The sequence below is a fragment of the Benincasa hispida genome, chromosome 2 (genome assembly GCF_009727055.1).
Source record: "Benincasa hispida cultivar B227 chromosome 2, ASM972705v1, whole genome shotgun sequence".
NCBI classification, from domain to species: domain Eukaryota; kingdom Viridiplantae; phylum Streptophyta; class Magnoliopsida; order Cucurbitales; family Cucurbitaceae; genus Benincasa; species Benincasa hispida.
In genome coordinates, this window is record NC_052350.1 from 14,796,595 (window position 1) to 14,868,683 (window position 72,089).

Genomic DNA, 72,089 nt, shown 5'->3' on the forward strand with positions numbered 1-72,089 from the left:
TGAGCTCAACTTACATAAATAAACTTAACATTAAACTTAGAGCATCTCTTATTATCATTAACGTATCAGCCCACCATCGCATCCCATACTTAACCAAAAATACCTTATCATTAGTTGGTGGGTGGTAAGCAGCCTTAAGCGCCCAACTATGCGCTAGGACACGTTCAACGTGCCAACGCTCGCACGTACACTTATGTGTCCCTTGGCGTCTTCAACAACCGCACGACTATATGCTTACCTTTCACATGATTGCAAGCCACATTTAGCACATAACCTCACATACACCTGTGTGCTCGCTAGTGCCCACGCTTAGCTCGTCAATTGCTTGCTTGTTCAACGAAAGCAACTGCCTACTTATTCGACCAACAAAATTCCAAATTTCACTTCTCACATGAATAGCTTAAATTCCAGACATCATTTTGAAAAACTTCCTTTTACAAACTTGTTCATGAATGTCTTAACTTTCTTACCTTAAATTTGAGCTTCACATTCTTCCTATGAAGCTTGAAATCCTTCAATCTTCACACCTTGCCCGAGAATCTCCACAAGCTTGAAACACTTACAAATTTCTTCAACATCCAATGTGAATTCTTGAGAAATTCCTCTCGGTAGCCCAAAATCATCAACAACACAGATTTAACTTCAAATCAACATCAAGTTTTCTTCCTTGGCACGGATTAAAAAGCTAAACTGAACTCCTCCTCCATCACTCCCTTAAATAGATGGAAATGCATGGTAAATTCAATGCTTAAAGCGACAACTAGTCCACTGATCATTAATTAAAGCATTAAAATATGACAACTGGTCCACTGAGCTCGATGTTTAAGCTGAGATCTTCCTTTACTTACAAATGCATATATAGGGATACCATCGCATTGGCTAATTCGCAATGCATAGCCTCTCATACATTGCATAGCTCATTTGTCTCAACAACGCGCTTTCAGCCTCTACATGCTGCCCTCATGGCTTATACCCTCGCATTAACACACACTACTCATCAATATTACTAAGCTTCCTCTATACACCTCAACATCCCTTCATGTCTATGCATGCGTCCTCATCTGCCGCACACACATAAACATCTCAGCCATCGCCTCACAAGCTCACGCCTAAGCTTGGCCCTTCGTCTATGCCCCATCTTGTGTCGAACAGTCGCCCTTGCCTCTACCTTGGTTGGTGCCTCTCCTAACTTCTTAGACAAGCTAGGCTGCCATATCTTGACTAACAACACTTAGTTCCCATACTTAGCAATTTTTCTCTTTTTATTTGACGTCTACACCCATTTTTCTACCCGAGAGCTTAAGCTTCAACACTTAGAATATTTTCTCATAACTCCTAAGCCCTTTCCCTACAACCATATTACTACAAAAAGTTAACCGTGCGTAATACATTAACTTAGACATGCTTAAGTAGGAAAATCAAGGCATAGGGTTTACACATTAAGCATTTCACAAATTAATGTAATAATTTATATTAAAGCATGAAATCCTAACACATGCATATTATATATTATAAATTTTTATAACACACTTTCAATACATATTACATGCTTCCTATGGTGAGATTAAATCTACATGGCATACTAGATGCACATATAAGATCTATTTAATTATAACATACATTCATATGCATAAATAATTAAACACACACTGATATGGACCAGTTTTGGCATCCTAAGCAAGCAAACAGTCTAAAATATTACATTAATAATTAAAAAACTTCTTCAAATAGCCTCTAGACCACACGAACTGACCTGAACCAGACCTAAACCACCCGAGTCGGACCTTCAGAGCTCAAAATGGGCAAAACCAGTCAAAACAAAGTTAAACCAGACCTCATTGACCCGAACTGGATGAATCGATCTGGTTGAACCATCGGTTCGCTTGCGCACGCGCATTCTAAGTTGACTGAAGCACAACATTGCAACGCTTCAAGCTGTCTCTTAATCTTTTGCGCTGCGTATAGAACAATGTTGCAATGCTCTAGGGGTAACATAGCAACGTTGCGTGGCAAAGGCTTCTTCTGCTGCAACTAGCTGCTAAGCTTGCTTCAAATCTTTTTCAAATACAACCTAATTGCAACTCTATTGACTCTAACAAATTTACAGACTCTTAATCATATATTAAGGCCCATAAACAAATAGCCAATTACAATAATAGCAACAAAATTGAGGACAAATCTAATGCCAAAACTGAAATTACCCATATCAACACCACTTTCATACAACTTATGAAAAACACCCACCAAACTAAAATTTAATGAAAATAATTGCTTAAATCATGCTTTGATACTAGTTATAGATGTTGACAATTAGCAAGTGGAAGCAATTTGGATTTTAAACACTCTAATTCTATCAATTTTAGCAATTTAGCAAGCATGGTCATGATAAACAACTAGGGTTTCAGAATGCTTACCTTTGAAGAACTTTTCAATTTAGTAACACCTTGCTCGTTTTCCACTCCAATTGTTTGTAGACCACCACTTGATCTTCCTTGCTATTCTCTTGGACCTTAGATTGAGAGGGAACTCAAAATGGGATTGAAATTTAGGGTAATTGGAGAAGAATTTCAGATTTTTGGTGCAAGTGTTTGAGAAAACTAATTTTCTCAAACTTTTCAAATTCCATCCGTCTCAATTTCATCTAAAGAAAAATATTTAAAAACCAATTGACATGTAATATGATTGCACTAAATATTGACACCAAAACACTAAGATTTAATGGAATTTAAGTATCAAAAGTGGAAAAAACCCACTTATTCAATTTTTCCCTTTTTAATCGAATTAAAATTCAATTTTTTATTTTTATATCTAATTTCAAAAAAATAAAATTGGAAAATCTATAATATTAATTCAATAATAAAACCATTAATTTTAAATAAAAATAAGTCTTATTTAATTAAATAAATAAATTTAATATCAAATATTAAATTAACTAAACATCAATTTTTCCATCATGAATCCCTATTTATATAATTAATATTTAAATATTTTTTCAATTCTTCAATTTCGTTTAATTTGATAATTAAATGTTTAATCATATCGCATGATTAATAATTCTTTTAAATTGAATTTGAACGTTTCAAATTTACTCTTCACGTTATTCTAAGGTTTAATCGACTTGTGAACTAGTAGGGGATCTAATGAACCTACAGATCATGAGCACCAAAGATATGAGATTAATTGGCTAAACTCTTTAAACCAAATTAATCAACATCCGTTAACTACCAGGTCACTCCACTAAATCCCAATAATTGCCCTCTCCTCACCGTAGATATATTTCTATCCATTTAATTTAACCATGATCAGTAAGTCGATCCTTCACAAGTTGTTCGTATTATTAGTTGGGTCAAAGTTACCACTTCACCCTTATAATACATCTTACTCATTAAGTCTCTATTGATCCACTAATGAACAATTGGTTTATGGTCTTACCAATAAACCGAGTCCCTCTTAGCGACAGAGAGGGCAGGGCCCCTTATTCAAGACTAGGAGTTAGTACTTATGGAAACAACCTATCTACTAACCCTAAAGCGGGTAGAAGTGAATATCATCCTGCAGAATTATGTCATCAACTATCTATGTGGTCTTATGATGCATTGTGAATATGATGAAATAATGGTGTATATTGCAATGGTGGTATATGCATTGCACATGCAAGTTTTCCTTGTAAAATCCAAGTATAAATCCTACAAGGTTGCCTAGTAAGCCCAGGGTCGAACACAGGGACTACAGAGACAATATGTGATGGTAAGTTTTGATTCCTTTGCGGTGAAAAACAAAACAATAAGTTGGTTGGTATGTTTGTTTAAAGTATAAATCCTATGCAGTGGAATGAGAAAAGAGTTAATAACAACGAAAGTTATAATGAGTATGGGGGAAACGAGTTGAGAAGGATTTTAGCTAAAACTTCCTAAGATTGCGTTCAAGTTATGCGATCATGCTACAAACATATAACAACATGTCATCTCTCAATGCAATGCTATAGTTCCTAATTTTAGGACGCATGAGATGTATACGATAATGTCTATAGGACTTCTATCCAAGCCTATATTCTTGTCTATGCGATGATGAATGACACACACATACACAAGGTAACCACATATTATCATATCCTATTTCTAGGGTGCATGCGATGCATGATGGCAAACAAAACTTATCTCTAAGTCTTATCTCTTGCTTATGCGATTCTAATCTGACTTTCTCAAGCCTAGATTCTAACCTAATTCTCTCAAATCTAGGTTCTTTCCTTAGACTACTCTCTCAAGTATCTCTAAAGGGTGATGGACGCATATATAAGACAAGATGATCGCATAAAATGAAGATCTTAGGTTATTCCAGCTAAGTGCTTCTCAACCCATTTGGGAGTTTAGTTACTCATGCGCATTGTTAAGAGATTGAACAGATGTAGAGATGCAAATTCCATTTTATAGATAAAATCAGAATAAAAATGACAATAGAAATTAGGGATAGGGAGCCTGGTGGCAATGTCTTGCTTCCCGAGGCTTTTACACTGTGTTTTATTCTACTCTGCCCAAAGAATGTTCTTGCTTTCACAAGAGTCGACCCTCTCTCTGTTCTCAGCGCTGCCTGGCAGTCTCTCGAGCTAACCAAGAACGATCTTTCGGTGTCTTCTCTCTTCACTCGCCTCCGCCTTCTAAGTATAAGTATATAAGTTACAGATTACGGGTATCTATGATCTATCTTCTATATATATGGCGAATGGGAACTCCAAAAATTCCAGACTCTGAACTCCCTTAACGAAGGTAGCCTTTGGTATTTATGAGCTTCAGGATGAAGAACTTTTCTCTCAAATGATTGCAATGATGGGAAGTCATTAAATCTCTGTCTGATGCGAGGATTAATGGTCACCGAAAAGTTGAATGTACTTGCTACAGTGTGTCGTTAACGACTTGTCAACTAAATTCGGATTCGACCATCTTCAACTTTCTGTCCCATCATGATTTATTAAGCTTTCACCTTGATACGCTGTCTTTATATGGCCACCTTTTTTAGCAGATCTTCGTGAGCGCATACGATCACATAGCTTTGTGGTCGTAATCTTCTAATGCACTTGGGTGTCGAATTTCTTGGATCGCAAATTGCTTTGCGCCAACGCATTTTCCTGCACAAAATAAGTAAATTAGTTGCTTTAATGCGATGGGCGCATGCGATCGCAATATTCTTACTTAATGCTTTTGGACACAATTTTGCATGTTTTTATTGTCGTAATCCTACATTGTTTTATATCTTTGCGTTGTAATAACGTGCATTTCTATCTGTTATCATCTTATACCTAAAATGAAAGGCTTATTGAGCGGAGTTGTTGAGCCACCCTCACCCATGTAGATTAAAGGATAATTCTGAATAAACAGGAGTTCATAATTAGTTCAAGATTGAGATCGAGTTACCTTAGGTCATCAGATTGAAATGGTCAGTTTTAACAGTAAATGACGTTATAAAAAATAGTAACTATTTCGTGGTCCAATCTTATACAAACATATTTTGCATAGGATGCCTCCACTTGCATGTCTCTATATGAACGATTTAGGGATCATATCATTTATGTCAAATATAAAGCGGGCCGCATCCATAGTGTCTCCAAGATAAGGTACCAAATCTTATCCTTATACTTATAGACAGTTTTGGCTATATATCCAAACCTAATCCTTATTTATGTTTCCACTAAGGTCTAAGTATTCATACTGTAGCCAAGGGTTCGTTTAGTTTATTGGATTTAGGCTTTACAAGTGCAATTTACATATTCAATAACAGTTTTATTGAATATACCATAATAACAACTTTATTACTAATAGAATATGTTTAGTTTTACAAACTGTGTGTTTAAGGACATACAACCAACAATCACGGCTATATCTGTCTATATGAGATAGACAGTGATAGAGGATTGAGATAGACAGTGATAAAGGGTTGAGATAGACAACTCAAGAACAAAATAAATTGAAAAATATCATTCATAAACTCTAGTGTCAATCCACATGTCTATACATATATTACAATGAAAAATAATGATTAAGTCATTTGCTTAACCGATTCAAGTGTGCAAGTCCTATTATTTTGACCTTTACGATTACAATGAGTACATTTGGATTAACTTTTAAATTCACCTACAGATGGAATTCTTTGTTTTTTAGGTCTTCCAACTTGACGTTTAACAATAGGAGGTAATATTTTCATGACATCATATTCAACTCTCCAATCCAAAGAAACTTCAATAGGTTGAACACAACCACTGTATGTTGTTGATAATGTTCTTCTATAATAAAAGTTAGCTACAAATGAATAGGTATCTAAATTAAGCATTTGGAGAACGACAAGTGCATGTGCACATGGAATTTCCTCAAAATCTCATACTCGATAACTGCAAGATCCCAAGTCTAGCTTCACAATGAACTATTTATGTCCATCCATTATCTCGTATTCAATGTTGCTAATGGGATCAACCTAATAGATAAATACGAGAAAGTAATCAGTATCAACAAATAGAATATTATCATTGTCTATTTGAGATAAACAAAGATAGATAGAAAATAAGAAAAAGATAGAATTCTTACCAAGAAACTTCTTGACTTTTCGTATTCTCATCGTAATATGTTCTCAGCCCAAAAAGTCAAAAGAGTTTTCATTGCAAAAACAGTTTTACTTGATCATAAAACCACTTTTGCAATATATCTCTAATTGAACTAAGCATGCTAGCCACGAATAATTCTCTAGCACTTTTAAAATCTAAGGTTATACTTTATGCAACATTCGATGTCATCATTCCATACCTTCTTCTTCGTGAATATGCCCGAGACCAGTTCTCAAATCCAACACTACTAAGATAACTTCTAATATTTAGACAGATTGACTCCATGAATCTCATGTGGTACTCAAAGTCAATAGTAGTGTAGGCATTAGCACGACTAAAGAAATAATTATCAAGCAATAGAACCTTAAAATGAAGGTTCAAGTTTCTTAAGAGATGTTCTATGCAAACACAACACTCAACATTAACAAACACTCTTAAAACTTCTTTTAGGAATGCTAAGATGCCTATCAGAATCAATGACTAGATTCTCTCATTTCCCAAAACTACTTTGTAAAACTGCTTCGTAAGTTTTCAAAAAACCATGTCCATTATGTGTCATTTTCATAATTTATGATAGCAAATGCAAGGGGAAAGATTTAATTGACTATCTACTGATGAAGTTGTTAACAACATGCCATCAAACTTACACTTAAAAAATGCACCATCAACAGATATGATAGGTCTATAATACTTCCACCCCTTGATCGATGCACCAAAAGTCATGAAGCAAAACTTAAAATGACCACTATCATCCATTTCTAAAGTGGTGTAGGTACCTATAAAAATACATAAAAACATTTCTATCAGCGTAAATAGTAACAAAACTGTATAGATGGACGGTGATAGATGTCTATGTTGTCTATCTAGACAATGATAGACAACTATCGGATAGACAGGGATAATTGTCTATCACTATCTATCGTACATTTGCTATGCAAAATGGATCATACCTGGATTTATTTTATTCAACTTTTCAAAAAATCTTGGAATCAAGGTGCATGATTCAACTACATCTCCTTTTAACATATTTACTATGTGTTCTTTTGCCCTCCAAGCTTTTTGATAACTTATATTAACTCCAAGTTTTGCACGAGCTTTATGGATAATGTCTCTAGGAATTAATTGATCAGTAGACATGAAACTAAAATCATCTATCAAGCAATTGTCAATTACTGATGAAGAAGCTTGCCTATGACAACTCTGAGTTGTGTTCAATGCATATTCTCATAAACGTACTTTCTAAATATCCACAACTCACTGTTCTTATACCAAGATGCCCTAACATACCATTTTCAGCCTTCTTGCAAACATTTAAACTCAACAGACTTCGAATTTGATGTTGTAGTCCTAAATTGAAAATTATGCTTTACTACATTTATGTAAAAACACTTTAAAAGTACTTCTTTTACTTTCAAATACACTTTTTATCTTCAAATCACCATAAAAAAATATCTCTTATAATTTCATCATTTGAAGAAGAAAAAGAACCTAAATATAACATTCTATCACCATTTTCACCTACACTACTAATAGCAGTAGAAGACCCTTCTAAAGAACAAACACTTACATGAGCAACTAATGGATGTCTACTGATTGCATCTTTAGCCAAAGTTAGATACCAGAAAACAACTTTGTCCTTTTTTATTGGAACCACAGTTTGAATACTATTTTCACCAAAACCCAATAAAACTGACAAATCTACCAACCCATTCAATTGAATATCTTTATATATTAAACCAACTAAATCATTAAAGTCATACATATTGGGGTTAATGCCCTAAATCTCGTAGGGTTCTATAGTTTGTAAATATTATACGAACAAACTCTTATGTGATTAATAATATAAGATATTTTATTCATTTTGTCTATGAAATATGTGATATTTTAGTTGCATTAACCATAAACCAATAAACTAAGATCCAAAGATATCATTGTAACTTAAATATGTATATGGAGACATACATGGATCATGTTTAAGTGATAATCTAAATGGTCTGTAGTAGATGGATAAGGTTAGGTACCTTATTCTGGTGACACTACAAGTATGACCCACTTTGTAGGTGTTACAATCGTTGTAAAGTGCTACAAATGATCTGATTCTGATCATTCATGTATTAGACATGCGAGCGGGGATATTCTTGTTGGGATTGGTGTCCTAATTCTTTCGGAGTCTCGTTGTTTGTAATTATACACAATGTTTTATGAATAAAATAACTGTTATTTCGTTCTGGCATTTACTTATGTAAAATTAAGCATGTATATGTGATATACAAGTGAATCATGCCTTAAGTGATAATCTAAATAGGTCTGTAGTTTAAGGATTAAGGTGGGATACCTGATCCTTGTGACACTACAGATACGGCCCGCTTTGTAGAGGTTTACAAGTGTTGTAAACTACTACAGATGGTAGATCCTGACCATTCATATGAAAACATGCGAGCGGAGGTGTCATATACAAAGAGTTTGTATAAGACCGGACCACGAGATGACTAGACTCTGTATATAACGTCGTTGATACTGGAGACTTACATCTCACCTAAACGACCATAAGTGACACGATCTCAATCCTGAGTGTTTTGGAAACTGCTGCCTTTGAGGGTGTTCCTTTGATTGGTATGGGTGAGAGTAGCCAGATTGTCAACTCAACATGGCTACCTTTTTGGGGACTTGTCTGATCTGGGAGCTGGGAACTCACTTACATAAGATGGAATTCACTCCTTCCCCGAAGCAGGGGTAAGTAGATAGACTGCTCTTTTAAGGGTTGATTTCGGGGCTTGAACATAGCGGCCACAACTTCTCTTTGGAGGAGAGGACTCGGTCATAGTAGGATTATGACTTATGTTCATTAGAGGATTCAATGGTACTTAAGGAGTTAGATGTAACTATAGAGGCATAACGGTTATTGGTCGAGTTGTACTTACGAGCGATCTGTGAAGGGTTGTTACACTGTTGATTGGTTAAGATGGACACATAATATATCTGTGATAAGGAGAGTTCAATTGTTGGTCTTTGGTAGAATGTCTGACAGTTAACGGATGGTGGATCTCGTGACTAAAGAGTTTAGTCAGTTATTCACGTATCGTTAGAACTTCGAGCTACACCATAAGGTCCCCTTTGTAGCTCAATGGATTCAAGTTGAGGATCAGTTCTTGGTGTTGATTTGAAATATTCAAATTGACAAGAGGTAATTCGATTATATATGATATGATCGGTATGGTGTATAAGATCATCAAGTGGAAGATTAATGTAAATGAGATTTTCATTAAGTGCCATGGAATAGAAAAAGAGTTATGATTTATATGTTTCATGAGATGAAATATTAAAACTATAGGTTATAAATATATTATGGTAAGTTAGTTATTGGATAATTATATATTTTTCTCTAATAACCAATTGAGTAAGAGGTTATTGGTGGTTTCAGGTAACCGTGAGTAAAAAAAAAAATGTTTTCCTAATTTAAGTAATGATGATTTGAGATTTTTCCAATCTCGGAAAATTACTCATGGAGAAGTTGTCAAGTAAATCAGATTCACTAAGCGTCAGCTTGGAGTTAGCTAAATGATCGTGGAGTGTTAGTACATGATAAACACTCAGCTAGACGATGAGTTTAACAATCGCATAGCTTTTGCTAGACAATCGCATAGCTTTTCCTAAACGATTGAGCATCGACCTATACGATAGGTTGTTCCATCTCCACTTGCTCAATCGTTTTACAACTGTGGTTTCCCCAGTTTTCTGCCTCAAACCAAGTCCACACAGAGCCCACCCTCTGGATTCTCACACCGAGAATACAAAAGTAACCTTCTTGGTGGTGTCATACTCAACTCGATGTCGTAGAGGTTCTGTGGAGGCCATTCACGGTGTTTGGGGTGTTCGTGACCTTGGCAATCACTTAGTTGAAGTGCGAGGTGTTCGTGCAGTGTAGCGTCGTGTTGGACGAACGTTTGTGTGTTGTTGTGTTACTGTGATCTAGCGTTCGTGATCAAGGAACATGAAGATGAGTCTACAAAGGTTAGTTGATTCATCCCTTGATCTGTAGTAAAGCATACTGTAATTTCTATTTTCTGCATAATCGCATGTTTCCGTTAGTGATTGTAATTATAAAGTTCATATACGATTTAAATTTGGAAAGATTCTTCCACTACTCATGGAAATCCTCGTGTTCGATTTCCTTCAATTCAATACAAAGGAGTTTGTATAAGATTAGACCACGAAATGTTTAGTCTCATTATATAACTGAAGGAGCTCTAAATCTAGAGAACCAATGAGCGGAAGCATATCGTTCTAAATCTCATTGTGAAAAAACATAAACATTTACAATTAAATAGAACAGTTATGCATCAAAGGATAAATTACAACATGCTTTGAAGAAAAAAAACAAAAGGATCGAGTAAGACAATACCTTTGAAGAACCATTTCTTCACGTATTTCCTCGATCGATTATCAATGTGCCAACAGCACAAATGTATAGTCAACTCGATGACAATCGTTTACTCTCTCGAATAGTAATCTGATTACTTTTTGGTCGTGTAGCATGTGAAATGACAAAATGAAAACGATTTTCAACTTTATCCCACAGTTAGCCCTAAACCATGCATAACCAACCACTAAGTCAGTTATTGGAAAAAAAAAACTAAAATCAATTATCTCATAATTAATTTATTATAAATAAATACAATAACAAATTTATCATATTATATTTATAACCTAAAGTTTTAATATCACATCATATGCAACATATAAACCATAGTTCTTTTTCTCCTTTATAACATTTAATATAAATCATATTTATATTAATTCCTCCAATCATTAATGTATCAAATTATATCGAATCAATTATATCACATATAATTGATCAATTTAATTATATCATATATAATCAAATTCCCTCTAGTTAATTTGAACATTTCAAACTAACCAAAAACTGATTCTCAACATAAATCCATTGAGCTACCAAGGGGACCTCATGACCTGTAGCTTGAAACTCCAACGGTACGTGAATAACTGACTAAACTTTTTAATCATGATATCCACCATCCATTAACTTTCGGGCACTCCACTAAAGACCGACAGTTTCCATCTTTACACTACATTATATATTCTGTGTCCATCGGATATAACCAATCAACAATAACGATGGCCCTTCATAAATTGCTCGTAAGTACAGTTGGGCCAATTTGTCGTTTTTCCCCTGTAGTTACATCTAACTTCTTAAGTACCACCGATCCCTCTAATGACAATACATCATAGTCCCACTATGACTAAACCCTCTGGCCAGGGAAGTTGTGGTGCACCATTGTTCAAGCCCCGAATCGACCCTTAAGGTAATAATTTATCTACTTACCCTTGCTTCGGGGAAGGAGTGAATTCTGTCTTGTGTAGCTGAGTTTCTCAGCTCTCTAATCAGAGGAATCCCCAAAGTGGTAGGTTTGAGTCGACGATCTGGCCACACGCACCTATGCAAATAAAAGGACTGTCCTCATAGACAGAAGTTCACAACTCACTTAGGATTAAGGTCATGTTACCTATGGTCATCCTAGTCAAATGAAAATCTTAGTCATGAACGATGTTATATAACGAGACTAAACATTTCGTGATTCGGTCTTATACAAACTCATTTGTGTAGAGCATCCCCACTCACATGTCTAATACATGAATGATTAGGATCAAACCATTTGTAGCACTTTACAACATTTATAACACCTACAAAACGGGTCACACTTGTAATGTCATAAGGATAAGATTTCTCTCCTTTATCCATATACTACAGACCATTTAGGTTATCACTTAAAGCACGATCCAGTTGTATGTCTCCATATACATGCTTAAGTTACAACGATAACCATGGATCTTAGTTTATTGATTTGTGGTTCATGCAACTAAAATATCTCATATTTCATAGACTAAAGTGAATAAAATATCTAATATTATATATCATAAAACTGTTTGTTCATATATATGTTTACAAACTATAGGACCCTACGAGATTTAGGGCATCAGCCTCAACAATAACACCATTCATAATAGAGACTTACATTTCACCAGGATGACAATAGGTAACATGACCTGAATCATGAGTGAGTTGTGAACTCTTGCCTATAAGGGCGGTCCTTTGATTTGTATGGGTGAGAGTGGCCAGATCGTCGACTCAACAAGCCTACCATTTTGGGGAGTTGGGAACACAAATACACAAGATGAAATTCACTCATTCCCCAAAGTAGGAGTAAGTAGATAAATTGCTCCCTTAAGGGCTGATTTCGAGTCTTGAACAATGTGGCGCCATACCTTCTCTTGGCCCGAGATGGGTTTAGTCATAGTAGGACTATAATCTATTGTTTATTAGAGGGATCAGTGGTACCTAAGAAGTTAGATGTAACTATAGAGGCAAAACAATAATTTGGCCTAGTTAAACTTACGAGCAATTTGTGAAGGGTCATTGTACTGTTGATTGGTTATATCCAATTGACACAAAAATATATCTATAGTGCGAATAGTGTAGCAGTTGGTCTTTAGTGGAGTGCTTGGCAATTAATGGATGGTGAATAATGTAATTAAAGAGTTTAATTAATTATTCATGTATCATTGGAGCTTCAAACTATAAGTCCATAAGGTCCCCTTGGTAGCTCAAAGGGATTTAGTTGAGAATCAATTTTTTGGTTAATTTGAATTGTTCAAATTAAATTGTTTCAATTATATATGATAAAATTGTCATAATGTTTTTGATACATTATAGTTTAATAGGAGGAAATAAATATTTGAATTTGATTCAAATATATTATCTATGAATATGATTTATAGTTGTTAAATTTAATATAAATGTGATTTGTATTAAATGTCATAAAATAGAGAAAATAAGCTATAGTTTATATTGTATGTGATACAATATTAAAACTACAGGTTATATGTTATATTTGATATAACATATAATTTAATATAAATATAATATGATAAGTTAGTTATCATATTTATTTATATTATTTTATTATTATTTGAATAATAAATTCCTCATCTTTTCTCTCCAACCACCTTAGTGGGTGGTTATTAATTTTATGGCAAAAGGAATAAAAGAAAAATTATGTTTTTCTTCTTCCTTGGACGATTTGCAATTTACTGAACGATCGAGAAAACTTCTATGTTCTTGTTTGTGAGAGATTTCTCAATCTTCTTCTTCCTCCACCCAAACTATCCCTCCTAACCAAAATAGTCAGAGCCCACTACCTTTGGGTTCTCACCTCAAAAATATCAAGGTCTCTTTGTGGTAATGTTTAGGTTACTGTTCGAGGATTCTTAAAGAAGGTCTTCAAGAAGTTGCTGGTACGTGATTGTTCGAAGGATACGTGAAGAAAAGGTTCTTTAAAGGTAATGTATCTTGAACTATTTTCTATAAAAAGCACGTTGTAGTTTATTTTGAATGCATATATCTTGTATGTTTACTGTAAATTTAGTTTTCAATAATTAATAGAATTTGGTCGATCTGCTTCCGCTCAAGGATCTCCTCAAACGAGTTTCTTCAATACAGTCATCTACTAAAATTACACCAACCTTATAAATCTCATGCAGTGATAATCATTCCATTGTCCTCCATAATTTTTTTTTTTTTTTTTAAAAAAACAACTATAGGAATAGTCATGATATTCAACAAAATGAAAAAAAGATTATATGAGAAACTCATGAAAATATCACTAAGATTTGTAAGAAACCTACAATGAAAATATCCAATAGTGATAAGATAGAAATAGAGTTATATATTTGTCTATAAAGTGATATACAAAGATGAAACTCTATCAGTTTTTAGACAAAGATATAACTCTATCAGTGTCTATCATATAGACAGTGATAAAGTTCTATCTCTGTCTATCATTGATAGACAAACATAATGATAGACAAAGATAAAGTTCCATCTCTATCTATCAGAGATAGTCAAAGATCGACATCTATCACTATCTATCTGTGATAGTCAAAGATAAAGTTCTATCTCTATCTATCACCAATACACTCAATCACAATGATGAGTGATAGACAATGATAATGTCGTTGTCTATCAATTAATAGTTCTACCTCACTAATACAATACAATGCAAAGTAGTAAATTAAATTAAAAACAAAACAAAGAAAAAAAAAAGAAAGAGATAGAGATAGACAAAGAAAGGCATCTATCTCTATCTATCTGTGATAGTCAAAGATAGAGTATCTGTCTATCTGTGATATTCAGAGATAGAGTATCTGTCTATCATTGACAGACAAAAATAGACTTCTATATCTATCTATTAATCTGACTATTTGGTAAACCTTTGAATTCGTCAACTAAATATTAAATGAAGATTTAGAGGTAGTTTTGGGTTGAAGCAAGCCAAAACAAATTGCAAATTGTTGTTTGTTTGTTTGTATTTTTTGCGAATTTTTATAAATATATCATGTGCCTATTAATTAAAAAATGATTTACTCATAAGATTCTGGTGTTGATTGGAACGAAGAGTTCATGTAATTTGCGTTATAGATGTGTATATCTTCTTTCTTGTAACAGTTGAATAAGATGTGGATCGTGTCCAAAATTTTAAAAATTGGATCTTCCAACCATCTAAGCTATTACAAATCAAGGATAGAGAGAGATAGAGCACTATATCTGTCTATTTGAGATAGAGAGAGATAGAGAACTATATCTGTATATTTGAGATACACAAATAATAATACAATACATCATCAAAATTACGCAGTTTCGGTAATGTATTTTACGATTTTATGAGAAACAATTATTTTCCGTTCCCGGGGAATTATGGAAAATATTTTAAACATGATCAACAAAGACATTACCATCGTACATTCACAAGACATTACCAGACAACAAAATGTGAAGAAGAAGAAGAATAAGGAAAAGAAACAGAGTCACAAAATCCGAAAGAAAAAAAAAACCTAAGAAAGTGATATGTAAAGGAAGGAGAAGAATAAGGAGGAGAAGAAGAACTCTACCCGAAATCACGAAGAATGATGAAAATCTCTGAAGAAAAAGTAGAAAAACGATGAAATCAATCAATAAAGAAGAACAAATCGGCGAGGAATTGAAGAAATTGTGAAATAAAGAAGAAGAAGAAGAAGAAGAAGAAGAAGAAGAAGAAGAAGAAGAAGAAGAAGAAGGGGAAATCGAAGAGAAAAATCGCGAGGGTAGATTTGGAATTTTATAAAAATTTCCGTTGATATTGTTTTTTTGCTATAGTATGTAAATAGTTTGTAGTTTTTTCCATTATTGATAATTTTTCTTATTAATATTTATTATATTTATGGTTTCAGTTGGGTAATAGACTTAGAGTCTGAATATGTGTTTGACAAACAACTCGAATTTTGTTTTTGAAAACTATTTTCAAATTCTATGATCCATTACTAATTTTGAAAATAACACTTTTATGTTTTCATTGTATCTATATTTAAATTTAAAAATTTAAAGTGTACAATAAATAAAGATTAAAAAAACATTTAAAAATACAATATATCATGTTATAAACTCAAGTCATTTTTTTAAAAAAATATATAATATGTATTAGATAATGTATTATAAATTATATAATGTTACAAAATAATAGTTATATATTTTGTTAACATAAATTGTATTCATAAATAAATTAATAATAGTTCATTGTCAGCCAAATAATAGTGGTTGACTACTACTAATTTTATGATTTATAAATGCTACCAGACACATATATGAAAACGTGAAATACAACTTTATTTTCATGAATTATTTTACCTTCGTTTTGTTTCATTTTATTTTTAGTTTTTGTTTTTGAAAATTAAGCCTATGGACATTACTTTCACCTCCAAATTTTTTCTTTTGTCATCTACTTTTCACCAATGGTCTAAAAACCAATCCAAATTTTGAGAACTAAAAAAGTAGCTTTCAAAAAGTTGTTTTTGTGTTTTGGAATTTGGTTAAGAATTCAACCATTGTACTTAGAAAAAATAAAAATGTAAATTATTATAAGAAATGTGGATGAAATAGGTTAAACTTTTTAAGAACAAAAACAAAAAACCAAATAGTTACCAAACGAGATCTTTGTTTTCAACCTCTACCGAGTAGGCCTTTAAAAATTAGATCTCAATTTAAATAATTGTTCTAATTAGTCTATTCAAATATCAAAGATAAAAATATTTCAATTTAAATAATTATTCATATATGATAATTTTATAATCTATAATTTTAAATTTTTTAAGGAAAAAAAAACTTTAATCTCTAATGTGTTTGCTCCCAACTTGAAGTTAGTGGAGTGGGCTATTATTGCTCATTCCATGTTTGGGGCTTCAAATATAACAATGATGTTTAAGATTATTATAACCTACAATTACAATTAGCTATAGTAATATTATAATAATCAACTATAATAAACTATAATAAACTATAATAACCAAATAGCGCCTCAAACTCCTCTAAATCTTTAAAAAGTGAGCAGGTTAGAAAATACTTTTTTTTAATTTTAATTTTTTTTTACATTTGTGTCCATTCTTTAAATTACTAGTTTACACAATATGTCATTAAATATTATTTATAAATATTTTTTTTACAATAGGGTGGAGGAGTAAAATCTCTTACTTCGAGATTGATAGATAAATACTATGTCGGTTGAGCTATGCTCGTTTTGACAATTAATTAATGATAGTTATCAATCTAATATATAATTAATTAATTATTAATTATCAATAATAAGTATAAAAGGAACTCAAACGTGTTGGAATGTATAAAGCTTCTCCTACTTTAATATATTGTTTCCTTTAATTTAATTTTAAATTGGAAATTTAATAGTTTTATAATTCAAAAAGTTATGCACCAAAAACCTAAAGCTTCATTCTTTTTTTCCCTCTCTCATTGTTCTTTTAATCTCTTCAATCCTCAAAACATCTAAAGATGTTCGTACATTCAATTTGCGATGTGCATGTCTATATATATAATATCAAGATGGGGAGACCCATAGTTTTTGATTGATAGTTTAAGAACAATAAAATGGATTGGGTCAAAAGGAACATAACTCAATTGACACTTGTACGTGGTAGTGACCAAAAGATCTATGGTTTGAATCTTCTACTCCATAACTAAAAATTGGTATAATCTAAATTGATAAAACGTTTTAAAAATATGCAATAATATGTGTTGGAGACTAAAGAGATTTGTGGATAGAACCTCCAACCTTATTATTGGCTACCATTTCCATAAGAGCACATGCAACTTTATATGTTGTGGACGACAAAGCACCACTTGCTGATGCGCTCCCCATATTTCGAGCGGGTCTTATTTCTTTTTCCCTATCATTAGTCATTAAGGTAGGGTGCCTAATTGGATTTACTTGTTCATTGGGTCTATTTATCTAGAGGCTATTTTTTATGGACTCACTCTCGGTTTGTAGGGTAGGATCTCAACATTTATAAGAGGATGATGAGGATTGAGGGATCCATTCGGTTGTTTTCCCCTTGTTCTCTTAATCTTCCATGAAAGGTTCTTTCAATCTTTGGATACAAAAGGAATTCAAGCTTCGAAAATTCGTTCATACACAATCCACCAACACTTGCAAGAATTAAAACCATTGTATCAACTTCTGTTTAGCATCGATTTACTCGACAATAGATGTATTGATGAAAAATTAAATTGTTCTTTGGCAACCATACAAAAAACTTGTTGCCTAGTTAAATGCTTGATATATATTTTTTTAAGAATAGGTGATATTATTATACAACAAAAAGGAGGATCCCACACTCGAGATCAAGGCATCAAAGCAACAAAGCACAAGCAAAAACAGGGCAACAAAACCAAAACAAAGCCAACAGGATAAGACCAGAACAAAACCAACACATAGACGCAAACTCGCAAACTACCAGGAAGAAAGGGAAAGAAAAGAACCCAAAACCCCATAAACTAGGGTTTACAGCAAAACAGAGAACAACATGAAGTTCAAAAGGAAAAAAACATCCGTACACACCCTAGATAAGACCAAGAAGGTCAACCCGCCAGGAAGTAACACGAGCACGAACGTAGAGACTATAGGTGAACTAAGCAGACACCGACCTCGGTCGACCTATATGCAGCCGCCGATTACGCTCCTACCAGATGTAGTATATGGACGCTTACAAGAAAACACGGAACAACTTGCTACGCACCCCCCTTACCCGACCCCACTCGGCACAACCAACTCAACTCTACATCCCAACTAGCCACCTGATGCGTCGAACCCAACTTACGCAACACACTAGACCACACCTCTCTCCCAAGCCCACACTCAAAAAATAAATGATCCCGTGACTCCACACCTCCCTCACACAGAAGACACCCCCCCTCCCCCCGACAACACACCCTAACTCTTCAACTAATTTCGCGTACCAACCTGTCCCTCACTGCTAACCACACACAGAAGGAGTGATGCAGAATACCATCCCCCGCCCATGAAATACCAAACCAAGACACCCAGGACGACGAAGACGATTACTCTCCAAGCACTAGTGATAGAAAATCGACCACTAGCATCCGACACCCAAACCCAATAATCCTCTCTCCTCACCCTAGGCTCCACTGCCTGGATAAGACCCCCAGATCTCAAGCAGCTCTCAAGACACTATAGGCCACCTCCAACCTCCCTCACCATCCAAGAACTCCGGACAATCGCGCTTCCAAACTACTCCTTGCATCATGAACCACCATAGACCCGTATGAATCCAAAATCGTGGCCCCGGCAACCAAGGATCCCACTAAACAAAACAAGACTGTCCATCGCAATCATCAAACGAACCAGATGCTTGAATCTATCTATATTTAGTAAGATAGATCTTAAGCACCAAGACCTCCAACCTTACTTCGAACAGCCCACAACGACCACCCACGCAAAACATATGCCTCCACCCACGCGACCCATAGTGACCCTGATTTAATTAAGAAGCCAGAGCAACTTCATAATAGCAGCCTGGTTCCAAGAGGCACATGCTTCACACCTAATCCCCCATCTCCCAACGGCAAGCACACCTCATCCCACGCCACCCATGCACCACCCGACTCACCATACTACCCTTCCATAAATAACTACGTAATAAACGATCAACCTCATGAGTTACACACGCAGGCAATACGAATATACTACACCAAAAGACCTGAAAGGACTGTAAAACAGACTTAACAAGCTGCAACCTCCCAACAAAGGAGGGGGACCTCGCTGCCCAGCTTCTAATACGAGCTATAATCCTCTGTATCAAAGGCGCACAATCCACAACCCTCAACCGACCCGCCAATAAAGGTAAACCCAGATACCTAACAGGCAATGAACCAAGAGAGACACCCATATACGCAGCTAGTTCCTCCGCCCTCCCCAGACTCCACCCCTGCAACAAACATGGAACTTTTCCCAACATTTACAACTAACCCAGACAGCTCAAACTTTGTCAATACCTACCTCACAAACTCCAAAGAATCTCTCTCAGCTGCACAGAAAATCATCAAATCGTCTGCAAAAACCAAATGAGTTAGGCCCAAGTGCTCACACCGATCATGGAACTTAAACCAAACAAGAGGTTTATTCAACAACCTAGACAAGACCTCCATCACCATCACAAACAAAAAAGGAGATAACAGATCCCCCTGCCTCAATCCCTTCCTGCCAGGAAAAAACCCTTCAAGAGAACCATTAATCATTACAGAGAACTTAGACAAAGTAACACAAGCCCTCACCCAACTAACAAACTGAAGGGGCATACCTATAGCCAACAACACCCCAAACAGAAAATCCCAATTCACTGAATCGTAAGCCTTCTGAAGGTCTACCTTTAATACACAATGTGACTTCCCTCTGCCCTTCTTATAGCTCCCCATGAGCTCATGACACAATAAAATGTTATCGAAAATCGACCTACCTGGAACAAACACAGACTGATTACTACTGATGAGATCAGGCAACCACAACCACAATTTCTCAGGTAAGATCCTCGAGATACACTTATACACAACATTGTAACATGAAATAGAACGAAACTTCTCCATACGTTCAGCTCCCCACCTCTTAGGGATGAGAGTAATAGCAGTAGAATTAACTCCACCAGGCAGGTAACATGTTTAAAAAAAATTTAGCACGACGTCACATAAATCATACCTAACCATACTCCAAGTAGCTCTGTAAAAATCCACCAAAAAACCATCAGGCCTAGGAGCCTTCCCAGACTTCATCGAGAATAAAGCCTTTTGAATCTCCTCCGACTCGCTGGCCGACCAAATGCCTCCACCCCCTTCTCGGGCCAGCTGAACTGTACAATATCCCCAATTCGGGCAGTAAGATCCCTATACCCCACATGCTGAGCCCTTAAGAAACCCCGAAAGAATTATACTGCCACCCCGTCATGCACCATTTGGCGAGTCCCCTCAGTATCCACGACTGTAAATAAACCACTGCAGCTACGACGAGAATGAACACAACAATGAAAAAAAGCTGTGTTCATATCACCTAACTCCAATCACCTGACCCTGGCCTTCTACCGAAGCGACACCTCCTTCAATCTCGACACTGACCAAAACGCCTCAGTGGCCCAAGCCGCCTTCGCACACACTGTAAAACCCGAACCCTAATTACTTTAAGTAAGAGTAGGTAATGTGATGTCTTCTAATGAGCTATGATGAAATCATGTCTTAGGAATTATGGAAGAAAGAAGGAAGCCATGATGTGGTAGATGACCTAGGTGGCAAAGTGAATGAATGGTGAATTGATCGACCTTACGCAATGGGCTTGGAGATGAGGAAAGGTGTGAGAGGTAGTTTGCAATCGGGTAGCAAGCCAAGCATGAGGTGGTTGGCCGAATGTTGGAGGGTCATGTTTGACGTTGGAGTGCATAGTGAGCATGTGGATGAGGTCATGCAATTCTTTGAGGTGTAATGCTAAATTAACACTATGGGTGGAGTTAGGAAAGGAAAATTGATTAAATCCTAGCCCTTCATCAGATTAGTGGGCAAGGTGGCACAAGGAGGTTTCATACAAGATTTTGGACAGTGGTAACCAGAAAGGCCAATTTCATTTAATTGGTTTGAACAAACTTCCTGGGATATTTGTGTAATTTTAGTGGCATTCGAAAGCTCTATGTGTCTATTTTATGTGGCTGTGCTATGAGAGGGAAAACTCGCCGGAATAAGGTCGAAGGAGCAAAATAAAGACGAAGGGTTCGTTTCTCGATGAATCTAGGCCATCAGTGAAGAATTGAAGCTCTAGGATGGATCATGAAGATTTTTGAGCTAAAAATTTGAGGTAATATTGTTAACTCAGTTATAAACAATTTTGTAGAATGAAACTTTTTAAGATGAGGCTTGGAATGCAAGTTATATATTTTTGAAATTTGAATTGGAAGTTGTTGAACAAGCAGGTAGCTGTTTGAATTGGGGCCAATGATGAAGGTTTGAATCTCCATATCAAATGACAGAGAATTTTGAGCTGAAATTTTAAGTTAATGTTTCTAATTTGATTCTAAGCAAGTTCTTAGAAGGAATTTCCTTGAGATCTGTTCTGAAAATTTAGTTATAAATTGTTGAAATTGAATCTGCAGTTTGATGCTCCAAAATTTTTCTAAGTGTGGGGAGTGTAGACGATCAAAGGGTGCATTCTTTTGACACCCAATCCCTCCAAATTGGCTAAGTGTCCGACCCTCAAAGTGAATGGTAGAAGGCACATTGTGATGGTTTTTCATGTGAGCTTGATTTATTGAGTAGGCCTAAAAGGAAGGCTAATGTAAACACTAAGTAGTATGCTTATACGTGTAGGTTCAACGCCCATTGGAAAAGCCTATCAAGCCTTAAGGAAGCAAACTTGAAGGACCTGTGAGTGACTATAAATGTTTTATAAATATTTTAATAATCCATGCTTATTGACAGTTACCTTTATGTTGGTTATTTTATGAGAAGTCCAAGCAACACATTTCTCTAAAGTTTATAAATGCATGCTAGTATGCATGCTAGTTACAAAGTTTATGAAATATGCTTTGGTACAATGGTTGAACCATGGTAGTTTTCAAAAAAAGATTCTATGACATGTTTAAGTTACAAGTATTTGTATTATGTTTTAAAGCATATGTGCTCTTAATGTTGTTGAGCATGTGTTAGTAAATGACATTCTTATGAAAACTATGTTTTATGAGATCAAGATTTCAGTAAACTTGTTTTATGAAAATGTTTTCCTATTAGGTATTTTCAGCTCAATACTAAAGTACAAGGAGAAGGTATCCGAGCTGTACTACCTAGTTTCAGTTATGTTATGATTCTGATGCTGAAGTACATAGAGAAGGCATCAGAATAATTCACTCAGTTCAGTGATAAACAGTGGTACCTTGCCTCAGTTATGATCCTTGACATCAAGATCCAGTTTTCTCTACATGCACGTATGATAGTTAATCAGTTCAGTAGGATTGAACCATGAGGGTTCTTTACATTAGCTAAAAGATGTTGAACAAAAGGGTTCTCGCCCCAGGCCAGACTTATGTTTGAGAGATCGAACAAAAAGGTTCTCTCTTAAACCTGATATCCGACGATGAGATTGAACCACGAGGGTTATTTCCTAGCATTAGCTGAAAGGTGCTGAACAAAAGGGTTCTCACCCTAGCTCAGGCTTATGTTTGAGAGATCGAACAAAAGGGTTCTCTCTTAAACAAGATATCCAACGATGAGATTGAACCACGAGGGTTCTTTCTTAGCATTGGCTAAAAGTTGAACAAAAGGGTTCTCACCCCAGCCCAAGCTTATGTTTGAGAGATTGAACAAAAGGGTTCTCTCTTGAACATGATATCCGACGTTGAGATTGAACCATGAGAGTTATCTCTCAATCGAGAATTAGTTTAGCTATGTTTTCAGATACAATGGTTTTAAAAGTTTTATGTACACGTTTGCTTGGCATGTTTTAGTTTCAGTATTCTGTTTTCTAGCTTTCAGTTTAAGCATGAGATTTATGTTTTTATTAAGTCACTCACTGGGCGAGTAGCTCATTCTTTCAAATGTTTTTCTTTTCCCAGTAGTGGTCATCTCCCCAGAGGTTAGCTGTCCTGCTTCTTTGCCACTCAAGGACTTCAGTTAAAAGTTCAAAGTCTAAAGAGTAGTTTTAGTGTTTATTTTGTAAATGTTTGTACATATGTGTTGCTCATATTAGGGACTAGTAAAGTATGTTGGGACCCATTGAACTATGTACCTGTTAATATAATGTAGTTATGGTGTTGTTGATCCCTGGTGTTCTGAGGTTATTTTTAAAGTTTCCTTAGTTTGGTGAATGTTTTATATGTATTCCAGGGATCTAAGCAGGTTAAGGATGTTAGTTGGACAGTAAGTGCCACAAAAGGGTTGGTAACTACTGTCACCACATTCACTTCTGGATTAAGAAAGGGTAATTTGGGAGGGGTGTGACACACACCGACTCTGAATCAGGATTCCTTCCTACCGCAGCCTGAGCAACCTCCATAACCTGCCTAGCTATCCGCACCTCATCAGCTAACACAGAGATACGCCTACCAAATGATGCACCAAAAACTCGCTTCACTGCCTTTAAATTTCGCATAAAACTAACCATAGGAGACACATCCTCAGACCTTCTCCACATTGACATGATAATATCAAGAAAACCCTCTGCCTCCGCCCAATGAGAAAAATAATGAAACGTAGGAGGTGGCCTACTCCTCATCTCCCCTGTAGAAACCAGAAGAGGGCTATGATCAGAAATCCCCCACTGACCAACCCTAACCTCCGAATACGAAAAAGCTACCTTCCACGCCTCATTGGACAAGCATCGATCCAAGCGGCGCAAGATACCATTCCTCTGAAGTTTACTAGTCCAGGTAAACCAATTACCTGTCACACCCAACTCAACCAGATCCGCTCCAATGACACCTCATCAAACTTCTCATCAAACTCCTCCATCTCCCTCAAGCTAGGGCAACCACCAAAATCCTCAAAACTACTACGAATAGCATTAAAATCCCCCAAAGTAATTCCAGAAAGTTGCCACGAGGCATACACATCAATCAACCGAGACCACAAATTCCTCCTTTTGCTCACGTGATTAGAGGCATACATAACACCAATATGTATCCTAGCACTAGATACAATATCCACTAAGGTTCCAGAAATGAATTGATCCCCACCGACATCAATGGAAAAATCATAGACACTTTTCCGTCATATCACCGAAATCCTCCCAACTCCCTACACACTATAGCCAAACACATAACCAAACCTACCCATCACCATACCAAAATTCTCACGACGACCCTCGTCTCAAGAAAACAACAGAAGGTAACAGATAAGGAAGCCAGAAAGTCTGCCACCACCCTACACTTGACAGGGTCATTCAACCCCTTAACATTCTAGGAACACCAAATCATGAATCTTGCAAGAGATCACACCTACCACTTCCCACTGGGCCTTTGCCCAAACTCCTGAACATCCCATCCATAACAAGCAACGGATCAGGATTTGCCTACATTAGTGCCAATGCCAACGAGTCTCCCCCCTTATGACATAAAACATCAAACTGATTACAATCATCAACATGTTTTACAGACCCCGTAATTCCAGGGGACCCATAAACTACTCTACTCTTCAAGGGCACCGTACCCGGGCAACCCACTACCCCTATGCCCTACACCTCCTCTATCATGCCTACGTCGACTAACCATAGTAAATTCTTCAACCCTCTCCGTGCCCTTAATCTCATCCATTAAGCTAGCTCCCCTCACACCCATACCCAAGTCCTGCTCCTTCCTCACACTTTCAATTCTCCCATTCTCCTCCAAACACCCCTCATTGATTGCCACAATACACAACTCCTGATCTTTCTCCACACCTCGTTGCTCACACACCGCCCCAATATGCCCAAAGGAACCACAGCAAGAACACCTACGAGGTTTTCACTCATACACTACTAGAATAATAAACTCCTGACCTTGCATTCTAACAGTGATTGAAGGGGGCATTAACGAATCACCATCCACTCGAACACAAACCCTTGTATACGATAACCGTCGTCACTCTCTTGTTGCAACATCAAAAGAGATAGGTTTACCCACAACACTAGCTAACACTGCTAAACCACTATCCGTCCAAACTCTAAGGGAACACGCTCCAATTTAATCCAGATAGGAACAGAATAAAAAATAAAGGTGTTGTGTTTATTAACCCTTTCATCAATTGCATATTTGAAAACTTATGGCAATCATGAATCTCATTGAAGGGAGATCACTAACTTCTAGTTGGTACTTCGAACGACCCCTTAGTAGATAGCTTTCCTTCAGCTTTGAGGTTGTGTTTATACTTAATTAGTATGTATATATATTAAAAATTTTAAATGCTAAATCATTGTTTAAAATTGTTAGTCTTGTTAGTTAGTTTTTATTGTCTTGTATAAAACCATAGATTGAAAGACCAATCAATAATAACATAGTAGAACTAATTTTATTATCAAGGATTTCAGAACAAAACCAACAAACAAAGTTGTTATTGTACTTAAAAAAACAAAGTTGTTATTAGAAGAGTTTAAAAGATTATTTAATGTATTGTTCTAGAATGTAATCACAAATTAAAAAAATACATAAACGAATTTATTTTAAAAAAAGATCTAATTCTTCTCATATCGTATTAATATTATTGAAAAATAGCACAAAATTTGATAAGTCTTGAATAAATAGACAAGTTTTGAGAAGTCTCTGTTTTTGAAAAATCAACAATGTACCATATTTGAACAGAATCTTCCACAGTTTCCATAAAAAAGGGAATTACTTTTGTGCTGGAACTGTACTGTCAAGCGTTAACATTACATAACATAAGCAAATTGAATTAGCATACCGATTTAGACTAATGGATTTCAAAACTGATTCAAAAATGGTGGAAACGAAAAAAATAGAAAAAAGAAACCCCCAAAAAGCAAAAGGAAAAAAAGCGGAGAGAGATTTTTGCTTCCTATCGCAAAGCCCCACCGTAGGCTTTTTGGCTGTGGTTGAATAATGGACGGTGACCGACCTTTCTCTCTCTTTCTTAGCAGCCAATCCTCACACCGCGGAAGTCAGCCAACCCATTTGCCAATTGCAATTCCCTGACCAACCAATTTCATCCCTTTTCATGCTTTAATTTATTGTCTATTTCAAAATGCAGAACAGACAAACTAATTCTGTGAAGAAGCAAGGGATTTCACTGTAAGGAGTAAACGACACCATTCTCGATTACATTTTACAGGTACCCATCTGGATATGTTTGTGTTTTTCTCTTGTTTGATGGTTCTTATTTATGTATTTTTTAGTATCATACTGTTCATTTAATCTAATTTCACCCTTTACTGTTGTAAATTTGAGATGTGATTAATTGGGTCCAGACTTCATTGATTAAAGAACATAAAATTTCATTTCAAAATTCATCTGGGTAATGTGGGTTTTGCGGTGAAAAAGGCTAATTCCTGTTAATTTATCTCGTTGGGTGGCTTTTTTGTTGTTGTAGTTAGTGATTTGCACGCCTGTCCTTAATCATTCCCTCCATATTCTCTCTCTGAATTTGTTATTCATATTATTTATTCTTCTTCTTCTCCTTCTTCCGCCTCCATTTTCTCTCCGTGTCTTTGCCTTCTTCCTCTCTCGTACGTTCTCTCTACTGGGTTGTGAAGATTGTACAAATTCCATAAGCTTCTACAAGCTGGGATTGGATCTGGGTGCTTGTTCTTTTTCCTGTTATTCATTTCCCTGACGTTTTATTCAACCAGGTACTTAAATATTTCGGCCTTTTCATTCCTCTTTATCTTCCTCTTATTCATATGGTGCATTAATTATGTTTATCCTAGGGAGTTTTAACCTTTCAGTTCCCTAAATACAACAAGATATTCCTTGTTCACTTGTTTTGTTCCTTGGTACCATTGGCTTTGTGGGATATGCTTGTCGAAGAGTAAAAGTATATGGTATTTTCTTTGTTGAGCCTGAAAATTTTGTTAATAAAACACTTGCTCTGTTATGGTATATATCAAATTGAGGAATGAATTATCCAGTATGCAAATATGAATTATCATATTCATGCTGCAAAGCGCTTCCATGGGTTAGAATTTGAATGCTGGGAAGATCTTGCCATGTACAGTTGAGAATTGTATATGCATGTCACCTTTTATTTTTCTGGGTACGGAAAATTCGTTTCTAACTTCTGAGTGTTTGAGTCTCACAGTCATGTCTTCATATAAGTAAATTTGATAATCTGATATATTGCTCATTGCACTTCCCACTCTCTAATTAATGGACCATCAGGTTTTGTTGATTTCATCATTTCGATGTATTTTGTTCTTCTGAGGTGCAAGCTTTACCGTCCGTGAGGTGTAATACTAGTTTCTTGGATTGTAAACATACACTTCGTTTAATGTTTCAACAGTTTGCCCTAAACTGGTTTAATGTTGGTTACATTTTCAAAAGGAAGCTCCTCATTACTTAAAATGCTTTGTACTAATTATTATTTACTTAGAAAATTTTGTTCAATTAGTTCATGTTGTGTCTTGGTATGAGCATCAAATCATTTAAACCGAGCCATACTACTCAGGTCTTATGCTTGAGGACATATATGCTTACATTCACAAGTAGGAGAAATGTTGGTTACACGAGATATTGTGTGAAAAGAAAGCATTAAAGATAAAGTTTTTTCTATGCTGCAATAGTTTACCTCATTAGATCGACAGATTACAAGAATATGCAAAGGAAGGGTGAATTCTCAGAGCGAGCTACGTTAGTGGTCTAGGATTTTGTGGATGCTGGCATGCCCTGCATCAAAGGAAAAAACCTTTATGAAAGCATAATATAAAGTGCTAAGCTTTAGTTGGATGATAAGTTTTTATTTGTGCAAAAGAGTAGTGGAAGAAAATTGGGCAAGCTCTATTCTTCGAAATGACGTCTGTTACAATTTGGAAAGGAAGACAGAGAATATACTGGGATAGGACAAGAGAATGACAGAGATCTATTAGGGATGCACCTCCTTGAAACACACTAAGTCACTAACTCATTTAATTCTAGATTTGGTTACTGGTTACTGAAATTGGAAAATAATTTTGTCTCTTCATAGTGAGACAAGTAGAATTGTCTCATAACTTCAATCAACATTTTTGGGATGGTTTTGTCTGTATTATTTATTCTTTAGTCAACAGAGATCTTAATGTCAAAACTAGTTTAGTATTTCTTATCGTTATCCCACGAGCAAGTCCTTGTGACTTCAGAATGTATTTTGCATTTTATGAGCCTCTTTTAAATTCAGCTACTTCACATCACTGTTGAGTTCATTGTAACTGTTTATGCCAATTTCATGACTCAAGGAGGTAATTTTACCTCAACAGTTCCACAGCTAATGTCACTTGTGAGAATTTTTTGGTAAATGAATTTTTTTGGTTGTGAAAAGGGGACTTCAACTTGTGATAAGATTTATTTTGATTCGTAGCTAGTCTCAACTCAATGATCTGTTACATTTGAAGAAACCACTTCACACTGACTTTATGTGCCCAAAAGTGGCAGGTAACCACAGAGTTGCCAATATAACATGGCTGTCTCCATGAGAGATTTGGACCAAGCTTTTCAGGGTGCAGGCCAGAAAGCGTATCCTTAAGTCATGTGACTTAAAGCATGCTTATTATCAGTACTTTTATGGTATATTTTTTCTATTTTCTAGTAAATCTAGCTTATGAGGTAAATTTTTTCCTATGGCAATTGATAACATTTTCCAACAAACCAAGTTTGCACAGTTAGTAAATATACTAAAATTTCATTTTAACAGTCTCTAACGTCTATCTTCGATCACTTTATAATATGATTTACAATTGCTTCATCTCTTGCATCTGGAGGTTTCTATTTCATTTTCCTTGACAATAGATAGTGGACTTGAAGTATGGCGCATCGAGAATTTCCGCCCTGTTCTTGTACCAAAATCATCTCACGGCAAATTTTTCATGGGAGATTCATACATAGTCCTCAAGGCAAGTGGTTTTGGTTTGGTTTTTTACTATTTGCTTTGACAAAATTTGTCTCGACACTAGACATTTTATTTTAATAGGTATCCTTAAACAAACATATTGCAGAACATTATTTTATGTTAAATAAGGCTGAACCCAATCTTTCTGCTCCAGATGCAGTGGATGTAGATCTGCTTCCTTTATGAAAACTATCAAAACGTTAGCTTCTCATATTTTCTTTTGGACAGTAGTTTTTAAATTAGTTGTCACGTGATCTGTCTCCTTGCATCTAATTCAATAAAGGTTAGATGCTAAAAGGATGAAGGAAAGAGATGGGATTTTGTTTCATTATTGACTTTATTAATCTGTTGTGGGCTTTTAGCAGACTTGGATTTGAGGACATAAAGCCTATTATGGTTATCCTATCCCCATTCCGTTTCTTCTTTAAAATGTATTACCCCTCCACGTTCTTTCTTATAAGGAATTGCAATCATTTTGATGAAGTAACTGCAACCTGCTATTACAGCAGCATGCCAGCATTAGAAGAAGAGGAGAAAAAAAGCCCCTTTTCGTTCTTGGTACCTCCAGTGATTCCTGTATTTTGTGTATTCTTTGCAGACCTCATCCTTAAAAAGTGGTGCTTTGCGGCATGATATTCATTATTGGCTTGGTAAGGATACCACTCAGGTAAGCTCAAATCAATCGGTTCTCGTCTGGTGGTTATTTCTTGGTTCACAAATTGAATTTTTAAGACCTGTCAATTTAGGATGAAGCTGGTACTGCAGCCATCAAAACAGTTGAATTGGATGCAGCCCTTGGAGGACGTGCTGTTCAGTACCGTGAAGTGCAAGGCCATGAGACAGAGAAGTTCTTATCATATTTCAAACCGTGCATTATACCACAAGAAGGTGGAGTTTCCTCTGGGTTCAAACATGCAGAGGCTGAAGAACACAAGACTACGTTGTATGTTTGCAAAGGAAAACGTGTTGTTCATGTTAAAGAGGCAAGTCTAACCTCAGATATGCAGCTGATAAGGAATTAGCTTTTCCATTTGCTAAGTTTTTCATTCTGTTGGCAGGTTCCTTTTGCTCGATCTTCACTTAACCATGATGATATTTTCATTCTTGATACCAAGTCTAAAATATTCCAATTTAATGGTTCCAACTCATCCATTCAAGAGAGAGCGAAAGCATTGGAAGTAGTTCAATACATTAAAGATACATATCATGATGGAAAATGTGAGGTAGCCGCCATTGGTAAGTAACACAGAAATTAGTAGTCCAGCGCTTTTTTTGTTTTTGTTTTGTTATTTTTATTTATTTGATTAATTTTGTTATTATGAGTTTGGTTTACTACGTTTGAAAGCTCATAGTTTCTACGTTTTTGTCACTCATAATCCAGTTATGTCTATTGTCATACAGAGGACGGCAAATTGATGGCAGATGTTGAAACTGGGGAATTTTGGGGTTTATTTGGTGGTTTTGCTCCACTTCCAAGAAAAGTGGTCAGTGAAGGTGATAAAACGGTTGATTCACATCCAACTAAACTACTGTGGTAAATATATTACCCTGTTTTGTTTTGTTTGTTTGTTTGCTTTTTTTTTTTTTTCCATGTTTCATGAGAAATCATGACCATATCTTATCACTAGTTACTTGCTGCATTTTCAGTTCATCCCTTCACAATAATGTATATTTTGGTGGAAAATAATCATATTTGCTTCCAAGTTCTATAATTCTAGCTTATTAAAGTGTTTTATTCAACTAATTAATGATGTAGTTCTGATAGTAGTTTGTATGTCTTTGAAGTGTTGAGAAGGGCAATAGAGAACCTGTTGAGGCTGATTCTATAACTAGGGAGCTGTTAGAGACAAATAAATGCTACATTCTGGATTGCGGGACAGAAGTTTTTATATGGATGGGAAGACATACTTCTCTTGATGGAAGAAAAAATGCCAGCAGAGCTGCAGAAGTAATTCCCTAGACCTCCCAGTTTATTTATTTTAGTTCTTATTGAAGACTTGAGAATTTTACATCTCTCCTTGTTAACAGGAGTTAGTTAGTGATCCTGATCGTCTACAATCACATATAATGCGTGTGATTGAAGGCTTTGAACCTATTATCTTCCGAGCCAAGTTTGATTCATGGCCTGAAACAGCTGCTGTATCTGTGTCAGAGGATGGTAGAGGCAAGGTTGCAGGTTAGTAAGAAGAAATTCTCTGATTTATGGTTCTTTTAGTAAATCTTTTGGTTTTCATTTTCCCCTGTTTTCTCACTGTAATGTTGACATTTCTCCTGCTATTGTGTGATGTTCTCATTTTTCTTTTGGGGTTATCTTTTAGCACTTTTGAAACGTCAAGGAATTAATGTGAAGGGTCTTTTGAAAGCTGATCCCGTAAAAGAGGAACCTCAACCTTACATCGATTGTACAGGAAATCTACAAGTAAAGTTTCTAAAACTATCTAAAATTGGCTTTCTCTCTCTCTCTCTCTTCCTCCCCTTCAAGATAAGCTTCTGCAGTTGTAGTACCTTCTGACTTCTCTTGGGGAATCCAATTCTAGAAAATGTATGTTAACTCCTTCTTTTCTCCACAAGGTTCGATGAGCCATTCTAGAAATTATGGTACAATACATATTGATATGGCAGAAGAAGGAACTGACAACCTGGGATGTAAGAAATAAATGAACATTTGCTTCACAATCAGTTTGAATGTAGGAAGACAAACATGATGATGGATGTCTTGGAAAATCATTGGAAACCAACCATAAATTTATTGATTAATAGACACATGGTTCAAGAAGTGGTCTATTTTACTATGCATCAGCAGTGTTCCAATATGAAATAAGTTGAAATTTCTATAGCTGTCCTTAACATAGAGATATCAGTAAATATGGTTAGATAGTTACCTCTTAGTTGCCTATTAATAATCTGCATAAATGATTTACCCAATGCTGAAAACTCCCAAATTTTTCAGGTCTGGCGTGTCAGTGGCCAGGAAAAGCTTCTTCTTCCTGTCTCTGATCAATCAAAATTTTACACTGGAGATTGCTATATTTTTCAATATTCATACTCGGGAGAAGACAAGGAAGAATATCTCGTTGGAACGTGGTTTGGCAAACAAAGTGTTGAGGTAGTTTTAGCTTTTCATTCCTAATTGCCAATTCCTTACAGTCACCACCTCAACACCCTTGGTTGGACAAATAAAAATGGATTGTGTTGAAGTAGGAGTAGTGATGTTCCGATTTTGTCATGTTTGAAGCATAAAAATATTTGAATAATGGTAATTGGAAAGTTGTTAAAGGCAACACTTTCTATAGGAAAAGTTGTAAGCATAGAGAGATTTTTTGTGGCATGTCCGGGTTTGATTTTATATATTTATTATTTGTTTTTTGAGGAATATCTTATTAGTTCATTTCTTTTGAAATAGGGAGAAAGAGCCTCTGCGTTATCGCTGGCCAGCAAGATGGTGGAATCACTGAAGTTCCTGCCTGTCCAGGTAGCTTCCACGATTTAAATTGTCTGCTTAATAAAATGTTAAATACAATTACTTATTCTGCGCCATCTCTAATTGAGGATATCATCTTCGTTTCAAATTGCTAGGCTCGAATTTATGAAGGATATGAACCAATCCAGTTCTATTCAATTTTCCAGAGCTTTATTGTTTTTAAGGTATGTGTGGGTTACTTAATGGAAATGCATATAATTGTATTATATTAAATGTTTGCTTCTGGAGATAAATCTTTCTCTCTCTCTCTCTCAAGTTGAATTATTTCCTGAAGTTGAGTGATAAAAAATTTTGCAGGGTGGGTTGAGTGATGGATACAAGAATTACATCACAGAAAATGAAATTCCAGACGTGACAAATTCAGAAGATGGAGTTGCATTGTTTCGAGTCCAGGGCTCCGGCCCTGAGAATATGCAAGCAATTCAAGTTGAAGCAGTACGTTACTCTTGCCCCATGGTCTTTTGCAGTTTCGCCTTGTGCATACTTCACACTAATATACACATTGTCGTTTTTTCTTCTTTTGCTTCCATCAGGTGGGATCCTCTTTGAATTCCTCTTATTCTTACATTTTACATAGTGGCTCTACTGTTTTTACTTGGTGCGGAAGTCTTACCAATGCAGATGACCAGGAACTTGTTGAAAGATTTTTAGATGTGATAAAGGTGATAGTTATATGTTTTAATGAACACGAATTTGTCGGATGGTTGAGTTCCTATGATAAGAATAGCTGAGTTACTTGTTACTTTTCATTGATGGGCACCATTATGAATCCAGCTGCCATTAGAACGTGTAAATCGTATGTTGTTAGTTAAAGGATTTTGAGGGAAATAATCTCTCTGTGAAAACAAAAACTTGATGATCAGTTCAATTGGACATGGAATATTTCTCAACTATGCATTCCTTTGGAAGTTCTTTTCTACTTTCGTTCAGACATCCGTCTTTGAAGTTCATCTCTGGAAATGTCTTCTCATATAATTCCCAATTTTCTGCAGCCAAACTGTCAATCCAAGCAGCACAAGGAAGGCGCAGAGTCTGAACAATTTTGGGATCTGTTGGGAGGAAAATTGGAATATCCTAGTCAGAAAATTGCACGGAATAGTGAGAGTGATCCACACTTGTTTTCTTGCACTTTTGCAAAAGGTGTGTTCAATTATATTTCAATTGTAAAATGTACTATACCCTTTCATCATTATCCTTTGTTTTTGGTTTATAAGTCTAACTTTGTTCATGGCATTGATTTCGCTGCAAAAATGGTGGCATCATGCAGAAAATTTGAAGGTATTCTCTTCTTATTTATTTCTTGAAATCTTCTAAAAAGGAACATGCATCAATCAATTCTATCTTGAAACTTAAACAGGAGTTCTTAATTTCCTGTTCAAAAAAGTACTGCACCAAAGTTCCTGCGTTCTGTGTGCTCTGTAAAAATGTCTTATAGTATATGGTCTCAGGCAATGCCTTACGTTTCAGCATGGTGTCATATATGTTGTAAAAGAATTTCACAAGCAGTTGTTTCCTATATCTTCTTCAGAACTTTATGTTATTGCAGGTTGCTGAAATATACAACTTTGGCCAAGATGATCTGATGACAGAAGATATCGACATTCTTAGTTGTCACTCTGAGATCTTTGTTTGGGTTGGTCAACAGCTTGACCCCAAGACTAAAGTGCATGCTTTAAAAATTGGTGAGGTATGTTTTATTACTGTTCATCATGGGAATTCCTTTTTTGCTCTCTAACTTCTTTCTTCCACCAATCATCAGGAGATCGAATCTTTGTCAAAACTTGCAAGCTATCATTTGCTCTTATGTGTGCTATAATGTCTTTTACTCGTGGTTTTCTGGGTATATCTTCTTATTTTCGTTTTTTTTTCTCTAATTCTTGACAGAAATTTCTTGAGATCGATTTTTTTCTTGAAAAATTGCCACGCGAAACTCCGATATATATCGTCATGGAAGGAAGTGAACCACCTTTCTTCACACGTTTCTTCTCATGGGATTCTGCAAAATCTGCAGTAAGAATTATATGTTTATTAAGTTAAAATTATCTGTATTCCAAAATTCTGACAATAATCTGATTGCTTATTTCATTTGAATTTTCTTTTTGTTTCTTTTAATTATTCGAATACAGATGCACGGAAATTCATTTCAGAGAAAGCTTGCATTAGTCCGAAATGGCGGTACTCCTACTGTAGATGTAAGTCTTCTTCTGGTTCTTCTATTCAGTCATTTTTAAGAGCTGACCACTGCTCTGAAACAAGGTTTTTAAAAGTAAATTGAATAATTTGATCTTGACCTCTTGGGATCAATGATAATTAATACAATATTATGAGAGGTCCTTCAGCAACACATCTTACTTTGTTTCCTATCTTGAAAAGGGGTATTTGAGAAGGCTATTCAGCTACTATTTAGTTAGAATTTGTTAGATGTGTGTAGTTAACATTCTTTTTTGATGGCTCAGAAACCGAAGCGGAGAGCTCCTGTAATGTATGGAGGAAGGTCCAGTAGTGTGCCAGAAAAATCACAGCGCTCAAGGAGTGTGTCGTTTAGTCCCGATCGAGTCCGTGTGAGAGGAAGGTCGCCGGCTTTCAATGCATTAGCTGCAAACTTCGAGAACCCAAATGCTAGAAATCTTTCTACTCCTCCTCCAATGGTTAGAAGATTATACCCAAAATCTGTCGCTCCTGATTCATCAAGGCTGGCTTCTAAAAATGCAGCCATAGCAGCACTTAGTGCAAGTTTTGAACAGCCACCGCCCGCCCGAGAAGCTATTATACCTCGCTCTTTGAGAGGTATGAGTTCATCTAAGTTTCACCCACAGTTCATTTACAACCATCGCGATTACCTAGTTTAATAGAATTCCTCTTCGTTTGTGTTTCTTAAGGGAGCCTAGGTGCCTTGAAGCCGAAACCAGAGTCGGACAATAAGGAGAACTCCATGAGCAACAGAATAGAATCTCTTACCATACAGGAAGATGTGAAAGAGGGTGAAATTGAAGATGAGGAAGGTCTCACAATACATCCATACGAATCCCTTACAACAAATTCAAGTAATCCAGTATCAGACATTGATGTGACGAAGCGAGAGGTAAGAATTTGTTGATGAAACCATTGGATGAAAACCGACCAAATCTTTAATCAACATCGAGTTCTGACGTGTGGAATTTGAAAATGTGCAGACATACCTGTCGTCGGCGGAGTTCAGGGAGAAATTTGGAATGACAAAGGATGCTTTCTACAAGCTACCCAAATGGAAGCAGAACAAACTTAAAATGGCCTTGCATCTGTTCTAGATCTCCCTGCTAACAATGCCTTTGATTGCTCGTCGTCGAGTTTTGGTTGCCAGGTAGGTGATCGTTTTCCTTGCAACAGTATCGATTCGCTTACTTTGGCATTCCATAAGATGTTACTAATTGATTGCAGCAATATTATTCTTTGGCAGATGTTCAACTCAGAGTTCTTAATGGAGAGCCGGTCGGTGCATTTTAAGCTGTTTCTGCTCCCAAACATACTCAGAGGTGTTCTTAATTGGTTCTAATGCTTTTCACTAGCAGTTGAGTTAGTTGTGCGATATATTCTTTGAAAATTGGTTTGATGTGAGCAATTTTGGTTTTTGTTATCTAATTCTTTTCTTGTTCATTGGGTTTTGTTTTTTTTTTTAATTGAAAAAAAAAGGAGAGGAGAAAAAAACAGAGAGATAGCAGTTTACTTTTAGTTGTATTGATTGATGATCGAGGATGGAACCATGTACAGCATTGTAAAAATTAGTCCTCTCATTTTTGTTCATTTTTAAAATAAAAAGTGTGATTTTTAAATAGTATTTTCCACATTTTCTTCCTATGTGTGCTGTTTGTTTCACATTTTTCAAAAAAAATAATTGTTTTTGTTTATTGTTTCCTGACTTTTTTTTTTTTTTTTTGTTAAAATTCAACACTGAGTTTAGTTCATGCTCAACTGGCATTTGTATGTATCAAAAGTTAAGAGATCTTTAGTTCAAATCTCTCCATCCGAGTTGTAGTTAAAAAAAAAACTTCAAATAATTTTGCTTGAATATTATTAATTGAAATCTTCTGAAAGAATATTATTGGATGAGCATTATTGAATTTCTTATTTCAAACCATGGTCCTTTATTTATTTATTTATTTTTAATTAACAAGTTCTCAATAAATAAACTATATTTTTAAATGTTTTAAACTCCTAATAAGTTCTCTAAATATCGTTTTAAAAAACTTGTGTTTTCAATAAATTATTAAACATAAATACGATACGAGACTGCTGAAATTTATTAATTATGGCAAGGTTATTTTAATGGATAGTATGTTAATTTATTGAAAAATAATAATGGGTAGAAAAAAAAAGTATTCACAAATCTAGCATTAATTTTCTAAAGTTGCAAATATAGCAAATGTTTTAAATATGGTTTTTGTTTTTGTTATTATTCCAATTTTATCCTCATTTGTATATCAATGAGTATATTTGATAATACTTTTATATTTGGTATATTTGTAAAATTTTGAAAATCATACTAAATTTATAATTTTTAAGATATTTTTTTTTGCTATTCTTGCAATTACTCCGATTTCTTGGAAATAATGAATTTATGAGGATTTTTATCTTCCTTTTTGTTAAATTTTGTAGGTGATTCAAAAATTGAATTGGGGTAAAAATTGTAATTTAACGTGTCAAATTTGATGAAGGTGAAAGTTTTGGTTCGAAATGGATGCAAGTCACGAGTTTAGACTTAAAATTGATTTTCTTTCGTAAACTATATTATTCATGATTATTAAAAGTTATATTTTGTTTTTTCTTGAGATATTATTATATAAGTCTTGTTGATATTTGTTCCGTGTAGGAAAGTTCGAATATAGTTGATATTATAAAACTGAAAAAAAGTAGCATCTTTTGTTTTTTCTTTAAATAATTCTTTTTTTGAAACGTTTCTATACATTTTAAAAGTTTTTTTTTTTTTTTTTTTTACTGTTTATTATTGGCCAAATTCTAATATTATTTCATTTTCTAATTATCGACTAATCCTTCAATAAAACTATCGAAGCTAAATCGTTGACAATACTATGTTCCTGAGAATAAAGAAGGTATGAAAATAAGTTGGTCCGGAGATAAGATGTCTGATAATAAAAAATGACGGGTTATGTATGGAAATAAGAATAAGAATAATATGTAAGAATAAGATGTTTGATAACGTGTTAAACTTTTTTTTTCAATGATAAAGTATAAAATTAATAAAAATTAATTCTCGTTTGTTAATTTATTTTTATTACATTAAGTTATTAAATTAATTTTAAGCCATTAAAATTTAAATGAATTTAACCACCCACCCTCCAATTTAATATATTTATTATCAATTAAATTTTTATATTACACATTTATTTTATCAGTTTTGATTTAAAAAATATTGGTAATTAATTTAAATATCTATTTTTTATTGTAAACTTTATTAATTAACTAATGGTTTAATGTTAATTATAGCTATATATATATATATATATATATATAAAGAAGTTGATATAAACTAATTGATTAAATAATCAAATATTGTTTTAATTTTAAAAAATAACTATGATTATAGATTAAACTACAAGTACAAATGTACAAGATGTTTAATTGAAAAAATAACTTATTTATATTAGTTAATTAATTAATATTTTTTTTTGTAAAAGACTAATTAAAATTTTAATAAATAATTTATAATGTTAATATATATTACCAATAAAAAGAGATTTAAGCAAATATAATCATGGTTATTCTTTTTTTTTTATAAAAAGAATATGTGTTCATAATTAATTCATAATAATAGAATAAATTATATATTAGCATTATTATTAATAAAATTAATATATATGTCATTATAAAATTAATTTAAACATATTTATAAAATTATATAGTAATCACTATCAACAAAGAAGAAAAACAAATGAAAAGAATAGATAAAACGTAAGTGAGAGAGAAAAACCATTAGAAATGAAGAAAACCCATCTATATTGGGTGGTTATGAAAAACTTCCGCAGATGGGAATATGAAAATGTCTTGGAATAAGATGTTCTCATTCCCAAAGTTAAAAACTTGTACCAAACATGATAATAAATATTCATTTCTTATTCTCACTCTTTATTTCCATGAACCAAATGGGCTATTATATTTGTATTCTTACCATACAAAATGTTTAAAAGAACAAAATCTTTTGAACCATGCCTATTTGGTTTAACGAAGGTATGTATTAACTCTTTTTGCCAACGAAATTAATATTTTGGTTAATGTCCATCAATATTTCATAAACGAAAAGCGTAGTTGATGGTTTGTTGTTCACTATTTTGTAAGGTGTAATTGTTCTAATTTCGTTGCTCTCAACCTTCTTTTTTTAGTTTGGAAGATCATGATACTTGTTGGCTTTCAATCTTGCTAATGAAGTTAGGTTGGTCGATTAATCGTTTTTGCTTTAGTGTGCTCTTCCCAGAAAAAATTAAAAAAAAAAAAACTCTTTTCGTCAACATGGACGTACGTAACTTAATTACATCCTCGACCAAGGGTATGTTCAAATTCAACCAATATGTTTGAACCAATTTTTTAAAAAGAATTTATATATAAATATATTTATTAACCACCGTCAGAATTATGATATTGGCGAAACAATATTTGTTTTGGGCATTAACTCCTTGGGCTTTCATGAATTGTCTCTGGTTTTGTTTCTAGTGGTATCTACCTAAGAGGTCGTTCTTCAAGTTGCCAAATCTATAGAATATTTCTTTCCTTATTTAACTTATTCAACATAATATTTTATTTGGGATGTTTTCTGTTTTGGTGATCTGATGATTTTATATGGGGATATTTTCCTTCATTTTGCTATGTTATTCAAACTCAAGTTGTCCTCCTACTAGGGCTGCTGCACATATTATTTTGTGAGATTATTAAGTGTATTTGACAGAAAATCTACTTCATTGCATCGAATTCAAGAAGAAGAGGTTTTGTGCTTTATTTGTGGCAACGTGTTCTTTACTTGCTCTTGCAGTAAGCATTTCATTGCAACGAAGATTGTTCAATCTTAGGTGGAGCCTAAGACATTATTGATCGAAAAGGATTTCTTACACTTTAGGGAGAGCTTAAGTTATTATTCATCAAGAAGGAAGTTCTCAAGACTTAGAGGGAGCCTAAGTTCTCAATTGAAGAGAGTTCATAAATAGAAGGAAAGATATCATTAAGTGAGCAGGAGTCTCACACACTTAGGAGGAGCTTAAGTGTTTCAACACTAATATACACATACTTAGGGGAGCCTAAATTCAAGTGAGAAGGAGTCTCACATATAAGGGGAGCCTAGGTGGTTAGCCAAATCGAGCTATACATGTATCACTGTAATCTTCGTTATTTACAGATAAGTACTGATGGAATGTACAAGCATGCAACAAAAGTAATCAAAATCAATAAGTACTCTAATTACACTTAATTTGAGTTCTTAAAGCATGCAAACATGATTTTATCAAAGAAGAGGATTTCCAGAACAGTTATCTTTGAAGAATCCTCCAAATCTGAGCTATTCTCCACGAATTTGAGCTTCAAATCAGCAGTAGACCACGAAGAGTGTCTTCTCTACTATTCTCAGTCTTGGATTTGAGTGGTGGAATTCAGTATTCAAGTGAATTGAAGCTAATTGATTGATGGTACAAAGTGAAGGAACTCTTAAACAAGAGAATCCATGAGCGGAAGCGGATATTTCCAATTTCACTGTGACAGAATTACCACACATACATTCTAACATACAGATATGCATTGTAACACTAATTACTGACATGCTTTAACAAATAAAATACAAAAGACTAAAAGAATTACCAGTTGAAGACTTTCTTCAATCAAACTCAGTCCAGCGGAAGCGAACTCCTCTACGCTCCTCATCGTCCAGCAAACAGTCGCCTACTAGCACCACAATCGTCTTCTTGATCAGCAGCGTACGAACCAATAACAACCGAGGACAACACCACCACTCGAAGCCCTCGGTATTCTCGGAGTGAGAATCCAAAGGGTGGACTTTGATGGAATTGGTAGAGGGGAGGAGGAAAAACGACTGTGTTGAACGAACAATCAAGTGGGAGATAGTAGAAGACTATCGTATAGTCGGGTGCTTATCGTTTAAAAAGGGGGTACACGATCATGTAGGTTTAGCTAAACGATTGTTTAGATCTACTCGGTGCACTAAGCAATCATATAGAAAACGTAAGCGATCATTTAGAAGTCGCGGGCGATCGTTTAGTGCGCAGGTATGCAATCATTTAGGAAGACGGGCACTATCGTTTAGACTCTCAACGCTAAACGATCGTATAGGTTCACACTATGAGCGATTTTTCTTGCGTGTCTTACAAAATGAAAACCATTTTCATTTTATTCTTCAGTTACAAGAACTGAATTCGAACTTATCACTTTTGCACGATTATAGAGAAATACTCGACCAATTAACTCATAATCGCCTAATTAATTAAATAATAAATATAATCATATTATATACTTAACCTACAGTTTGATATCATATATCTACTATAGTATTTTCTCCTTTACTTGATATAAATCATATTTATATTTAATTTCCTCCAAAATAATGTATCTCAATCATTTAGTCAATCATATCATATACAATTAACCAGTTCAATTATATTATATATAATCGAACTCCCTCTTGTCAATTTGAACATTTCAAACCGACCCAAAAATTGATTCTCAACTTTATCCAAGCTACCAAGGGGATCTTATGAACCTATGGGTCAAAACTCCAACGGTACGTGAATAACTAACTAAACTCTTTAGCTACGTGATCCACCATCCATTAACTGCCAGACATTGCACTAAAGACCAACAACTGAACTCCTCTTACCACAAATATATTTCTGTGTCCATCGGATATAACCAATCATGAGTACGATAACCCTTCACAGATGTTCGTAAGTACAATTGGGCCAAATTACCGCTTTGCCCCTGTAGTACATCTCACTTCTTAAGTACCACTGATCCCTCTAATGAACAATACAACATAGTCCAACTATGTGTGAGCACCTTTTGGGCCAAAAGAAGGTGTGTGGCGCCACATCGTTTAAGTCTTGGAATCAGCTCTTAAGGGAGTTATCTATCTACTTGCCTTTGCTTCAAGGAAGGAGTGAATTCCATCTTGTATAGCTGAGTTCCCAGCTCCCAAATCAGACGAATTCCAAAGTGGTAGGTTTGAGTCGGTGGCTTGGCCACTCGTACCCATGCAAATCAAAGGACCGCCTTCAATGGTAGGAGTTCCCAACTCACTTAGGATTAAGGTAATGTTACCTATGGTCATCCTAGTGAAGTGAAGTCTCTGCCATGAACGGTGTTATATAACGAGACGTTAACACTCCGTGGTCAGGTCTTATACAAACTCTTTGTATAGAACGCTCCCGCTCGCATGTTTCCTACACGAATGATCAGGATCAGACTATCTGTGACAAGTCACAATACTTGTGACCATTCCACAAAGCGAGCCGCATTCGTAGCGTTACCANATACTTGTGACCATTCCACAAAGCGAGCCGCATTCGTAGCGTTACCAAGATAAGGTTTCCCTCCTATATCCATATACTATAGACCATTTTAGTTATCCCTTAAGACATGATCCACTTGTATGTCATCACATATATGCTCAAGATACATAAAGATAACCAGGGATTTTAGATTTATTGGTTTGTGGTAAAGCAAATAAAACATTCAATTGAGCAAAATCAAGAAGTGAAGTAAAATATCATATATTATACATCACAAGCATTCGTACAAACGGTTTACAAACTACAGGACACGAGACTTTAGGACATCAACCTCAATACAAAGAGGATTTGTGAGAGGAAAAAATCTGCAGCCATTCAGAATTTTCAGCAACACTCTTTTTCAAATTCTGAAAATTGGAGAGGTTTTATGCATCATCTCGGAGATCCAACTCATTGACAACTCAAATGGAAATGAGAAAGTGGATTAAGTGTTTGATCAAGATAAATCCACCAAGCAAGCTTTAAAAAATGTGGATTTTTCCATTAACTATTAATTTTCAATTTAATTCAAAATTAAACAAATACAAAATTCAATTTCTAAAATTGAATTTGAAAATTGAAAATTAATTTGATTTTAATTAAACAAATTTAATTAATTAAATAAAAATTTAATATCAAATATTAAATTAATCAAACACCTAATTTTAAAACATGAATCCTATTGTAATCAATATTTAAATATTTTAAACTCTCCAATTTTATTTAATTTCGATAAATTAAACGTTTAATTATATCGAATATAATTATTCAAACTCTAATTTGAATTTCAACATTTCATATTCGAACCTTAATTTGCAATTTGAACACTTCAAATTGAAACCCTAAATTCAATTTGAATATTTCAAATTAAAATTCAATTTGTGATCCAATCACTAAATCGAATCCCTCTCGGGCCAATGAGTGGGTGTGACCCCTTGTTCAAAACCTAGATTCAGTACTTAAGTGAACAATCTTTCTCCTATCCCTTAATCGGGTAGGTGTGAATTTTGTCTTGCACCCTATTCCCTAGCTATCTACTCGGTCTTACCCCTGAAATGGGAGGCTTATTGAGCCGACACTGTTGAGTCAACCCTCATCTATGCAAATCTAAAGATAATCCCGAATAAATAGGAGTTTATAGTTAGCTCAAGATTAAGATCTAGTTACCTAGGTCATCTATTCGAAACAGTCAATTTTAAACAGTAAATAATGTTATCAAGTATGAATGATTTATTTCTTGGTTCGATCTTATGCAAACTCATTGCATAGGACACCCCCACTTCTCATGTCTCCATATGAACGATTCAGAATCTCACATCATTTGTAATATCTACAAATTGGGCTGCATTCGATAGTGTTGCCAGAATAAGGTACCCAACCTTATTCATATACTATAGACTGTTTTGGCTATTTACTCAAACTTGATCCATCTTTATGTCTCCACATAAAGTTCAAGTATTCATGTAATAGCCATGGATCTTAGTTTATTGGATTTAGTCATTACAAGTTCAATTTACATATTCAACAACACTATAATTGAATAAATGTCAATAGCATCTTTATTGATAATAGAATATGTTTAACTTTACAAACTGTGAGTTTTAGGACATACAACTCAATAAGTACAACGTTGTAATTGGTTTATTTTATATATTGGTAGATTATCTTTCTTGGGCACACTGCCCCCCAAACGTAGGTGGTTCATCACCGAAATCGGGTTACAAATCCCTATATATTCATTCTTGATTTATTCTTCGTTGTCTTCTTGTTGTCTCTGCCTTTGCTAGGACGTTGTGTGAAATCTACAGATCATGGGCTCCAATTCCATTTAATTTTAATTTGAACGTTTCAAATTAATTTCTCAAGCTACTCTAAAGCTTAACCATTTACAAGCTAGTAGGGGACCTCGCGGACCTACAAATCATGGGCTCCAACGATCCGAGATTAATCGGTTAAACTCATTAGACTGATCTAATCCCCATTCGTTAACTAATGGGTCACTCCATTATAGCCCATAGTTGAACTCCTCTCATTGTAGATATATTATGTCCACTTTATGTAACCATAATCAGTAAGTCGATCCTTCACAGGTTGTTCGTAATCACAGCTGAGTCAAGATAATCGTTTTACCCCCGTGAATACATCGTGGTTCTTAACTTCCCACTGACCCTCTAATGAACAATTCTGATTCATAACATCTATGAATCAAATCCTCTCTATCATGAGAAGGCGGGGCCCTAATTATTCAAGACCTGGAATCAGTACTTAAGAGAACAACCTATCTACTAACCCTAAAATCGGGTAGGAGTGAATTCCATCTTACAGAGCTATGTCCCCAGCTATTCATCCGGGCTTATCCCTAAAATGGGAAGCTTATTAAGTAGTGTTGTTGGACTACTCTCACCGTTTGCAGATCAAAGGATCATCTCGAACAAATAGGAGTTCATAGCTAGCTTAGGATTAAGATCGAGTTAACCTAGGTTATGTAATAAATGAAACAGTCAGTTTTAACAGTAAACGATCGTTATAAAGAAAAGTGACTATTTTCATGATCCAGTCTATATGCAAACTCATTGCATAGGATGCCCCCACTCTCATGTCTCAACATGAACGATTTGTGGATCGCATCGTTTGTAGCACTTTACAACTTCTTGTAATAACTACAGAGTGGGCCGCATCCAATAGTGTTACCAGGATGAGATACCCAATTTCATCCATATACTTATTAGACCATTTAGGCTATTTACTGTTAACTTGATCCTGTTTATGTCACTACATAAAGTTACAGCATTCAGACTATAGCCATGGATATGTTTATTGGATTTTCATAATGTTGGGTTTTATGTCTTAAAACTCATGGTTTGTAAATATTAGAACTTATTCTGAGAATTCAATAAAGTTGTTGTTGAATATATTGTTTTTTAGAAATCCAATAAACCTCTGTCTCTTGACTATTAGAAGAGTACTTGAACTTTATGTGGAGACATACAAGTGGATCAGGTTCGAGTAAATAGTCAAAATGATCTATATATGAATAAGGTTGGGTACCTTATTCTGGTAACACTATTAGATGCGGCTTACTCTGTAGTTGTTACAAAGATTTGTAAAGTGTTACATACGAAGTGATCCTAGTTCGTGCATGTTGAGACACAGGAGTGAGAGTGTCCTATGCAAATGAGTTTTGTGCAAGATCAGACCACGAAACTAGTCACTCTTACTTAATGCTGTTTACTGTTTAATACTGACTATTTCAAAGTGATGACTTAGGTAACTTAACCTTAATCCTGAGCTAAATATGAATTCCTATTTGTTCGAGATTATCCTTTGGTCTGCAAACGGTGAGAGTAGACAAATTACCTCTGCTCAATAAGCTTACCATTTTGGGGATAAGACCGGATGAATAGTTGGGAATATAGGGTGCAAGAAGGAATTCACTCCTACACGATTAGGGTTGGTAGAGAGGTTGTTCCCTTCAAGTGCTGATTCTGGGTCTTGAACAAAATGCCCCACCCTCTCATTTGCCTGAGAGGGATTCGATTTATTGATTGGATCACAAATAAATTGTTCATTAGGGAAACAGTGGAACTTAAGGAACAAGAGGTAATTTCGGGGGTTAAACAGAGATTCGACTCAACCATTATTACGAGCAACCTGTGAAGGGTTAACTTACTAATCATGGTTATATCGAGTGGACATAATCTATCTACAGTGAAGGGAGTTCAACTGTGGGCTTTAGTGGAATCACCCATTAGTTAATGAATGAGGGTTAGATCGGTCTAATGAGTTTAGCCGATTAATCTCGTATCGTTGGAGCCCATGATCTGTAGGTCCGCGAGGTCCCCTTATTAGCTCGTAAATGGATAAGCTCTAGAATAGTGTGATAAGTTAATTTACAGTGTTCAAATTAGAATTAAATGAATTTGGAGAAATAATATTTAAATATGATTTAAATATTTGAAGATGGAATTGTGTTAAAAATTAATTTAATATTTGATATTAAATTAATTAGAATTATTTAAATTGTTTAAATAATTATTTATTAATTTTATTAAAGAAAATTAATTTATGAAATTAATTTTGTAAAATTAATAATATTTTCAGTTTTATTAAATAAAATTTATTTTTGAAATCAATTTTGATAAAATAGAAAAAGAAAAGAAAAACACAAAGTTGAAAATTTGATTTTCCATTTACTTCATGAACTAGCTCATCAACAACCCACTTTAACTCTTCATCTCATGCAACAAGCTTCTTTGCATGAATGTCTGCAATATATAAAAGATTTTGGAGTGTTTTGGAAGAGAGCAATCAAACAAAAATTTTGAGAAAAAGTAGAGAGAAGAAGGGTGTTCTTCTACATGGTTGCTGTTGTGAGCTTCTCCAAATTCACTTAATTCCAGCTTATTTTAAATCCCACTATTCAATCTTAAGCTCCAAGAAGATAGTAGAGAAGATCTTGGGGTGGTCTACAACAAGATCCTGTGGAGATTTGCAGCTGAATCGAAGTTTAGAGGAAGTTCTTCAAAGGTATGTCATGAAACTAATTTTTTCTGTTGAAGCATGTTTTCTTTTCTGTCAAAATTAATGAATTAGGGTGCTTATGGATCATGGTTTCTTCCGCTGCACATTGGTACCTTCCAACACATAATAAGATGCAAAATTAACAACTTTATTATTATTGATAAATAGAATGTTTAATACGAACTGCGAGTTATAGGACATTCCTAACAACGAGGTTGAACATTCAGAGCGTTGTGATGCTCGGGACAGCGTTGCAACGTTGAGCATTCTATCAAAAACTCGATACTCGATGCACGATGCTCCTTTACTCGACATCCTTTTACTCGATTATACTCAATAGCCTTTTACTCGATGGCTGGTTATACTCGGTGGAACTCGATGGCATCTTGGTAATTTCAACTCCTTTGAAGTCCAGATGTTCAAGTCAACTCTAAGTTACTTCAAATTAACACCGTTCTGCACCAAATGATTAATTCTACCTCTTGATTGTTTGGTACCTACAAAATAAGAAAATAAACATGTAAAATCCGATAACGAGCCCGAATTAAGCTAGGAATAATAGCTCTTTTTGAGAGCTATCAATGAATCTATAGCAAAACTTAATGTTGGATTGCTTAACATTGTCAATGAGTCATTTGCTCTAGGATAGAAAATTTCTAAAGAAAAGTTGATAAGGAAAGTACGTAGGTCTTTACTTAAGAAATTTGATATGAAAATTACAGCCATCGAGGAAGCTCATGACAATGAAAGTTAATTAATTATTTGGATATCTATTAACCTCTGAAGTGTCCTTGGAAGAAAAATTAGAAAAACGAAATAAAGGAGTTACTTTATGGTCCTCAGTTGAAGGGGAGCTTGATGTTTTGAATAGGGAGATTGATGAGTCTCTTGGTGATTTTATATCCTTCTTGTCCAAACAATTCAATCGTGTTCTCAAACAATTTAAGAGTAAGATAGGAAATCCAAGCTCTCGGAGTACCATATCAAAAGAAATCTTCCTCCTAAATAGTCTAAAACCGAAAATGCTTGAAGAGAACCTGACAAGGTTGGTTGTGCTAGCTACCAAAACAAAAAGAAGTTTTTCAAGTGCAGAGAGTGTGAAGGCTACAATCAATTTCAAGTTGAATGCTCAAATTTTTTAAAAAGGCATAATAGAAGTTATGTCTTGATCTGGTCTGATGATGATTCTGATGATAGTAGTGACTTTGAAGCTGATGTCAAGGCACTTTTAGTAATATCTTATCTAACACTTCGTCTTATGAAAATCCTAAGTTTGTTGTGTTCATGGAAAGTGAAAATTGTGAGAATAATCTCGTGTCATCTAATCCCTCATATTAAACATTGTTTAACAAGTGGCAAGACGAGTTGAAGGTTCTTGATGTTCAAAAGGAGAGGATTAAATCTCTAATGGCTGAAAATCATAAACTTATGTCTATAATTGCATATTTAAAATGTGAATTAAATCTAATTAAGCAGAGAAAGACTCCATGTACAAGTCAGTTAGAATGCTGAACTTAGGCACTGTGACTCTAGATTGAATTTTAAAAAAAAGATAAGCTGTTGTTGGTTCACTTCGTGATGGGAGATTATGAGTGTAGTGTATTAGGAAATTTGAAAAATAGGGTGCAAATATGAATGATTCGTTGATGATGCGTTAGTGATGCATTAAGGGTCGCGTGGCACTGCCCTTTATGCATTCAAGTTTTCCTGAATCGGATCCAAGTATAAATCCAATTCAGGTTCCTGGTAAGTCCAGGGTCGAACTCAGGGATTTAGAATAAAGCTAACGCAGAACTTACGTTGTAGCTAATGTAGAAGTATCCTAAATGAATGCAGAATGAGTTATCTACACTAAGTTTGTTGTGTGCGTGCAAAAAGGTACAAAAAGGTCAAGTAGAAAATAGGGGGTCGTGTGAAAATGGTGTTCAGTGCAAGTGGTATGCGTCAATCTAAGTGAAATGTACACGTACAAGAATGCGATGCGGATGGAAATGACTTTACTTGTTTATCTCTGTAATGCGTTAGATTTTTGCTTACTTTCTATTCAGCACTTCTCAATGCGAATGTCATACAATTTCCTATCTCTAGGATGTATGCGTTAATCACAAAATGCAATAAAACACTAGTGCGTCTATCTGTAGACTGTCTCTTATACACATCTAGATGTGTATAAGAGACAGGAAATAAACAGTGGCGAAGTGTAATAGATCAAATATGTGAATTCATAAAGAAACAAATTGTCTTTACAAGATCAATAGTCAATCAAATGAGATGAAGAGAATTAGAATTGAGATGAAAAGAAAAGAGTCAAGCCGCAGAGTACAATCTCTTGTCCTCTTTGACTCAATTTAAATTCATGTACAACCAACTTGTCGAAAAAATGGAAGAAAATTCTCTCTCGAGCTAAGCTTTCTCCACTCCTTGATCGACGGTGGGGGTGGATCTCTTCCTTCTTGTGTTCTTCTTGTCACAGTAGCACAACTCTAAGTCTCTAAATTTCAGAATTGTACAAAATGAGCTAATCTCTTCTTCTGGTGGGATTTCTTCTATTTATAGGCATTGTTCTTCATTAGCTTGATGATGAGGCAACATTAAATTCATACCCTGGTTAGCCGCTTGACACTCAAACACTTTTTCAGACGCTGCCAGCTGTAGATGCCCATGCTTACAAGTGGTGATTTGACATAAACAACCTGAATCAATGAACCTTTGTTGTGTTGAAATCCCTCCGACACATGCCCATAGTTGCCCGCGACACTTAGAATCTTTGTTGAAATCCTGCAATATTATGCGTTAGTGACACAGCTTTACGGCAATAAACACTCTTTTGTATGAGTTTGGTAGTGCTTGAGTAATTCCATGTGTTCTCTCTAAGAATGATGTGATTTTATCATTAAAAAACCCTAATTGTTCCAACTTTTGAGAGATAATAACTTGTATTTCTACAAGTTATCAGCTTCCAATGATAATGCAGGGGTAGGATTCTCGAAAAAGGGAATCAGGGATATTCAACCATCCAAACTCAAAGGGAAACAAAAAATTGAATTTGTAAGAGCAAAACTTCTTGAAACATATGGCTTACCAAAAGCCTCTTCTAACAGTGTAAACATAAGACACAATTATCAGTTTAAGCCAACAGGGATATGTCACCACTGTGGAAAAAGTGGTCACAAAAGACCTTTATGTTTTCAATTGTATGGAACTCTGTATAGATTTCTAAACTCGTCTTTCATGCCTTCTTTTTCTGAAAATAGGATTCCTCGTACTTATCCAATGAAACAAGTTGAAGAATCAATGATGTGCAACATAAACTCTTTAGAACCACTTGAACTTAGGTCTATCTCAATTCAATTTTAAAAACCCTTTTTAAAAACTTGAGTTCACCTTAAGTCCGCATGCAATTGAATTATTGATTTTAGGTTTAATTTCCTTTATAACACTTATAAATGGAAACAACCACCACAATGTGAAGCTAACACATGCAAGACATTCATAACGCTTATAAACAACCTAAGTGTCATGCTCAATGCATTGTCCATTCATTGCTACTTCTTTCATATAACACTTATACAAAACAGAAATGAAACAAGCAAAAACATGCTTCCATTCACCCTTAGACTATAATAATTATAATAAAAGGATGATGTATGATAATGCTCAATGCATGCTAAATATAACTCTTATATTTCATGATGCATGCACATGCTATCAAGTAATTTCTTCATGCAAGATTATAACATTTATAATACATGATGCATGAGTAATTGCACAACCTAAGGTGGGTTTTTAACTATATGACAAACACTTTGGCATATAAGCACAATACATCACGTGTATAAGCAATAAAAATTGATGAATTGGGTAAAATTGCCTTAAAATTCAAAAAGAAAAGCTAACTATTACAAAGACAAGGAGTCTCTGGTTCAAACAGGCGAACCGGGTCTTGAACTGCTCGGCAAAGCATCGCTTCTCTAACCATTGTGTACTAAGCACCCCGCGATCGTCTACACGATAAAACAAACACTTCGTTCTATAGCTTACCAACGCTTTAGAGTTAAATGATCATTTAGCATTTACTATACGATCGTCTAGAAAAATCCAAACGATCGTTTAGTTATTAATACACGATCGTGTACCTTTACGAAGCGATGAAGCCTGAAGTACACGATCACTTAGCGCGCTCCGCAAAATGCCCACCTTCCGCGATCGTCTAAGCGACTACGATGCTGTGAAGCACCATCACCTAAGCGATCGCTTAGTCAGTGCCTCCGTATCGCATACGTGCGATCGCATAGGTAGTAACTTTAGGATGAAGCTTGCTTACTACGCGGATGTCTAGTGTGCCCTCTACTAAAACGATGAGCATCGCATGCTCCACTAAGTCGCTACTCTAACGCCTATGTGATCGGTGCAACAATGCTAACCACGATTATGGTTAAATGGATTTTACTCCCATCGCTTAGCATTAGCTAACGATCGATTAGAAAATACTACACGATCGTCTTAAAAAAAATATATAAACAATCGCTTTAGTGAAAAATCCAACGATCGTTTACCTGAGGCTACACGATCCGACCAATGCTTGGTCTTCTTCTTTCGTTGAGGAACAATGGCATCGCCATGCGCCGAAGATTCATCACGAACGACTTCGACGAACTTCGAACTTTTCGAATTTATAGACTTGATTTGTAAAGTTAAATTCGCCCAAAAAAACACAGGGGCCCTACAATTAACACTTTGTAATACCGAAGGCTTTAACGAAAAAGTCAATTGAAACCTGAAACATTCATTTAAATTCATTCCCACAAATGCAAAAATGCGTTAACTACCAAATGCAAAAAACTCACCACGGACTGAAAAATGGCATTCAATTCCAGATCTGTAATTGGGAAATATTAGAGAACCTGGCTCTGATACCAAGTGAAGGAAACAGAGACAAGATTCCCTCATTGAGCAGCGGAAACAAGACTATCTAAATTTTTACAATCATGAATCAACAAATCATTTACAGTCGACTTCAAACAAATTGTTATGCGATTCATACAGAATTACAGCATGTAAAAAGACAAAGGAACAAAGAGTAAAAACTCTACGCACATAGGTAGAAGCATCTCCACGCTCCTTTGGCGGACTGCTCGAACAACAGCACCACGAACACTCTATCTACATGGCCGCAACACAAACCACGAATATCGGCACGAACACTTCCGCTCGTTTTTCAACGATCTCCTCGGTCACGAAATCTCCTCCGTAACACGAATGGCCTCTACAGCACCATGACCGCCTCTAGAAAACATCGACGGTGTCGATTGAGTCTGAAACCACCAACAAGGAAACCTTAGTATTCTCGGTGTGAGACATCCAGAGGGTGGGCTCTATTCGACTTGGTTTGAGGGCAGAATAAGAGTAAACAACGATCACGTACACGGACTGGAACAAAGTGGGAGAGATGGCGGAGATACTATCGTATTAGGGTTGATGCCAATCGTTAGATAGGCAACTATGTGATCGTCTAGGTAAAAGGCTATGCGATCTTTTAGCCTATCGTTTAACTCGGTCTGTCGCTAAAAGCTCTACACAATCGTTTACACTTTGGACCAACGAATCGTTAAAGTAGCGGTATACATGCAACGTAGCTATTGATGATCGTTTAGTAACACCTGCACCGGATCGTTTTAGCTCGCACTTTGCATGATCGTTTAGCTTGCCCAACCGTCGTTTAGTAAATCCGTATTTACTTGATGACTTTCGTAAGTTTCTTTTTCGCGAGAGAAAACTCAAAAACCTTTTCAAATGTTTGTTAAAACTTATTTCCAAAATAGGAAACCACTTTCCTTTTAAACTCACGGTTATCATGATCCAATAACTATCAACTACTTTGGTTATTTAAAAGAAAAAGTATTAATTATCATACTATATTTATAACCTATAGTTTTAATATTTCATCTCATGAAACATATAAACCATAATTCTTTTTCTATTCCATGGTACTTAATATAAATCTCATTTACATCAATCCTCCACTAGATGTATCTTATATATCATACCGATTATATTATATATAATTAAAATACCTCTTATCAAGTTGAACATTTCAAATCAACACCAAGAATTGATCCTCAACAGAATCTAAGTTACCAAGGGGACTTCATGGACCTGTAGCTCCAAAGCTCCAATGGTACGTGAATAACTGACTAAACTCTTTAATCACGGGATCCACCATTCGTTAACTACCAGGCACTTCACTAAAGACCGACAGCTGAACTCTTCTTATTGCAGATATATTATGTGTCCATCTTAACCAATCAGCAGTGCGACAACCCTTCACAGATCATTCGTAAGTACAGCTGGGCCAATAACCGTTATGCCCCTAAAGTTACATCTATCTCCTTAAGTACCATTGATCCCTCTAATGATTATAAATCATAGTTCTATTATGACTGAGTCTTCTCTTCCAAAGAGAAGTTGTAACCACTATGTTCAAGCCCCGAAATTAGCCCTTAAGGGAGTAATCTTTCTACTTATCCCTACTTCGGGAAAGAAGTGAATTCCTTCTTGTGGATTGAGTTCCCAGCTCCTAGATCAGATAAGTCCCCAAAAAGGTAGGCATGTTGAGTTGGCAATCTGGCCACTCTCATTCATACTAATCAAAAGACCGCCCTTAAAGGCAGAAGTTCCCACAACACTCACGATTGAGGTCATGTCATCTATGGTCGTTTAGGTGAAATGCAAGTCTCTAGTATCAACGGCGTTATATACAGAGACTAGTCATCTCGTGGTCCGGGTCTTATACAATCTCTTTGTATAGGACACCTCCGCTTCACGTCTCCACATGAATAGTCAGGATCAACCATCTGTAGTAGTTTCAACACTTGCAAACCTCTACAAAGAGGGTCGTATCCGTAGTGTCACTAAGATCAGGTATCCCACCTTAATCCTTATACTACAGACTGATTTAGGTTATCACTTAAGACATGATCCACTTGTATATCACATAAACATGCTTAAGTTCACATAAGATAACCAAGGAGCTTGGTTTATTGGATATGAATAAATGTCAGAATTAAATAACACTTATTTTATTCATTGAACAATGTGTATTTTTACAAAACAACGAGACTCCGGGAGAATTAGGACACCAATCCCAACAAAAGGGTTTACTAATAATCTTATCAATATTAGTCAATTGTGTGATCAAGGTTGAATGTCAATTTTACTAGAGACAGATGCATTGTTACAAATGATGCCAAAACACTTGTTATGACAGGTACTCACTGTTTCGATAACTGTTATTTATGGTCTCCTAATGATTCTTCTTAAGTTTGTCCTGGATCCCGACAAGAGGAGGAAAGTCTATGGCATAAACAGTTGGGTCATATAAGCATGAAGACAATCCAAAAAACTGTGTCAGAGAACACTCTAACTGGCTTCCCTTCTTTGCTTTTCACTAGCATAATTATCAAGCTGGTAAATTGATTCATGTGGCTCATAAATAGGTATCTCATACTACGTTAAATCGCATTTTGGAACTACTTGATTTGGACCTTATGCTAAGCAAATTGAAAACTTTGGTGGAAAAATGTATGTTCTTGTGTATGTTGATGATTACTTAAGATACACTTAGGTGCACTTTCTTCATGAAAAATTTGGAACCTTCACTATTTTTTAAGCCCTGTGTATTCAATTTCAAAGAGAAAAAAATTTGAATGTGATTCACATTAAAAGTGATCACGATCGAGAATGTGAAAATTCTCAGTTCAATGAGTTCTACACTTCTACTAGTATTCATCATGAGTTCTCAACCCCCATTACTCCTTAACAAAATGGGGTCATTAAACAGAAGAATCAAACTCTCTAAGTGATGGTTAGAGCCATGCTACATGCTAAAAATCTACCATTTCACTTTTGGGCTGAGGCTATGTATACTGCTTGCCACATTCACAACAGTGTTGCTCTACATTCAGGTTCCTCTAGCACGAATTATTAAATATGGAGGGGGAGGAAACTTAATGTCAAATATTTTTATATATTTTGTTGCACATTTTATATCTTAGTAGAAAGGGACACAAGGAGAAAATGGGATTCCAAATCCGATGAAGGTATATTTTTGGCTACTCTACCAGTAGTAAGGCCTATCACATTTACAACAAATGCACACGGTGTGTTATGGAATCTATTAATGTTGTAATTGATGATGTTTGAGATGGTTCTTCAATCCTCTTTGAGGAAAAAGAAAATATCATGTTACCTCTTGTTAGTTCAAATGTCCCGACAAGTTCTCTGAAAAGTGCTCTAAAAGCCAAAATGAGCATAGCAAGGATATTACTAAAGAACGTAAAGTTAGTGAGAAGTAATCCTCAAGCAGGGTTCATAAAAATCATCCTACCATCAATATAATTGGAAGTCTAGAAGAAGGGATCTCCACAAGGAGGAAAGATAAAGTGAATTATCTTGAGATAATAAGCAACATCTGCTTTACATTCCTTATTGAACCAAACAATGTTATAAAGGCTTTTGTTGATGATTTTTGGGTGAATGCAAATCATGAGGAGCTCAATCAATTTGTGAGGAATGATGTTTGGACTTTTGTTCCTCATGCAAAAAATGTGAATGCTATAGGGACAAAGTAGATTTTTAAAAACAAATCTAATGAAAATGGAAATGTTACAAGAAAAAAGCTCATTTGGTTGCTCAGGAATATATTTAAATTGAAGGATTAGATTTTGATGAAATATTTGCCCTTGTGGCTTGGCTCGAAGCTATCAAATTACTTATAGGTATTTCATGCATACTAAAATTCAAATTGTTTTAGATGGATGTGAAGAGTGCCTTCTTAAATGGGTACTTGAATGAGGAAGTATATGTTAAACAATCAAAAGGGTTTATTAATCCTTTTCATCCTGATTACGTGTTCAAGCTAAAAAAGGCTCTCTATGGCCTTAAGCAGGCTCCGAGGGCTTGGTATGAACAGTTGACTCAGTTTCTTGTTGAGAATGGCTATAGTAGAGGAGAAGTTGATAAAACTCTGTTTGTACAAAAATCTAATAAGGATTTTGTCATTGTTAAAATCTATGTTGATGATATTGTCTTTGGTGGGATGCCTCAGAAGTTGGTTGATCTTTTTGTAGAACAAATGAAGAAAGAGTTTGAGATGAGTATGGTAGGTGAACTGGCCTACTTTTTGTGATTTCAAATCAAACCATTTGAAGAAAGGATATTTATTTCTCAAAGTAAATATGCTTGAAGCATTGTGAAGAAATTTGAGCTTGAAAATGCAAAATCCAAGCGAACTACAACTTCCACTCACTCTAAACTATCCAAAGATGCAAATGGAAAAAATGTTGATGAAAGCTTATATAGAAGCATCATTGGAAGCTTGTTATACCTCACAACTAGTAGACCAAATATTGCATTTGCTATTAAGTGCAAAGAAAATAATTAAGTAAATCAATGGGATAAGTGACTATGGGGTGTTCTATACTTTTGACACATGTCTTTCCCTTGTTGGCTATTGTGATGTTGACTGGGAAGGGAGTTCTGAGGATAGAAAGAGTACATCTGGAGGTTGTTTCTTTCTTGGAAACAATCTTATATTATGGTTCAGCAAGAAACAAAGTTGTATTTCTCTATCTACTGCAGAAGCCGAATACCTTGCAATAGATAGTAGTTGTACTCAACTGACGTGGATAAAAAAAATGTTAAAATAATATGACATTTCACAGGAAGCCATGACTTTTTATTGTGACAACCCCAGTGCAATCAATATTTCAAAGAATCTGGTTCAACAGGTTGAACTAAACCATGACTCTAACAATCCCCATTTGATCCACATAAGGATGACCCCGGAAAGGTGTATCTTATTATATCGCCACTTCCTGATCAACATGGGGATGACCCCGGAAAGGTCTAACAACCCCATTTGATCAACTTAAGGATGACCTCGAAAAGGTCTGCCCTATTATATCTCGATCAACATGGGGATGACTTTGGAAAGGTCTAACAATCCCCATTTGATCCACATAGAGATGACCCCAGAAAGGTCTGTCCTATTATATCGCCACTTGTCGATCAACATGAAAATGACCCCGGAAAAGTCTAAGACCCCTCATTTGATCAACATAAGGATGACCCAGGAAAGGTTTAACCACCCTGTTGTGTTACTTCTCGATCAACTATAAAGATGACCCGGAAAAGGTCTAATAACCCTATTTGATCAACATAGGGATTATCTTGGAAAGGTCTAACAACCCTATTATGTCACTTTTTTGTTACCATAGGGATGATCTAGGAAAGGTCTAACAACCCTATTTGACCAACATAGGGATGACCCCAAAAAAGTCTAAACAACCTTATTACATCACTTCTTGATCTGACTTTGAACATGAGGTTGATATGCCATCAAACTTTGAAGATGGGGAGAATATGCCATCAAGCTTTTGAGCGGAGTTAGGTTGATCGAAGTCGATCTTGCATATGAGGCAAAGCCAGATGGACCAGAGTTGTCCTTGCATATGAGGTGGAGCTAGGCGAACCAAACTTGATATCGTATATGAGGTGGAACCAATATTTTTGGAGAGAAAGTGAAGCTGCACCTGTCTCTTATACACATCTAGATGTGTATAAGAGACAGGCATATGAGGCAAAGCCAGATGGACCAGAGTTGTCCTTGCATATGAGGTGGAGCTAGGCGAACCAAACTTGATATCGTATATGAGGTGGAACCACACCAACATTTTTGGAGAGGAAGCAAAGCTGCAACAACATTTTTTAGAAAGAGCAAAGTTGCACCAACATTTTTTGGGGAGGAAGCAAAGTTATACCAACATTTTGGAGAAGGAAGGAAGTTGCACCAATATTTTGAAGAGGGAGCGAAATGTCCAAACCTGACTTTGAGGAGGAAGTGGTGAAGCCTCTGAACTTGAAGATGGAAGAGCATCGATGAAGCCTCTGACTTGAAGATGGAAGAGCATCGGCGAGGCCTCTGAACTTGAAGATGGAGAAGCATCGACGAAACCTTTGCACTTGAAGATGGAGAAACATCGATGAAACCTCTAATCTTAAAGACGGAGGAGCATCGACGATGTTGAAGTTGATGCCCTAAATCTCGTAGGGTCCTCTAGTTTGTAATTGTATTGTACAAACTTATTATTTGTTTAATAAAATAAATGATGTTTTATTTCAAGATTAGTTGCATTAACCACAAACCAATAAACTAACATCCAAGATTATCTTGTAGCTTAAACATGTATGTACAGACATACGGGTGGATCATGTTTAAGTGATAACCTAAATAGTCTGTAGTAGATGGATAAGGTTGGATACCTTATCCTGGTGACACTACGAGTATGAATCGCTTTGTAGGTGTTACAATTGTTGTAAAGTGCTACAAATGATTTGATCTTGATCATTCATGTGGAGACATATAAGCAGAGATATTCTATACAAAAGAATTTGTATAAAATCGGACCACGAAATGTTTAGCCTTATTATATAACGCCGTTCATAATAGAGACTTACATTTCACCAGAATGACCATAGGTAACATGACCTGAATCCTAAGTGAGTTGTGAACTTCTGCCTACGAAAGTGGTCCTTTGATTTGTATGAGTGAGAGTGGCCAGATCTCGGACTCAACAAGCCTACCATTTTGGGGATTCGTCTGATTGGGAAGTTGGGAATATACCTACACAAGAAAGAATTCACTATTTCCCCAATGTCGGGCCAAGTAGATAAATTGTTCATTTAAGGCCTGAATCCGGGGAAATGTCGAGACTCTGTCGTCGAGTGAAAGAATAAATCTCGACGGTCGGGAATCGGGTTAACGTATAAATTTCGACGATCGGCCATCAGGCATTGTCCCTTTTTCCCGAAGCTTCTTTTTGTGTCAGAGAAATGCCCCATTCTTATCCGTCGAGATAATTCTTTTCCCCTACGGCAGGATTTCACAACCGTCGCGAAAGATTTCCCCGATGATGGTATCCCGATGGTGTTGCCAACAACTTATTTTTCGTCGGGAAAGGTTATCCCGATGGTGTTGCCAACAACTTATTTTTCGTCGGGAAAGGTTATCCCGATGGTGTTTTCAACTTATCCCGATGCCCTCGACCGTCGGGATTTAACCAAATTCTTGTAGTGACATAAGAAGGAATTCACTCATTCCCTGAGGCCGGGGTAAATAGATAAATTACTCCCTTAAGGGCTAATTCTGTCTCTTATACACATCTAGATGTGTATAAGAGACAGTAGTTGAACTATGATTTATTATTCATTGAAGGGATTAGTGGTACTTAATGAGTTAGATGTAACTACAGGGACAAAACGGTAATTTTGACCTAGCTATACTTACGAGCAATTTATGAAGGGTCATAGTACTGTTGATTGGTTATATCCAATAGACACAAAAATATATCTGAAGTACGAATAGTGCAACTGTTGGTCTTTAGTGGAGTGTCCGATAGTTAACAGATGGTGAACAATTTTATTAAACAGTTTAATTAATTATACACGTACCTTTAGAACTTCAATCTACAGGTCCATGAGGTCCTTTGGTAGCTCACTAGTACTCAATGAGAATCAATATTTGGATTAATTTGAATTGTTCAAATTAATTGAAGAATTGATTATATATGATATAATTAATTTATTTTAATTATATGTGATATAATTATTATAATGTATTTGATGAGAGGAAGCAAATATTTGAATATGATTCAAATGTTGATTACATGAATTTGATTCATAATTGTTAAATTTAATATAAATGTGATTTATATTAAATGTCATATGTGAGAGAAAAGAAACTAGAGGTTATATTGTATATGATACAATATTAAAATTATAGGTTATATGTTATATTTGATATAACATATAGTTTAATATATATATTATATGATAAGTTAGTTATCATATTTATATATATATTAAATGTTAATTTAAAGTTAATTTAAGTTAAATGAAAGAGGGAGTTACAAATCCTTCCCCCTCTTTTCTCTACGTGGGTGATTTTTGGATTTTGGTTATCTTTACCTGTGAGAGAAATGAGACAGACATAGAACATTGTTTGACAAAGAAAGGTTCTTTGAATTCCTTAAGGGAATAGGAGACAAACTCACAGCAGCAACCCAACAGAAGAACAACTTCTTCACACGAATTTTTCAGAGAAATTCTTTTGGTTACCTTGCCTCAAAATCACTCCAATCTCTTCAATATGTTGCAGATGATCATGCAAAGAAATTAGTTGCATGAGATGCAGCTCATGCTTGGAGTAAATGAAGCTTGAGGAGTGGGTTGTTAGTAAGCTACTTGATGAAGACAATGGAAAACGCTTATTTTCCATTTTTGTGTTTTTCTCTTTTTCAATTTTTGATAAATTGATTTCATAAATCAATTTATTTAATAAAATTGAAAATATTATTAATTTTATAAAATTAATTTCATAAATTACTTTCTTAATAAAATTAACAAATAATTATTTAAACAATTTAAATAATTATAATTAATTTAATATCAAATATTAAATTAATTTTTACACAATTCCATCTTCAAATATTTAAACCATATTTAAATATTATTTCTCCAATTTCATTTAATTCTAATTTGAACATTTCAAATTAACTTATCATGCTATTCTAGAGCTAATCCATTTATGAGCTAGTTAGAAGGCCTCGCAGACCTACAGATCATGGACTCCAATCATCCGAGATTAATCGATTAAACTCATTAGACCAAATTAACCCCAATTCGTTAACTAATGAGCGATTCCACTAAAGCCCATAGTTGAACTCCCCTCACTGTAGATATATTATGCCCATTCAATATAACCATGATTAGTAAGTTAACCCTTCATAGGTTGTTCGTAATAACGGCTGGGTCGAATATCTGTTTTACCCCCGATATTACCTCTTGTTCCTTAAGTTCCACTGATTCCCTAATGAACAAATGATTTATAATTCGATCAACAAATCGAATCCCTCTCAGGCCAACGAGAGGGTGAGGCCTCTTGTTCAAGACCCAGAATCAACATTTAAAGGGAACAACCTCTCTACTAACCCTAATCGGGTAGGAGTGAATTTCGTCTTGCACCCTATATCCCCAGCTATTCATCCGGTCTTATCCCAAAATAGGAGGATTATTGAGCAGAGACGTTGGTCTACTCTCACCACTTCCAGATCAAAGGATAATCCCGAACAAACAGGAGTTCATAGTTAGCTCAGGATTAAGGTCAAGTTACCTAGGTCATCGGTTTTAAATAGTCAGTCTTAATTAGTAAACAACGTTATAAAGTAAGAGTGACTGTGGTCCGTTCTTGCACAAAACTCATTTGCACAAGACGCCCCCTCTCCTCATGTCCTAACATGAACGAATTAGGATCACTTCGTTTGTTGTACTTTACAACTCTTTGTAACAACTACAGAATAGGCCACATCCAATAGTGTTACAAGAATAAGGCATCTAACCTTATTCATATACTATAGATCATTTTGACTATTTACTCGAATCTGATCCACCTTTTTGTATCCACATAAAGTTCAAGTACTCATGCAATAGTCAAGGGACTTTAGGTTTATTGGATTTCTAAAAAAACAATATATTCAATAACAACTTATTGAATTATCAAAATAAGTTCTATTGTTTACAAACCACGAGTTTTAGGACATAAAACCCAAAAAACTCCCATTTGGACTAAAAATCCAGTGGTAACTTATGTATCTGATATATAAGACTGAGTTTCTAAGTTTTATAGAGAAATACAATAAACTAGGGCATCCCATACCCACGGTTTACCATTCGGTATCTCATACCCGATATTTCCCTATAGATCATGGGCTCCAACGTTCCGAGATTAATCGGCTAAACTCATTAGACCAAATTAACCTTCATTTGTTAACTAATGGGTGATTCCACCAGAGCCCATAGCTGAACTCCCCTCACTGTAGATATATTATGTCCATTCGATATAACTATGATTAGCAAATTAACCCTTCATAGGTTCTTCGTAATAATGGCTGGGTCGAATCTCCGTTTTACCCCCAAAATTACTTCTTGTTCCTTAAGTTCCACTGATTCACCAAAGAATAATTGATTTATGATCCGATCAACAAATCAAATCCCTCTCAGGCCAATGAGAGGGTGAGGCCTCTTGTTCAAGATCTAGAATCAACACTTAAAGAGAACGACCTCTCTACTAACCCTAATCGGGTAGGAGTGAATTCCGTCTTACACCATATGTTTCTAGCTATTCATCTGGTCTTATCCCTAAAATGGGAGGCTTATTGAGTAAAGATGGCGTACTCTCACCGTTTGCAGATCAAAAGATAATCCTAAACAAACAGAAGTTCATAGTTAGCTCAGGATTAAGGTCAAGTTACCTAGGTCATCGCTTTGAAATAGCCAGTCTTAAATAGTAAACAACGTTATAAAGGAAGAGTGACTGGTTTCGTGGTCCGATCTTGCATAAAACTCATTTGCACAGGATGCCCCCACTCCTCATGTCCTAACATGAGCGAATTAGGATCACTTCGTTTGTAACACTTTACAACTCTTTATAAAAACTACAAAGTAGGCCACATCCAATAGTGTTACCAGAATAAGACACCCAATCTTATTCATATACTATAGATCATTTTGACTATTTACTCAAACCTGATCCACTTGTATGTTTCTATATAAAGTTCAAGTACTCATGTAATAGTCAAGGAACTTTAGGTTTAATGGATTTCTAAAAAAACAATATATTCAATAACTTATTGAATTTTCAGAATAAGATCTATTGTTTACAAACCACGAGTTTTAGGACATAAAACCCAACACATGCAATCCAACCCTCGATCTTAGAGACGGAGAAGCAACAATGCAACCATCAAATTATGAGATAGAGAGACATTAATGCAACCATCGAACTTAGATTTATAGAAGTAATAGTGCAACCCTCAAACTTGGAGATGAGTAAGTAGCAGTGCAACCATCAAACTCGAAGATGGAGAAACAGCAGTGCAACCATCAAAGCATTAGTCTGATCCTCGAATTTGGGGATGAAGAAGCAGCAACACAATCATCTTTATAGGGGAGGCAGAACGCAACAACTTTCAGAGAAGGAGCGAAGCTGCACCAACATTTTAGAGAAGAAGTGAAGCTGCAGGAAATATATTTTTTTAGGGGAAGCAGAGAAGTCGCACAAAACTTGAACTTTGAAGAGGAAGCAACAAAGCATCCAAACTTGACTTCAAAGAGGTAATGGAACACCATTCTAAGTGTGTGCCTTTAATTTATTGTATTGTATCCTCATGAGGGATAAACACCTTTAATTTATCATGTTGCCCCCAGTAGAGATGTACACCTTCAATTTAGAGTGTCATTCTATAATGGAAATGAACAACATCGATCTTGTAGTGTCACACTTAAGTGGCAGTGGTACCCTTTTTTTTTATGGACTAAACTTAAATTTATTTAAGTTACCTACTGGGGTTGATGCCCTAAACTCTCGTTATTTTGTAGTTTGTAAACATAGTATTGAACAAATGCTTGTGATATAATAATATATGATATTTTCTTCACTATTGTCTATGGAACATTGGATGTTTTAATTGCTTTACCACAAATCAATAAACTAAGATCCCTGGTTATCTTTGTAACTTAAGAATGTATGTGGAGACATACAGGTGGATCATGCCTTAAGTGATAACCAAAATGGTTTGTAGTATATGGATATAGGAGGGAAACCTTATCCTGGTAACGCTACGGATGCGACTCGCTTTATAGAATAGTTACAAGTGTTGTGACTCGCTACAGATGGGTCGATCCTAATCATTCATGTGGAAACATGCGAGCGGTGGCGTCCTATACAAAGTAGTTTATATAAGACCGGACCACGAAGTGTTATAGTCTCGTTATATAACGTCGTTCATGACAAAGGCTTTACTTCTCTAGGATGACCATAGGTAATATGACCTAAATCCTGAGTGAGATTGGATCTACCTATTGAGGGCGGTTCTTTAATTTGCATGGGTGCGAGTAGCCGTTATCGACTCAAACCTACCACTTTGGATTCGTACTGATTTGGGAGCTGGAAAATCAGCTACACAAGATGGATTCATCCTTCCCTGAAGACGAGAGTAGTAGATAGATTGCTCTCTTAAGGATTGATTCCAGGGCTTGAATGATGTGGCACCACACACCTTCTCATGGCTCGAAAGGTGTCTACACATAGTAGGACTATGTTGTATTGTTCATTGAGGGATCAGTGGTACTTAAGGAGTTAGATGTAATTACAAGGGCAAAACGGTAAATTGACTCAACTGTACTTACTAGCATCTGTGAAGGGTTATCGTACTGTTGATTGGTTATATACGATGGACACAAAAATATATATGTGGTGAGAAGAGTGCAACTGTCAGTCTTTAGTGGAATGTCTGACAGTTAATGGATGGTAGGTCTCGTGGCTAAAGAGTGAGCTATTCACGTACCGTTGGAGCTTCGAGCCATAGGTCCATAAGGTCCCCTTGGTAGCTCAATGGATTCAAGTTAAAAATTAATTTTTGGGTTAGTTTGAAGTGTTTAAATTGACAAGAAGGAGTTCGATTATATATGATATGATTGAACTAGTCAATTATATATGATATAGTTGACATGATGTATGAGATACATTAATTGGAGGAAAATGATATAAATATGATTTATATCTAGTGGAGGAGAAAAAGGACTATGGTTAATGTATTGCATATGATGTGATATTAAACCATAGGTTATATATATAATAAGATTATATTTATTTTTTATTTAACAATTATGGGATAATTGTGGCGACTTTTTCTCCGTAACCGAATGAGTTAGTGGGAGGTTGCATTCAGTTTTCGTAACTGAAGGTTAAAATGAACATTGTTTTCATTTTGTAAAGAATCAGACATTCGCTCATTGAGTTGTGTATACTGCCTATCGCATAGCAAACCAAGAGCATACACAGCAACTCAGTGTTTACTAAACGATCGTGTACACGCGCGCCTTTTCCTAAACGATCATATAGAATTTGCTAAACGATCGTCTAGCTCTTTCTAAATGATCGTGTGCCTGAGCGTTTTACTAAACAATCGTCTATAAGATCTCGCCCCTTTTACTACACGATTGTCTACCTTTACCTAAACGATCAAGCATCGTCTATATGATAGACACCTGATATCTTCTACTTGCTTGGTTGTGGTAAATGATTGTCTCTTTCTTCTTTCCTCTACCAAATCCAATACAACCCACACCTCCTGGATTCTCACATCGAGAATACCGAGGTTCCAAGTGGTGGTGTCTTCCCTACTGCCTTGTTCGTGAGGAGTCCGTTCGTGGGTAGACAACAGCGATTTAGTGGACGACTGGTTTGGATGATCTCAGCAAGAGTGAGAGGTGCAGTCCTTGGACGAGAGCGAGTTTTGAGGCAAAGAAGGGTTCTTCAACTGGTACGTATCCTGTTCTTTTTGTTGATTAAAGTTCAAAGCATGCCTGTAATTTGTTGTTAATGCATAACTTGTATGTTTGATTGTGAATGCGATAATTCTGTCACAATGAGTTTGGGACGATCTTGCTTCCGCTCAGAGGTACTCTTTGATAAGAGTTCCTTAAGGCGTGCCTTCAAAGAAAGGGATCAAATCATGACATAGTTCAAGTGTGTTTTTTTTATTGGACTGAACTTGAAGTTTTCTTCGAGCTGCCTAAGTACCTTTTACAATGATAAAGATCAAGTCATAACGTAGTTCAACTGATTTTTCTTTCTTTCTTTTTTTTTTGGGTCATTCACATTTTAAGCTCATGCAGGCCAGGAGCACCATGCAGTTTAGGCTCTTGCGATGAGAAGCTTCTACATTTAAATTTTAGAAGCTCTTATTTTATCATGACTTTGTTCATCCTCTTCATTTGTGGGATTCGTCAATATGATGAGCTTTGCTTCACCATTAAGGAACCTTCTGTATTTATATCAACAGATAACTTCCACTTCATGCGTGAAGAGACAAAATTGTGAATCTTCTCGTCATTCTTCTCTTCATGAAATGTTTTTGCCTTAAAGATTTTCATCCTTCTTTTATGTCGATCGCTTGTTATCTTAAGACGATTAAAAGCAGATGTTGAAGGTTAATCTTTCATTGATGTTGAGATACTTAGCCTTTTGAAGGCTGAAGTTCGAGTAGAAGTAGATGTTGGACATTGGTCTCCTTCTTCTATCGTGGCCATACTCAATCTTTGGAAGACTGAAGATCGAGCACTTGAAGGCTTAGTATGATCGAAGACAAAATTTCTTTGCCGCATTTCTTTTGAGTTGTCGACTTCTTTAGCAATTATATGATTGTTGTCGATTTTCGCTATGCTGACAGTGTGACATGCAATAACTTTTGATACTTCATCTAGATGATTATTAAGGAAGCTTCTTGGGATGGGAGAAATTTTGCCAAATTTACCAATCGTAAAAAATGAGGGAAGTCCTTGTCTTTTTCCTTAGCAGGCTTCGACTTCCATGCCATCTTCTACCTTTCTTTTTATGAGTCTTGTTCCTTCTTCTATAGCTTTGATAGGAGCGCGACTCTTTTTTAGTGGAATTTGGTTGTCTTCTTTCGTTGGTTCCATTAGTTTGCTTGAATGTTGAGAGAGAGATTAGAGGTAGAGATGTCCCATTGGATATGCCAATTTGTCCGTATGAGGTTTCTGGAGAAACTTATTTCGTGGAGTTGAACTTCGTATTTGTATAAATTTCAATATAGATGATTGAACTTCATATTTATTTCGTGTAGTTGGGCTTGATGACCTTTTTAGATGATTGACTTTTGGGCTTGTTGATCTTTTCGAATGATCGGCCTTTGGGCTTGTTGATCTTATTAAACGATCGACCTTTGAGCTTGTTGATTTTCTTGGATAATCGGCCTTTGGGCTTGTTGATCTTCTTGGATGATTAGTGCTCACACGAGGCTTCCGAAAAAACTTGTTTCGTGGAGTTGAACTTGAGTTGGTGTTGATGTTGATTTGACGCGATGTGTTTCGATCTCTAGTACTTGATCCTCTGATTCTCTCTCGATTGAATGTGTACGCTTAATGTATAAAAGCGGAGCGTGTGGATGTTCTTGAGCTTAGAGTCTTAGAAGAATGTTTGTATCTTCAAAGGATTTCAGTCTTCAAGTGTGGTCAGAATGTTTGTATCTTCAAAGGATTTTAGCTTCTTTTGATTGTAGAGAATTCCCTCCAAGCTTTCTGGAGTGTAGACTTCCTTATTTATAGAGTTCTCAGGTGGGTTATATGGACTTGGGCTTGGTTGACCCATGGGCCTGGCTCTTGGGCCCAATTAATTGGATTTAGATTTAGTTGATCCATGAGTCTAACTCTTGGGCTCAATTAGTTGGATTTGGGCTTGATTTGACATCTGGGTCAAATTCCTATTTTTGGGTTTAGAGACTTTAGCCCAAATAATAATAATATTAATTCGTGGTGTCATCGAAATTTGTCTTCAAATTCAATTTGGGGCACATGTCAACTCCTAATTAGTCCCAAATTTGATGATTTAGAATTTAGTGACTAATTTTGTGAATGACATGGTAATTTGTGGCTGGTCAATAATTTCTCCTTCAACAACGTCTACTAATAATTGGAGTAATATATCAAAAAATTTATCACTCCAACAATTGAGTGTCTTAATGTGCATAAGTTTCACTAAGAAATCAAATGACATAAATATTAGGCATCCTGGATATAACTTTTCTTTAACATCATGAAACATTCCACAAAATGTATTTGCCTCATCATGTTCATCTGGTTCTCTGTTAACATCTTCATCAAACATTGGACCATACAAATCATTAATCATTTCAAGCATATCAGCCTTAGTATTCCTAACTCTATCTTCATTTCTAATAGTTCCACCATCTTCTCTATTATGACTAGAATCTGAAAATGTAGCACCAAGAAACCTTGAATTGTGTCTTAAAAATGGAGAAAGATCTACCTTTGCTCCATGAAATATCCATCGACTATAAGTCAGAGACATTCCATATTTGAATAGATGACGTTCTATGTCATTTAATTTATTCCAATGACATTCAAACAGTTTGAACATGGACATTTGTTCTTCCTTTTTCATCCGAATAATTCTTAGCAGCTTCAAGAAAATTATTGACACCATTTGAATATTGACTAGACCCTCGGTCTTTCAAATTTATCCAACTTCCATCCATAATATTGAAATTTTATCTACAAGTCAAGTCAATAATTAGATAATTAGATATCTAGAAGTCAAATTACATAACAAGTTAATGCCCAATTAGAAATCACAAAACTTGAAAATAAGGACCGAAATAGAATTTAGCAAACATTCTAAAAATTATTTATGCATTCTTACCAACAGTAATAAAACACTGAGTAACCATCACTTCTAGTCATAATATCTAATGCAAAAAAGTAAGAGTTAAATCCCAACATTAATACAAATGAGCAAAGCAACCTCAAATTGGGGCAATCAAGAAACTTATTGCACCATGAATTAAATACGACATAACCCAAAGCTCATATATAAATTTGATGATTACTCCATTCCTATGTTATATAACTTATAACTTATAATATTCATTTTTTTTCATTCAACAATGGAAGCCGGGGGATTTGTATCCTTTGACCTTATAGTTTGTTCAACTTCTACATATATCTATAACACGTTAAAGAAAGTATTTAACAGTGTGTATTTTCATTGTAAGAGTTTAATATTTTCTTTTCTTTTAAAAAATTTATACAAAAAAATATATCTTAAAATTTTTTACAAGCTCAGATAGTCAAACATAAATAAGTACGTCAAATTTGGAGGTAAATTATACTCGTTTACTATTAAGTATAACATAAACCACCACAACTTTTATCTGTCTGAGTTAAAACAAAATATTACCGATAAGCTTTCAAAGAATATTTATTACTACCAATTGATTATTAAGTTTTTTTTCTGAGAAAACAGTACGAAAATTTTGTTTAAATTCAAATCTTTATCTATTGTTTCAATAAAATCATATATTTTGTTTAAGCGGTCTCCGAGTAAATACTTTATTTTTCTTTGATTTCGTTTTCAATAAAATCAAATGTTTTGTTTTACTGCTTAAACAATAAATTTAGGGAAATTAATTCAAAGATAAAATTATTAAAAATATTTATAAAATATAACAAAATTTTAGAACGGATTATTAAGTTGATAGACTTCTATTAGCATCTATCAATCTAAAATTTTGATTTTTTTTTTTATATTTTATAAATATTTTGATTCATTTTTCTATATTTAAAAACAACCCATAAATTTAATTACTATCATTAAAAAAAATCTAAATCAGGTTGAATTAACTAAAAAGATTAATTTATACAAAATCTAACCTCTAATCTGCAATTAATTGAAAGGAGTAACTTTTTACTTTCCGTCTAAATTTATAGGAAATAGCAAAAAAAGAAAATATTAAGATTTCTATCACCATGTATTTGCTCCTATCAATTGAGTTTAAATTATATTATTTTGGATAAATAATTTTCCTTAATTTTCTGTTTTTGAAATTCCCCTGCTACTATTGATTTCTTACGTTTACTATTTGTTATTCAAACTACAAAGCGTGTTAATCCTTTTGCCCATTCGATTTTATCCACTTTCAAGTTGTTAGTAGTTATTTTAACAGGATTGTTTCAAGTTTGTTAGTCGTTATTTTAACAGAGAGCTGTTTCAAGTTTTTAGTAGTTGTTATTAATTATTTTAGTTTTTTTTCTAAACAAAATCATAAAATTTTGAAGATTATACTAATTAAACACAATAAAATCGATAAGATGTTTTTTTTTTTAAAAAAAAAGAATATATGTAATATGTATATAAAAAGAAAATAAAAGTGAGTTAAATGAATAAAAATATGTTGACCAAGGCCCCAAATATAGCGTTGATCCTGTTTGCATGGGATTATAGCTCTTAAACCGGAAAAGCCTGTGAGTGAGAGTGATTCTCGCTTATAAATTGCATTATTTTGGAGAACAATAATGATCATTACTCTGAAGTTCGTTATTGAATTTCGATAAACGAATCGAACGAAATAAAAAGATCATAACAAACTGCTCTGCAAAAATTCACATAATTGATACAACGGATAATAGATGAAGAAGAAGTCCGAGATTGGTGAATCATCATCTTCTTCTTCCTCAAACCCCACCGCCGACGCCACCGCTGCAGCCAACGCCGCAACCGCCGCACTTGCTGCCTCTCCGATAGGCAGCGTCGAATTTACCACTGACAGTAATGGTTTAGAGAAGGTTATTCTTCGTGGTCCTCGTCGCAGTGCCGCTGAGGTATTCATCTTTCTGGTTTGGATTAATTAATCTGCCATTACCATAATTAATTCTCCGAAAGCTTCATTCCATCAAATTCCTTCCTTCCAATGCCGGACTGCCGGACTGATTTTTCTTTTAATTCTTTTTCTTGTATATATATTAATCAAGTAGCCGTATAATTAAAAAGAAAAAAGAAATTAAAATTAAAGAAAAGAAAATGAAATTGATATTTTAATGTTTGTTTATGTGTGAATTGTGTTTATTTTTGTAGTGATTCATTCTGTATGAGTACCGTTTTGGCTAGGTGTTTTTGTACGGAGCTCAGGTGATTTCTTGGAAGAATAAATTGGGAGAGGAATTGCTTTTTGTGAGCACAAAGGTAAATAAATTAATTTAATAAATTCAATTATATATGAACATGTATTTAATATTTAAATTTGGATGCAGGCTGTGTTTTCGCCTCCGAAGCCAATTCGCGGGGGAATTCCAATATGCTTTCCTCAAGTAGGTGTATGAAATTAAAATTAATTAAGTAAGAAAATTGTGGGGTCTTAGGGTTAGGGTTTTGTACAGTTTCTGAACAATGGAATGATCGAGCGGCATGGATTTGTAAGAACAAGATTCTGGAGAATCGATTTGGATCCTCCTCCTCTACCCACCGCCGCTCCTTGCAGCGCTTCTATCGATTTGATTCTCGATGAACAAGATCGCTGGACTTGGCCTCACAAGTAATTAACTAAGCTAATTAATTAATTAAACTTCTTTCTTTCTTTGGATTGATCATATCTGAAACAAAATTTGAATTTTCAGATATGAATTTCGTCATAGAGTTGCATTGGGATACGAAGGGGAATTACGATTGACGTCGCGTATTAGAAACATAAGGCCTGATGGGAAGCCGTTTTCGTTTACATTTGCTTATCATCCGTATTTGTTTGTTTCGGATATAAGGTTTCGTAATTTTTGCTCACAATGTGTTTGTTGAAATGCTTTGGGGGGTTTGGAAGGCTTATATTCACTTCTGTGTTGTGGAATGTGGGCAGTGAAGTGCGTGTGGAGGGAGTGGAGACGCTCAACTATCTTGATCACTTGCGGGAAAAGGAGCGTGTTACTGAACAAGCCGATGCTATTACATTTGAATCCGAGGTAAATTATATACTCACCAACTTATTCTTTTACATGACATTTATTTTTTTTATTTCCTAATGGGTTGTGATGATTTTGAATGAAAGAATTAATCAAACATTTTTATACAATTTTGTTTATTTATTTATTTATAAATTTAGGTTACTCACTCTTTATTTGCTCTAAAGTACTTTTGGATTAGGGTTTATCCCAAATTACGATGAGTTTTTCTGATAACCATAATTGATTTTTTATCTTTAATTTTTTGTTTTTTAAATTAACTCATTTAAAATTAGGGTTTATCCTAAACTTATTCTTCATATAAAACTATTTATAAAATTTAGTGTATGTGGGACTAGATTAGTACGAAATACTACTTATATAGTTATGCTATTTTATTTTGTTTCATATGGGTTTATGTGATTTTCAATGGAAGTTAATCAAACATTTCGAAACAATTTTGTTTTTATAACACTCTATTTGCTCCAAAGTACTTTTGGATAAGGGGTTTATCCCAAATTTACAGTTTGATAATTTGTTTAAGTTAACTTTGATGGTCATTTAATTTAATTAATTAATTTATTTATTTTT

At 35.1% G+C, this 72,089-nt stretch overlaps 2 protein-coding genes across 7 annotated transcripts in view; both read left to right on the top strand.

Moving 5' to 3' along the window:
• Positions 1-26,457: 26,457 nt before the first annotated feature.
• Positions 26,458-36,829, top strand: LOC120071389 (villin-4-like). Of its 6 annotated transcripts, none has more exons than XM_039023647.1 (25): positions 26,458-26,792; positions 27,214-27,309; positions 29,078-29,164; positions 29,442-29,541; positions 30,136-30,204; positions 30,284-30,520; positions 30,596-30,773; positions 30,939-31,071; positions 31,323-31,485; positions 31,566-31,713; positions 31,856-31,956; positions 32,488-32,643; positions 32,941-33,009; positions 33,114-33,182; positions 33,316-33,453; positions 33,552-33,680; positions 34,011-34,158; positions 34,286-34,296; positions 34,565-34,705; positions 34,903-35,028; positions 35,145-35,210; positions 35,475-35,805; positions 35,898-36,100; positions 36,192-36,358; positions 36,455-36,829. In XM_039023647.1, the coding sequence occupies exons 3-24, from the start codon at positions 29,109-29,111 to the stop codon at positions 36,303-36,305; spliced, it is 2,886 nt and encodes a 961-aa protein (XP_038879575.1). In that variant the 5' UTR covers positions 26,458-26,792; positions 27,214-27,309; positions 29,078-29,108; the 3' UTR covers positions 36,306-36,358; positions 36,455-36,829. The 6 variants fall into 6 exon arrangements, with proteins under 6 accessions (XP_038879575.1, XP_038879578.1, XP_038879576.1 ...); XM_039023650.1 differs by having other exon boundaries at positions 29,084-29,164; XM_039023648.1 differs by lacking the exon at positions 27,214-27,309.
• A 33,370-nt stretch (positions 36,830-70,199) lies between these two features.
• Positions 70,200-72,089, top strand: part of LOC120071981 (putative glucose-6-phosphate 1-epimerase) — a 3,143-nt gene continuing 1,253 nt past the window's right edge. Inside the window, exons 1-6 of the mRNA XM_039024411.1 lie at positions 70,200-70,391; positions 70,678-70,752; positions 70,821-70,877; positions 70,947-71,101; positions 71,184-71,324; positions 71,417-71,519. Of these exons, the coding sequence (XP_038880339.1) occupies positions 70,200-70,391; positions 70,678-70,752; positions 70,821-70,877; positions 70,947-71,101; positions 71,184-71,324; positions 71,417-71,519 (723 nt within the window). The remainder of the gene's footprint in view (positions 70,392-70,677; positions 70,753-70,820; positions 70,878-70,946; positions 71,102-71,183; positions 71,325-71,416; positions 71,520-72,089) is intronic.

Bases quoted from the DNA above. Each gene is read 5' to 3' on its own strand.
- LOC120071389 (XM_039023647.1), top strand. From the start codon at position 29,109: ATGGCTGTCTCCATGAGAGATTTGGACCAAGCTTTTCAGGGTGCAGGC. The intron at 31,486-31,565 runs GTAATTCCCTAG...CCTTGTTAACAG, and splicing joins ATGCCAGCAGAGCTGCAGAA to GAGTTAGTTAGTGATCCTGA. The intron at 31,957-32,487 runs GTAAAGTTTCTA...CAAATTTTTCAG, and splicing joins ATTGTACAGGAAATCTACAA to GTCTGGCGTGTCAGTGGCCA.